Genomic DNA, 72,089 nt, shown 5'->3' with positions numbered 1-72,089 from the left:
TTCCATCTTGTTCAAAGGCAAAGTTTCAGCTGCGTACCTGCAGCCTTTTTCAAGCCAGGTACGCAGCTGAAACGTTGCCTTTGAACTAGATGGAATAATCACTATCTATATTCTCACTTGATCTCGGAATGCTGCGGTCTTCTTGGAATATATCTACTTGTATCCCGTGAGCTGGGATTTGTACTGATAGCACCCACAATCTTAGGTGTGCTGCTCCCTATTGGACATAGATATATATATATATATATATATATATATATATATATACATATATATAGATATATATATATATGTTTAGCAACTGGCTCAGTGATAGGAAGCAGAGGTATGTATATACATATGTGGTGTCCCGGTACAGGACATGTCATGTCCCTTTTGTCTGGAGTCCCCTCAGCCAGAGTCCCTCCATGCTAATGGGCTCTCCTGGAGGGCTAACCCCTAGTCGCCTCTTAATATTGTAATATGTAATGTATATATTTATATTTTTTATTAATCTAGGATACCTCTGTATAGGACCTTAGAGGTCAAGTGCCTTTAATTTATGTTATGCTATGGTTTATGGACCTTTGGGTCATGTGGTATACCCAGAGTTCCTGAGGTCAGGACTGACAGGTTTGGCTATCCAATGAGCTTTGTCCCTCCCTCTTAATATATAAGGGGCTGCTGCCACTAAATTCTCTCTCTTGTTCCTGGCACTTAAAGAAAGCACACCTCAGCACAAATCATCAATTCAAGCTAGGCCTGAAGCCTTATCTTCCGCAGCTACTAAACCGTGAGTCATCCAGCTCAAAACTACTAAAATCCTGTGTGACTACTGCAACTCAATTATCTTCAAATCAGTAGCACAGTGGCTAGCAAATCAAAGCTCATTGCACTCAGAAGTCCCAGAAAAGGTGAGGAACCTGAACTACTGTCCTCTATACAAAGACTGTTTTGTTACCTGCAATTGCACAAAATATGCAGTAAAGTTTATTCCGGTTTTCATCAATATCTTCTGTGGACATTCAATTATTTCTCCCTACCGTTTCTGTGACGGTTGGGTGTAGGACCATTACCCTAAGGAAACCGCATCCTGGCGTCACGACAACCTAGAGTTAATACCAACATACCCTACACTATGACCTGCACCACCCAGTCACCACACACATACAGTACAGACCAAAAGTTTGGACACACCTTCTCATTCAGAGTTTTCTTTATTTTCATGACTATGAAAATTGTAGATTCACACTGAAGGCATCAAAACTAAGGAATTAACACATGTGGAATTATATACATAACAAAAAAGTGTGAAACAACTGAAAATATGTCATATTCTAGGTTCTTCAAAGTAGCCATCTTTTGCTTTGATTACTTCTTTGCACACTCATTCTCTTGATGAGCTTCAAGAGGTAGTCACCTGAAATGGTCTTCCAACAGTCTTGAAGGAGTTCCAAGAGATGCTTAGCACTTGTTGGCCCTTTTTGCCTTCACTCTGCTGTCCAGCTCACCCCAAACCATCTCGATTGGGTTCAGGTCCGGTGACTGTGGAGGCCAGGTCATCTGGCGCAGCACCCCATCACTCTCCTTCTCGGTCAAATAGCCCTTACACAGTCTGGAGGTGTTTGGGGTCATTGTCCTGTTGAAAAATAATTGACGGTCCAACTAAACGCAAACCAGATGGAATAGCATGCCGCTGCAAGTTGCTGTGGTAGCCATGCTGGTTCAGTATGCCTTCAATTTTGAATAAATCCCCAACAGTGTCACCAGAAAAGCACCCCCACACCATCACACCTCCTCCTCCACACCAGCACACCTGTGAAGTGAAAACCATTTCAGGTGACTACCTCTTGAAGCTCAACAAGAGAATGCCAAGAGTGTGCAAAGCAGTAATCAAAGCAAAAGGTGGCTACTTTGAAGAACCTAGAATATGACATATTTTCAGTTGTTTCACACTTTTTTGTTATGTATATAATTCCACATATGTTCATAGTTTTAATGCCTTCAGTGTGAATCTACAATTTTCAGAGTCACGAAAATAAAGAAAACTCTGAATGAGAAGGTGTGTCCAAACTTTTGGTCTGTACTGTATGTATATATATATATATATATATATATATATATATATATACACTGTATGTTTAGCAACTCGCTCAGTGATAGGAAGCAGAGGTATAAATATACATACATATATATATATATATATATATATATATATATATATATATATATAGTCCAAATATACATATATATATATATATATATATATATATATATATATATATATATATATAGTCCACACCAGGAGGCTGACGTTCCAATAGAAATTGTGTCCAAATATACATATATACATATATATATATATATATATATATATATATATATAGTCCACACCAGGAGGCTGGACGTTCCAATAGAAATTGTGTCCGGGTGCCTGCTGCATCCGGTCCAGGTAGAATCCCCCTATAGTAGTACTCCAAAAGACAGCGGCACTCCAAATAGATGAATAATATATATATATATATATATATATATATATATATATATATATATATATATATGTTTAGCAACTCGTTCAGTGATAGGAAGCAGAGGGTGAGGATCAATGGAACTTACTCTAGTTGGGTGACAGTAACTAGTGAGGACCACAGTGGGCAGTACTGGGTCCACTTCTTTTCAACACTAAATTGGGTAAAGTGATCACCACAAAGGAGGAAAACATAATATTACAGAGGGATCTGGGGGAGCTGGAGGCTTGGGCACAGACATGGCAAATGAAATTTAATGTTGATAAATGTAAGATTATGCATTTGGGCCATAAAAACAGCATGTACAATTAGGAGCTAAATAATAAAACATTAGGTAAAACTACTTCTGAAAAGGACTTGGGGGTGTTGGTAGACAGTAAGCTAAACTTTAGTGATCAGTGCCAGTTGCTGCCAGGACAAAGTCATTGGATGTATCAAGAGAGGCATTAAGGTTTGTGAAAGGGACATAGTTTTGCCTCTGTATAAATTATTAGTTAGACCACATATGGAGTATTGTGTCCAAAGGATAGAGAATAAGATGTCTGATTGCGGGGGTTCCCCTGCGATCTCCGCTGTAGCACCCCAGTCATCTGATGCATGGATCGAACTCCACTCCGTGCCGGATGACTGGTGACTAAAGCCGCCACGCCCCCTCCATTCATGTCTATGGGAAGAGGTGTGACGGCTATGTACTAGACATCACGCTGACTCCCAGAGACATGAATGGAGGGGGCATGGTATGACATCACAAACACGGAAGCCTGGAGATTGCAGGGGTCCCCAGTGGCGGGACCCCCATGATCAGACATCTTATCCCTATCCTTTGGATAGGGGATAAGATTTTTTCCGGTAGAGTACCACTTTAACATCTGGACCTCGAATCTAAGCAAAAAAATAAAAATAAACTGATAAATGTCCCTCTTAAAATGAGGATGCTTAAAATTGTCCTCTTCTGACCCCTATAGCCCTTTGATTATCAGTATCAAGAATCATTTTTGTGCCATGATCTGTAGATTTTATCGTTACCATATTTGTTTAGATTGGACTTTTTATTCACGTTTTATAAAAAATTTTCTCATACATAAAGTGACCAAAAATGAACAATTCTGGACTTTTGTATTCTTCTTACATTAACACCATTGACTGTGTGATTTAATTAACGTTATATTTTAATAGTTTGGACATTTTACACGCGGCAACACCACATATTTTTTTTACATTATTTTATTTAAAAATAATAGGGGCAAAGAGGCTGATTATAACTTTTATTAGTGTTGGGGCTTAATCACATTTACACATTTAAACTTTTTTCTTTAGATTTTATTCACTATTTTGTACTAGAGCGTACAGTACGCAGGGCAACAATGCACTACAGACTCTAATATGAAAAGGGGCAAAGCGCTGGTGAGTGGGGTACGACGGGCAGCAGGGTGGAGAGTTAGCAGACTTTGGGGAGGATGGGGGGGATGAGTTGCACTATTGAGCTGCCAGGACATGGGCTGTAGAGAGAGTGAGTGGACTCCAGGGGGCGGGGGATTTCGGTGGGGGGGACGGGTTTGTTGTGCTACCGTGACTAAGCAACAGTATATGGTTCTAGATGGACAGTGCACATCAGATCAAAAGTGTGTAGCGTAGAAAGAAGACAATTTTTACAATGGACCCATCACTACAGCGTACAACTTCATCCATTAAAGACCTGTCTTTTACAGTGTGGTGTGGATTATAGCATGCTGTTCATTTGAACCCAGTGTTCCTTGTTTTTTTTGTAGTACCTTGTTCTATCCTAGTTTTGTTCCTAGCCAGTCCAGTTAGTTTTTATGTTCTTGTTTAGTCCTTGTGTTTGTATCTTGTGGCATTTGCTTTTAGTACTGTACTGCTCGGCCTTGTTTTATTGTCTCTTGGCCCTAAAGTTCTCTTGATTTAGGGTCAGATTTGCAGATTAGAGAACTTTCTTTTTATCGATTGTCTATTTTTGAAAGGATTAACAACCCAACAACAGAATAAATATGGAATACAAACAGGCTGCAGTGCGCAAATCAAGGAGATCAGAATATATTTGAAAGCAGTTAAAGGAGTACTCCACTGCTCAGCATTTGGAAAAAACTGTTCGGAATGCTGGAGCCGGTGCCGGGAGCTTGTGACGTCATAGCCCTGCCTCTCATGATGTCACACCCTGCCCCCTCAATGCAAGTCTATAGGAGGGGGTGTGACAGCCGCCACGCCCCCTCCCATAGACTTGCAATGAGGGGGTGGGGTGTGACATCATGAGGTGGCAGGACTATGATGTCACGAGCTCCCAGCTCCAGCATTCGGAACTGAGCAGCAGAGTACCCCTTTAAGGAATAGCAATAATGACACAGTGGTCAAAATATCAGGGTGGAGAAAACTCCAAGGCAGTAGTAACACTATAAACAAAATGAGAGGGGCCCCCTTACCCTCCTCACACAAGGGGAGCACCTCCAGGTAGCCATGGCCGTTCCAGGAATCTGAAGACAGACAGACAGTTGGCATCGACAAGTGGGAGTCAGAGAAGAAGAAAAGGGAAGAAATAAGAAAAAGGAAGAGAGCAGAGAGGGTGTAACAATGTAAAAGAAGAAAATAAATGAATGACAAAAGAAGAACCTCCGTCAAAAGCAGTAGAGAGAGGTCACAGATAGAAAGACGAGGCACCACCTCATAGATCTCAGAATGTGTGTACCAGTAGGTGTCCCAAAGGTGTATCTTATGAGATGAGTCTAATGTGATTCAGAGTCCGGCAGCATAATACTGCATATTTCTTACATCCCTAATTCTAAAAAAAAGATAATGGGATGAAGAAGGGGAAGAGGGTTTTCAGTGGAAGGGGATGAGGCATTTAGCTGCAGTAAGAATGTAGAGAAGCATCCTGATGGTTCTTAATGGGCACATTCAATTAGAAATAAAGGGGCACAAGGGGGTATTTTGAATGTCCAAAATATTTCTGGTAGTAGATTTGACTACAGTCCAGTAGAGGAAAATCAAAAAGCAATCTTAAAAAATGTGGAAAGCAGGGTAAAACTAAAGATGGGGAGCAGAAGTGCAGTACCAGCGCATGAGTAGTTCAAACTGAGTTTCCTCTGTACATAAGGAGGTTTTGGCTTCTTTCCAGCATATGGCTTTCCAGTAAGAGATAGATTAGGGATATTTTCAGGGACAGTAAGAGTCAGTATTACAGTGAACCCCTGACATACGATAATTACAACATACGATCATCTCTCAGAGGCCATGACATGTTGAAGGCAGCATCAACATACGATGCTTTTGTATGTCGGGGCCATCGCATAAACAGCTACCCGGCAGCGCAGACTGCTTCAGCTGCCACCGGATAGCCTTTTACGGTGCCCCGTGTGGTCCGCTGACGGTCACTTACCTGTCCACGGGGCTCCGGCGCGTCCTCTTCGGGATCCCCTGCATCGTCGGCGCTCTCCATCGTCGTCATCACGTCGCTGCGCACGACGTCCCGTCATCCAATAGGAGCGGTGTGCGTAACGACGTGATGGCGGCGACAGAGAGCGAGGATGCCGGAGAAGCAGAGGCCTTGCCGGAGCGTCGGGGACACCCCGGAGACGCGGCGATAGTGATGGAAGGCAACATGCAGGGCAGCGGTGATGTCTGGAGCGGCGGGGACAGGTGAGTACAACCTCCAATACCAGTGGTCTTCAGCCTGCAGACCTACAGATGTTGCAAAACTACAACTCCCAGCATGCCCGGACAGTCGTTGGCTGTCCGGGCATGCTGGGTGTTGTAGTTTTGCAACATCTGGAGGTCCGCAGGTTGTAGACCACTGTCCTATACTTTACATTGCACGGATCCCTCAACATACGATGGTTTCAACTAACGATGGTCCATTTGGAACGGATTACCATCGTATGTTGAGGGACCACTGTATCTGGAGTTAGGATTAGTGTTTACAGATAGATCTAGGGAAATTTTCAAGGAAAGCTTAGTTTTGTAGGTCATCTTATGTTTCAATTCCTGACTCCCGTATTCATTTGTGCCATTCTCTGTCCCATCATCATTCAGTTTCTGTCATCTAATGGTGAGTTCCTATTCTTGTCACCTTCTTCTTCTAATACCTGCTATTAAATATTAGTTCTTAAGACTTTGTGGATGTTATACAATTTGGCCCTACAGTAAGTCATGGGGGGTATTTGAGCACTCAGAACCCCTGTTAGGACCTGAGAAGGGAAACTAACTACTAGAGGTGAAGACCAGTTATTCCATATTTTCACCAGCCAGCATCAATGGTCCATTCTTTATCTTGACGCTCAATAGCCAGATATGAATATTACCAAAATCTTTTATCAGTCCTGGATGATGTTTGTACTTTGCCTTAGTCTCAACATACACCCAACAATACACCCAGGAGGTACTCATGCGTTACAAGTTGACAAGGGCACCATGGGTCAATTAAGGCAATGGATTTTAGGGGCCCATAGCAGAACATAGCATCATAATCTTTGTAGATATCTTTGTACACCAAAGATAGATCATCAATAAGATCTAATAAGTTATTTGTAAATCAACCCAGAAGTAAAAGACCCTATAAATGAAGTGATTGGCTCCAAACTGACCTTCAATGGGGTCATATTCTATTGGACACTGTGAGTTTAGACTCATTGAAGGATCCCCTTGTACTCTGGTGGCTCAATCCACCCCGTGGAATACCTGAGTGGTCCTTTTATTCCAGTGTGCAGAAGCTTTATGATACATTTTTTAGGAGTATAAATGGTGAAGCATCAAGATCTCATGCAAAGAATATTTTTGTTGTAGTTAACTGTAGACCCATTATGTCAAAATATAGACCAATATTCCCAGTTTAATGTAAATGTGCGGACATTTTTCTGTACAGTAAAGAAGATCCACGACTATCTTCAAGATCATCTCCCCAAGAATGTCCTATAATTCAACTCTGACTTCTGCAACCTTGGAAATGCTTCCCAGTCTTAATATTTATCTCTTCGATTCTCTCCCACTGAGACATTACTTCTTCTCAGTCTGGTTGTTATTTTTCATTGATTTATGGCTCGTGAATAAACAAAACATTTGTGAAGTTCCAGTGAAGGAAAAGAGTTAAAAAATCCATAATTTTATTCTGGTTTTCAGAAATGGGACATATTTCAAAGGAATGCCTGTTCACAAGAGAACATCTGTCAGATTGGGCACTAGAGGGGATTCACTAGAGGTTCCTCCATGACTGCTACAATGTACAAAAGTCTAGACGTGTAAAGAAACATGTGGAACAATAGAGATCACAATGATATCTACAAAAAGGTATATTTCCTTCTAAACACACTCTGAGGAACGTCTTGATGGGTTTTCTTGAATGGACCGCTCAATCTGAGTAGACAAGATTTGTCATTGCATCTTAAGAAAGTTTGTTTTATTGTGTCCTTTAGTACCCATAATACAAAAGAGTACTGTTTCTATATGGTGCTATGGTTTGTTGATTACATTTTTTATATATCTCATATACTCTTTGAGAGTTTCTATGAATCATTTGCCTATGTTTTGAGAGCAAAACCAAATGGGGTGTAGTGTTTAACAGAGAACTTCTGTCAAAAGATTTGATTGTGTGGGTCCGGGTGCTAAGACACCCACCAATCAAACCTTTTAACATGTGACTATGGTGTGTTAGACATTTGTGTAAATGATAGTTATTCTTCCACCATAGTCGCTTATGGCATTTGCACCATCCATTATGGGTCCCATCTGTTCACACTCAACCTACTGGGACAATGGCGCTTCTGTGCCCTACAAAAACATTTTAAAAAGCTGACAGTGGACTTCTTCTCAAGTGGAGCAAACTTCCGGAGGCCCAATTGTCCCCAAAGTTAGGGGGTCAAAAAATTGAAAAGCCCTTTTATTCATCAGGAAACTGGTTCCTCAAAGGATGCCCCTACCATGTGAATGAGCCATGCTAACAGCATGCCCTGTACTACATCAGTACTTTGTTGCAGAATCATGGCTCTCGCATATGAAACTCTGGGTTACCATATTCACCATATCAGCTGGGGAAACATTTTTGAACAACTCCTTGTATGTTTGCTAGCTCACTGGTCAATGCCGAGATCAGCTTCTGGTCTACTGAGGCATCTAAGAGGGGTTTTCCAGGACTTTAATACTGATGCCCTACCCTTAGGCCATTGGTCTGCAAACTGTGGTCCAAAACTGTGGTTAATTAACTGATAGATGAGAGTACTGGGAGTTAGAAACTATGTTATTGATGGCCTGAGGCAGTGGTCTCCAAACTATGGTCCAAAACTGTGGTCAATTACCCTTAGGCCAATAGTCTCCGAACTGCGGTCCAAAACTGTGGTCAATTACACATAGGCCAGTGGTGACCAAACTGTGGTCCAAAACTGTGGTCAATTACCCTTAGGCCAGTGGTCTGCAAACTGTGGTTAATCAACCGATAGATGGGGGTCCTGGGAGTTAATGTTATTGATGACCTGGGGCAGTGTTCTCAGAACTATGGTCCAAAACTGTGATCAATTACCCTAAGGCCAGTGGTCTGCAAACTGTGGTCCAAAACTGTGGTTAATTAACCAATAGATAGGGGTGCTGGGAGTTAGACCCTATGTTATTGATGGCCTGAGGCAGTCATCTCCAAACTATGGTCCAAATCTGTGGTCAATTAGGATAGTGGTCTCCAAACTGTTGCCCAAAACTGTGGTCAATTACCCTTAGGCCAGTGGCCTCCAAACTGTGGCCCAAAACTGTGGTCTATTACCCTTAGGCCAGTGGTCTGCAAACTATGGTCCAAAACTGTGATCAATTGCCCTAAGGCCAATAATCTCCAAACTGTGGTCCAAAACTGTGGTCAATTACCCTTAGGCCAGTGGTCTGCAAACTGTGGTCCAAAACTGTGGTTAATTAACCGATAGATGGGGGTGTTGGGAGTTAGACCCTATGTTATTGATGGCCTGAGGCAGTCATCTACAAACTATGGTCCAAAACTGTGGTCAATTACCCTTAGGGTAGTGGTCTCCAAACTGTGGCCGAAAACGGTGGTCTCCAAACTGTGGTCAATTAACCGACAGATGGAGATGCGGGGAGTTAGATCCTTAGTGTGATATTGATGACCTAAGGCAATGGTCTCCAAACTGTGGCCCTCCAGAAGTTGCAAACTATGACTTCCAGCATGCCCGTATAGCCATTGTTTGCAACATCTGGAGGGTCACAGTTTGGAGACCATTGGCCTAAGGGTAGGGCCTTGAAAAACCCTCTTAGATACTTCAGTAGACCCGCAGCTGATTCCGGCATTGGCCAGGGAGTGAGCAAACACACACAAGGAGTTGTTCGGAATTTTTTCACAGTCTGACATGTAAATCGTGGGGGAAATAATTTTTCCACACTAAATCACTCCTGTGCGTAAATGTTTTATTGTTTGCCTGTTGAGGTGTGAATGAAGTAATGGACCCTTCGGTTCACTTCATTCGTCTCTGCGTCTGACAGCATTGCTTAGACACAAGTTGCTGCTCTATATAAACCCTGTCACCCGGCCATCTGAGAACAGGCCGCTTCCTCTGGGAAACCCTCATCAAACACTCTTGGGAACCATACGAGCGGTAGTGTCCATTCCTAATAAATTAAATAGGGTCCTACTCACCCTACTCCTGGATGACATTTTTGCAATAACAGAGAAGGTTAGACAAAGAGTAGTCACCTACAGACGGCGCATAGTGTTTACAATACGGTCCCTTCTCAGGCTGCTTTATTTTTAAAGACATCGATGAGGACTGACAGCGGAGGTCACGTCAGGCTACATATACTCACAGCGCGCTTTATTCATTTTCAATAGCAAATGCGTGCCGCTTTCTTAAAGAATTAAGACAGTTCGTAAAAACATATACTGATGAATGACATTCGGGGCAAAGAAATAACGTAGCCGTGTAACATTATAGGATATTATGATATAGCACATTGAATAATATTGTAGAATGTTTAGCAAACATTCAGTGGGTATTAGCAAAATCCATATAATACAGCAGGTATATTAAATAAAAAAGTTAAAAAATAAATAAAAAAAATATTTAAAAAAATGTGTCTCTCTTTCTCTTCTTTCCTTACAATCTTTCCCTCTCTCTGTTCTTTCTCTTTTCTTTCTCTTTTCTTTTCTCTCTCTGTTCTTTCTCTTTTCTTTTCTCCTCTGTTCTTTTTCTTTTCTCTCTCTGCTCTTTCTCTTTTCTTCTCCTTCTTTGTTCTTTCTCTTTTCTTTTCTCTCTCTGTTCTTTCTCTTTTCTTTTCTCCTCTGTTCTTTTTCTTTTCTCTCTCTGCTCTTTCTCTTTTCTTCTCCTTCTTTGTTCTTTCTCTTTTCTTTTCTCTCTCTGTTCTTTCTCTTTTCTTTTCTCCTCTGTTCTTTTTCTTTTCTCTCTCTGCTCTTTCTCTTTTCTTCTCCTTCTTTGTTCTTTCTCTTTTCTTTTCTCTCTCTGCTCTTTCTCTTTTCTTCTCTCTCTGCTCTTTCTCTTTTCTTCTCCCTCTTTGTTCTTTCTCTTTTCTTTTCTCTCTCTGTTCTTTCTCTTTTCTTTTCTCTCTCTGTTCTTTTTCTTTTCTCTCTCTGTTCTTTTTCTTTTCTCTCTCTGTTCTTTTTCTTTTCTCTCTCTGTTCTTTTTCTTTTCTCTCTCTGTTCTTTTTCTTTTCTCCTCTGTTCTTTTTCTTTTCTCTCTCTGCTCTTTCTCTTTTCTTCTCCTTCTTTGTTCTTTCTCTTTTCTTTTCTCTCTCTGTTCTTTCTCTTTTCTTTTCTCCTCTGTTCTTTTTCTTTTCTCTCTCTGCTCTTTCTCTTTTCTTCTCCTTCTTTGTTCTTTCTCTTTTCTTTTCTCTCTCTGCTCTTTCTCTTTTCTTCTCTCTCTGCTCTTTCTCTTTTCTTCTCCCTCTTTGTTCTTTCTCTTTTCTTTTCTCTCTCTGTTCTTTCTCTTTTCTTTTCTCTCTCTGTTCTTTTTCTTTTCTTTCTCTGTTCTTTTTCTTTTCTCTCTCTGTTCTTTTTCTTTTCTCTCTCTGTTCTTTTTCTTTTCTCTCTCTGTTCTTTTTCTTTTCTCTCTCTGTTCTTTTTCTTTTCCTTTCTCTCTCTGGGGGAGATTTATCAAAACCTGTGCAGAGGAAAAGTTGCTCAGTTGCCCATAGCAACCAATCAGATCACTTCTTTCACTTTGCAGAGGCCTTGTTAAAAATGAAAGAAGTGATCTGATTGGTTGCTATGGGCAACTGAGCAACTTTTCCTCTGCACAGGTTTTGATAAATCTCCCCCTCTGTTCTTTCTCTTTTCTTTTCTCTCTCTGCTCTGTTTTTTCTCCGTCTCAGGCAGGGGCGGACATATCACTTGTTCAGCCGGTTCTGCTGCACAGGGGCCCAGCGTGTTAGGGGGCCCACCTAGTATCCCAGGTCACAGCCTGGGCCTCACAGACTGGGCCCCTGCAGGGCCCTCTGCCAGTACTTCATACTCTATGTTGCAGCAACAGGTCCCGGACCTGCCGCTGACAGCAGTAATTTACCTCGGCCGGAAGAGACGGACAGGCCAGGGGCTGATGGGAACAGACGTGCCCCGCACAGGCACGCACGTCTGTTCCAAGCCCCTGATGTCACGTGTCATGGCCTCTGACCCCGGCAGAAGCGACAGGAGCAGCAAACCCTCCCGCCTCACACGGCCGCATCGCTGAGCAGATAAGGTGAGGAGAGCGACGGTCGGGTGCAGGGCGGTAGGGGGAGGGGATTGTAATGATGATGAAGAGGACAGGAGGGGTGTTGAAGAGGTTGGTGGTGTAATGATAAGGAGTATTGGGGGTCTGGGAGAGCGTAGTGTTGATAAGGAGGACCAGAAGGGGGGTCAGGGGTGTAGTGATTAGGGGGTTTAATGTTGATGAGAAGGACTGGGGGGTGTCAGCTGTGTAATATTGATGAGGTGCTTAAGGTATATGAGGTGATGAGGAGACTGAGGATGGAGTGCATGGGGTGTATGGGGTGAAGAGGATGGAGTGCGTGGGGTGTATGGGGTGATGAGGAGACTGAAGATGGAGTGCATGCGGTGATGAGGAGACTGAGGATGGAGTGCATGGGGTGATGAGGAGACTGAGGATGGAGTGCATGGGGTGTATGTGGTGATTAGGAGACTGAGGATGGAGTGCATGGAGTGTATGGGGTGATGAGGAGACTGAGGATGGGGTGCATGGGGTGATGAGGAGACTGAGGATGGAGTGCGTGGGGTGATGAGGAGACTGAGGATGGAGTGCGTGGGGTGTATGGGGTGATGAGGAGACTGAGGATGGGGTGCATGGGGTGATGAGGAGACTGAGGATGGAGTGCGTGGGGTGATGAGGAGACTGAGGATGGAGTGCGTGGGGTGTATGGGGTGATGAGGAGACTGAGGATGGGGTGCATGGGGTGATGAGGAGACTGAGGATGGAGTGCATGGATTGAATGGGGTGATGAGGATGGAGTGCATGGGGTGTATGGGGTGATGAGGATGGAGTGCATGGGGTGTATGGGGTGATGAGGAGACTGAGGATGGAGTGCATGGGGTGATGAGGAGACTGAAGATGGAGTGCATGGGGTGATGAGGAGACTGAGGATGGAGTGCATGGGGTGATGAGGAGACTGAGGATGGAGTGCATGGGGTGTATGGGGTGATGATGAGACTGAGGATGGGGTGCGTGGGGTGTATGGGGTGATGAGGAGACTGAAGATGGGGTGTGTGGGGTGTATGGGGTGATGAGACTGAGGATGGGGTGCGTGGGGTGTATGGGGTGATGAGGAGACTGAGTATGGGGTATATGGGGGTGATGAGGAGACTGAGGATAGAGTGCATGGGGTGATGAGGAGACCGAGGATGGAGTGTGTGGGGTGTATGGGGTGATGAGAAGACCGAGGGTGGGTTGTGTGGGGTGTATGGGGTGATGAGACTGAGGATGGGGTGCGTGGGGTGTATGGGGGTGATGATTAGACTGAGGATGGGTTGTGTGGGGTGTATGGGGGGATGAGACTGAGGATGGGGTGCGTGGGGTGATTCAGTGGTGTATAGTGGTTGGCAGTATTATATTAATAGAGTACAGTGGTTGGCAGTATTATATTCAGGGGTACAGTATTTGGCAGTATTATATTCGGGGGTACAGTGGTCGGCAGTATTATATTCAGGGGTACAGTGGTTGGCAGTATTATATTCAGCGGTACAGTGGTTGGCAGTATTATATTCAGGGGTACAGTGGTTGGCAGTATTATATTAATAGAGTACAGTGGTTGGCAGTATTATATTCAGGGGTACAGTGGTTGGCAGTATTATATTCAGCGGTACAGTGGTTGGCAGTATTATATTCAGGGGTACAGTGGTTGGCAGTATTATATTCAGGGTACAGTGGTTGGCAGTATTATATTAATAGAGTACAGTGGTTGGCAGTATTATATTCAGGGGTACAGTATTTGGCAGTACTATATTCGGGGGTACAGTGGTTGGCAGTATTATATTCAGGGGTACAGTGGTTGGCAGTATTCAGGGGGTACAGTGGTTGGCAGTATTATATTCAGGGGGTACAGTATTTGGCAAGGTTATAATGATTATTGTCATCATACAGAGGATGAGGATCTACTGACAAATTAAGGAACCAATGATGTCCGGGTGTCAGACTCTGCAGAGAAGATGGAAGAAATCCTGGTGTCTGGACCAGATGAAGAAGAAAAGTAAAGACAACAGAGAAGACGTCACTCAGGTCAGTGATATCATTGTGTATTTTCCTAACTGTCCCATCAGAGCTGTAGTCACTTCAGACATGATGGGAGTTGCAGCTTTCCAACATCTGGGGAGCCACTTGAACCAAGGTGATTGGTGGGGTCCCATGAGTCAGACCCCCACCATAAAAATGGGCTGTTTATTTTAAAATGCCTGGGCCTATTTTTGGTCCCAATCTGGCCCTGCCTGTAAGTCACTTCTATCACTAAGGATAAGAAGGCAAGGAACCAGGGGGTGCCAAGGGGTGTCGTGCTAAGTCCAGGGGTGTGAATGTAAAGGGGAGCACTACCCCTCTGCCTCTGGCTGACCTGGGGGAGTACTCACGGGGCCTGGGCCGCACACTGAGAGGGACAGGGCCACCCGGAGCCCACCTCAGGAGCAGTTCCATCCACCTGTGGTGGAATTGGCAAGTGGCGACACTACACGCGCGGGGTAAGTGGAGGCCCTCCAGTGGGGTCTAGGTACATGAGGGGGCCCAGGCACACTCTTTGCACAGGGGCCCTCTGCTGTCTGTGTCCGCCCCTGGTCTCAGGGTATGTTCACACGGCGGAATTTCCACAGAAAAATTTAGCAAAGCTTGCGGCAGAATTTAGCAAAGCTTTGATTTCAAAGGGATTCCGCCGAAGAATTCTGCAAAGTTTAAGACTGGTCTTATATTATTTGCGGAATTCCTAAGGCAGAATTTGTCTGAATGGTAATAAACGATAATTACAGTGGAATCTTCTTCACAATTCTTCAGCGGAATTTGGCATAGAAATATAGTGGTCCCTCAACATACGATGGTAATTCGTTCCAAACGACCCATCATTTGTCGAATCCATCGTATTTTGAGGGATTCGTGCAATGTAAAAAGTGCATTTGATACTCCCCTGTCCCCGCCGCTCCGGACCGCGTCCTCACCGCTCCCGATGCTGTCCCAGGGGCTCCCGATGCTGTCCCGCTGCTCCGGCGTCTTCTTTGGGATCCGCCGGCTTTTTCCGCATCTTCTCCAGTGTCTAGGCCTTACTTTCTGGTGACGTTTTTACGTTGCTGCGCCGGCACGGCGTGCATAGCGACGTAATAACGATGCCGGAAAGCGAGGCCCGGACGCCGGAGAATATGCGGAAAACGCCGGAGGATCGTGAAGTGGACCCGGAGCAGCGGGAATAGGTAAGTGAACCTGTCCGGGATGCTTAAACTGCTATCCGACAGCAGCTTAAGCATTTTGCGCTGTCAGATAGCAGTTAATGCGATGGCCCCGGCATATAAAAGCATCGTATGTCGATTTGATCATATGTCGGGGCCATCACATGTCGGGGGGGTTACTGTACCGCTGTGTGAACATTCCCTGATACAGTATATAAAATGGGGCAAGAGGGAGATGTTTCTCTCTTCTTGCACCTATCTCTCTCTCTCTGTCTACCTCTACACTCTCTCACTCCTTCTCTCTCTCACTCCTTCTTTTACTCTCCCTGCTCTCTTTCGCTATTAGTTTAATTCAGTAGATAGAATGAGGGAGGAGGGGGAGTAACCTGCAGTCTCGTGCCCTCACTCTTTCTTCTTTCCCTCCTTCCTTCCTCTTTCTCTTTCTCTCTCTTTCCTTATCTCTTTCAATCTAATACAGTAGATAGAATGGGGCAGGAGGGAGATGCAACTGCAATCTCTCTCTCTCTCTTCTTGCTCTTCCTTTCCCTAATTTCTTTCTTCCTTTCACCCAATTTTTTCTCTCTTTCTTTTCTCACTCTCTCTTCTCTTTTCACTCTCAGTTCTGTTTCAGTTTAATTCAGTAGATAGAATGAGGGAGGAGGGGAGGGGGTTTCCATCTCCCTATATCTATCTATCTTATCTATCTATCTATGCTCTTCCTTCCTTCTCTCTTTCCTTTTCTCTCTCAGTCTAGTATAGTAGATGGAATGGAGGAGGTATGCAACTGCAGTCTCTCTCTCCCTTCCCCCCCCCCCCCCCCCCATTTTCTCTTTCTCTCTCTCTCTCTTTTTCTTTCTTTCTTTTTTTCTTTCCTAACTTTTTAGGATAATCCAGCATATAGAATGGGGGATGGTGGATACAGGTACAGTCTCTCTCTCTCCCTCTTCCCCCCCCCCCCCCATCTCTCTCTCTCCCTGTCCCTGTCCCTCTCTCTCTCTTTCTCTCTCTTCCTTCGTTCTTTCACTCTACCATTTCCCTCTTTCTTCTATTTTTTTCTTCTCTCTTTTTAAGTCTAACCCAGTAGATAGATAAAATGGAGCAGGGGATACAGCTGCAGCATCTCTCTCTCTCTTTATCACTTCAGGTCGCTTTCTTCATATTTTTAAACACTACACTGTTCAGTGAGTCTTGTCATATAAACTAGGGATCGACCGATATCGATTTTTTAGGGCCGATACGATAATCTGCAACCTTTCAGGCCGATAGCCGATAACTTATACCGATATTCCGGTATAAGTTATCGGCTATTTCCAAATCCCCCTCCCAGGGCCGCAGATCAATGATTTAAAGCACGCGCTTTAAATCAATGAACTGCAGCAGCTTTTGCGGGGCCAGAGACCGCTGCCGCTTGTTTCTCTCCCGCTGCCTGTCCTGGGGTCCTCCCTAGTCCAACCACCACCGCTGCCCCATTGCCTCCCCCATCCCCGGTTTTATAATGATCTGTTTTCGGGGTCCGCACTACTTCTGGCTCCGGCGGCGTCCTGAGCTGTCACTGTGCACACTGACTGTGACGTCGCGTTGAGGACGTCACTCGTCATTGCGGTGTGCAGGACTCCGCAGGAGCCAGAAGTAGCGCGGACCCCGGGAACAGGTAATTATAAAACCCGGGATGGGGGAGGCAATGGGGCAGCGGCGGCAGCGATGGTGGTCTCGGCGGTGGTGGTCTCTGGCCGGGGAGGCGAGGCGATGGGGCGGGGCATTATTGGCATATCGGCAAGGTAATTGCCGATACCGATAATGTCCAAAATTGTGAATATTGACCAATAATATCGATAATCGATAATCGGTCGATCCCTAATATAAACACCATAGAATATCTTATCCAACACGTTTTATATGCACCTCGGCATTCACATAAGCTCACTGCATACTATATTGTAACTGTAAAAATAAATCCGCAATCCGTAAATGCATTTAACCTTTCATTCTCCATGTTGTTTCATAATTTATTACTATGAAGAGATTTCCTATAATCTCTTTTTGTAATGCATTATGAAACAACACAGAGAATGAAAGGTAATAGACAGTAAGGAGCCAGACAGAGCAACACAGAACCCTAATAGAAGTTGTTCTATCCATCAGGTCACATGTTATTTCCTTAGTAAAGAGGATCAGATGGACTCTGCCTCCAAAAATGAGAAACTTGGTAGCCAAGAATGCACCAAATGCCATCTGTGATCAGGCTTGTTACACCGATGTCTGGAGAAATGGCGCCACTCCCTGGTAATCAAGTGAAAATATTTACATGATTGACATCCCAATTATTATTTTTTATTGCAATTATATTCACTTCTTTTATTTTGACCGCGTAGAATACATATGCATGGCTGGAATTTTTCACAAATATTTTCTTTTCATTTCTTTTTCAACATTGGAAGGATTATTAAAGTAAAGAAGGATTATATTTGTAGCATCAAATCCAAGAAATGAAAAGGGCACTCAACATCCAGATACTTGCTACAATGAATCTTTATTATCTTGCAGATCATGACTGTGCAATAGACTGAAAGGGGTATTCCAGGCAAAAACCTTTATATATATATCAACTGGCTCCGGAAAGTTAAACAGATTTGTAAATTACTTCTATTAAAAAATCTTAATTCATCCAATAGTTATTAGCTTCTGAAGTTTTCTGTCTAACTGCTCAATGATGATGTCACATCTCGGGAGCTGTGCATGATGGGAGAATATCCCCATGGGAACTGCACAGCTCCTGGGACGTGAGTCATCAGAGAGCAGTTAGACAGAAAACAACAACTTAACTTCAGAAGCTAATAACTATTGGAAGGATTAAGATTTTTTAATAGAAGTAATTTACAAATCTGTTTAACTTTCCAGAGCCAGTTGATATATATAAAAAAGTTTTGGCCTGGAATACCCCTTTAAGACGGACAGACAACAAACATAGTTTCGCGTTCCAGCAGCGAAATTATGTTCCTAACTACTCCTAACACCCCTCCTGTATCATACCTTTCCCCTTCTTAAGTTTGTTCTCCTGCCAGGCCGGAAGGAGACCAAACTAACTGTTTGACTTGCACAGGGAACAGAACAGAGACACCTAGTGGCCTTTTTTCAATGACATTAAAATAATATAAGAGATGAGAATTTTAACAGCAAGTAAATATCAAAGTGTCTTATAATTACAAATGAACAGTATATTACAAGTTTAGTTTGGTGACAGGTACTCTTTAAAATACTATGGTGCTACATTCAGGTGGAGGCCTCTCTCTCTACTAATTTTGAGGCTTATAGGGGGTCTGATCCCCACCCATGAGATACCAATGACCCATCAAAAGATGGGACTAAGGTTTGTGTGTAGACATGCAAGAAAATGAATTGGTCACCAGGAATCTAAATCTCCTGCATTGCCTAACCATGTATGTGCCCCAATATATGCAAAGTATTTTCAGTAATTTATTGGTGACATGGCAGATGAGAGATGTCTATCTCCACTCCAGCTTGGTAATATATCTATATACACATTTCACTGATAACATTAAAACTACCTGTCTAGTATGGTATTGGTCCCCTCAGGGGTTGGTGCAGCTGATGGCTCATGGCCCCTGTTTCAGCTTGACCCTCTCCTTGAACAACTTTTCTTTACTTTACAGGGACTCATCAGACACAAAAACCCTAAGAAGTTGCACAAAACCACCAAATAATTAAAAAACAGTATCTCTTTCTTAGTTATTTAACCACTTAAGGACCAAGGACGTTCTGGAACGTCCCCGCACCCTGGGCTTTAAGGACCAAGGACGTTCCAGAACGTCCTGGTGTTTCTCAGGTCTCTGCCGCTCGCCGGGCAGAGATCGGAACGGCATGTCTGCTGATATCTTTCAGCAGTCATGCTGTGCAAATGCCTAGGGGGGTCCAGTCATCTAGTAGTGATGATGAGTACCCTGTACGGCGGCCACGCACCCCCCATGAGAGTGACCCAGTGGCCAACACTAGTATAAGTGGCAATGCTGCTCGTAATAGGAGTCCGGCCCCCCAGACAAGTGCACCAGAGCCCCCTTCCGGTGACCCTGTCTGGAGCCCCCCAGAGGGTTATCAGCCACGGGTTCCTGAGTTTGTTGGCGACTCAGGAATCCGGATTGACATGGCTGGGTTCACTGATCTGGACTTTTTAAAGTTTTTCTTCAGTGACAGCCTGGTCAATCACATGTGGGAGCAAACAAACTTGTATGCCCAGCAGTTCATTGCTCACCACCCCGATTCGCTTTTGGCCAGGCCCAATGAATGGCGCGCCAGTGATGCAGCGGAAATGAGGACATTTTGGGGCCTCACGCTGCATATGGGCCTGGACAAAAACCAAGTGCTCGTCATTACTGGAGCGGGGACGTCCTCTACCAGACCCCACTTTACAGTATGGCGATGACACGGAGGCGGTTTGAGGCCATTCGGAAATGCCTGCATTATGCAGATAATGCAGCATGTACGCCACGAGGTGATCCGGCCCATGACCGGCTTTACAAAGTGAGGCCGGTCATCGATCACTTTGGGGCCAAATTTTTGGAGGCCTACGTACCGCTCAGGGACCTTTCGGTAGATGAGTCTCTCATCAGTTTTAAGGGGAGAGTCATCTTCCGCCAGTATATTCCCTCGAAGCGGGCGTGGTATGGCGTGAAGCTCTATAAACTTTGTGAGAGTACCTCCGGGTACACTCTCAAGTTTTGAGTGTATGAGGGACGAGATTCCCGTATTGAACCCCCAGAATGTCCCCCCACTCTGGGTGTTAGCGGGAAACTCGTTTGGGAGCTCGTGCACCCATTGCTGGATAAGGGTTTCCACGTGTACGTGGATAACTTTTATACCAGCATCCCTCTGTTCAAATCCCTTGCCGCCAGATCCAAGACCGATTGTGGGACCGTGCGGAAAAACCAGAGAGGCCTCCCTCTAAATTTTGTTAAGACGCCTATCCCCAAGGGTGAGTTCCGTGCCCTGACCCATGATAACCTGTTGTTGGTGAAGTATAAGGATAAGAGGGATGTCCTTATGCCCACCAGTATTCATGGGAATGGCAGCACCCCTGTCCCTGTGCGAGGTACTGTGGGACCGGTCCTCAAGCCCGATTGTATTCTGGACTACAATCGGTATATGGGGGGAGTTGATCTCTCAGATCAAGTCCTTAAACCATACAACGCCATGCGGAAAACACGGGCATGGTACAAAAAAGTTGCGGTCTACTTGGTACAGGTTGCCAACGCTTTTGTACAACGCTTTTGTACTATTCCAGTATGCTGGCAACACAGGGACATTCCTCCAGTACCAAGTAGAAGTCCTAAGGTTCCTGATCTTTGCTGACCGGGAAAGATCAGGCCGGACTTCCCAAGGGTCTGGAGTTATAGGCGCCAGGATCGTCCCAGGCTAACACTTTCCAGGTGATGTCCCCCCCACCCCAGTGGAAAGAAGGGACAATCCCAGAAAAAATGCAGAGTGTGTTACAGGAAGGGGAGAAGGAGGGACACCACCATTCAGTGTGACACTTGCCCAGATAATCCGGGCCTCTGCATAGGCTGCTTCAGGGAGTATCACACTTCCATGGAACCCTAAATTTTTCCTTTTTATTTGAATTTTCCATAATTTGACCAATGTACCAAGTCCAGAGTACATTCCAAAATATAACCCCCATAAATCACTAAATTTCCCAAAAAAACCTTAAAAAAAAAAAAAAAAAAAACCTGATAAGACCTCTGGGGGTGTTTTGTCAAAAATGGGTCATAGGTCACTGAGTCACTATCATCGGGGACTTTTTTATGTTGCCTCAAATGTGCAGCGCTCTCTCTCCACCTGAGCTGGTGCGCATTTGAGGCAGCAGGTTAGGGACGGCCACACACATCACATTCCCAGAATGATGATTCAGAGCATAGGGTTTGGGGTGGGCATATTTTTTTAGTTTTGGCTATGCTCTGGGTCATCATTCTGGGAACATTTCCTGTTTTATTATGTTTTATAATTTTCTGGCCCACTGTACCCCATATTACGGGCCTCTGTACCCCACCTGTCAACCCCAGTTACGGCCCGTTGTCCCCCATAGTTTTTTTTTTTTTTTACAAATGCAAAAGTCGTGAAACCCCTGTGGGGTATTAAGGTTCACTTTACCCCTTGTTACGTTCCCCGAGGGGTCTAGTTTCCAAAATAGTATACCATGTGTTTTTTTTTTTTGCTGTCCTGGCACCATAGGGGCTTCCTAAATGGGGCATGCTCCCAGAGCAAAATTTGCTTCCAAAAAGCCAAATGTGACTACTCCTCTTCTGAGACCTGTAGTGCGCCAGCAGAACACTTTTTCACCCCCCTTTGGGGTGTTTTCTGAATCGGGAGAAATTGGGCTTCAAATTTTGGGGGGTATTTTCTGCTTTTACTCTTTGTAAAAATGTAAAATTTTTGGGAAACCAAGCATTTTAGGTAAATCTTTTTTTTTTTTTTTAACATATGCAAAAGTCGTGAAACCCCTGTGGGGTATTAAGGTCCACTTTACCCCTTGTTACATTTCCCAGGGGGTCTAGTTTCCAAAATATAATGCCATGTGTTTTTTTTTTGCGGTCCAGGCACCATATGGGCTTCCTAAATGCGGCATGCCCCCAGAGCAAAATTGCTTCCAAAAAGCCAAATGTGACTACTCCTCTTCTGAGACCTGTAGTGCGCCAGTAGAGCACTTTTCACCATCATATGGAGTGTTTTCTGAATTGGGAGAAATTGGGCTCCAAATTTCGGGGGATATTTTCTGCTGTTACCCTTTTTAAAAATGTAAAATTTTTGGGAAAACAAGCATTTTATGTAAAAATTTTTTTTTTTTTTTACATTTGCAAAAGTCATGAAACACCTGTGGAATATTAAGGCACACTTAATTCCTTGTTACGTTCCCCAAGGGGTCTAGTTTCCAAAATGGTATGCCATGTGTTTTGTTTTTTTTTTTTGCTGTTTTGGCACTCTAGGGGTTTCCTAAAGGTGACATGCCCCCCAAAAACCATTTCAGAAAAATGTTCTCTCCAAAATCCCCTTGTCGCTCCTTCCCTTCTGAGCCCTCTACTGCACCCGGCGAACAATTTACATAGACATATGAGGTATGTGCTTACTTGAGAGAAATTGGGCTACAAATACCAGTAAAAATTTTCTCCTTTTACCCCTTGCAAAAATTCAAAAATTGGGTCTACAAGAACATGCGAGTGTAAAAAATGAAGATTGTGAATTTTCTCCTTCAAGTTGCTGCTATTCCTGTGAAACACCTAAAGGGTTAAAACACTTACTGAATGTCATTTTGAATACTTTGGGGGGTGCAGTTTTCATAATGGGGTCATTTGTGGGGTATTTCTAATATAAAGACCCTTCAAATCCACTTCAAAACTGAACTGGTCACTGAAAAATAGTGAGTTTGAAAATTTTGTGAAAAATTTGAAAATTGCTGCTGAACTTTGAAGCCCTCTGGTGTCTTCCAAAAGTAAAATCTCATCAATTTTATGATGCAAACATAAAGTAGATATATTGTATATGTGATCCAAAATTCTTTTTTATTTTGAATATCCATTTTCCTTACAAATTTTGGGATTTTTCATCATGAACGGATGCAAGTTACCACAAAATTTTACCACCATGTTAAAGTAGAATACGTCACGAAAAAAAATCTCGGAATCAGAATGATAACTAAAAGCATTCCAGAGTTATTAATGTTTAAAGTGACAGTGGTCAGATGTGCAAAAAACTCTCTGGTCCTAAGGTGTAAAATGGCCTGGTCCTTAAGGGGTTTAATGGGTACTCTGGTGGAAAACATTGTTGTTATTGTTGTTTTTTCTTTTCAAATCAACTGGTGCCAGAAAGTTAAACAGATTTGTAAATTACTTAATCCTTCCACTACTTATCAGCTGCTGTATGCTCCAGAGGAAGTTGTGTAGTTCTTTCCAGTCTGACCACAGTGCTCTATGCTGACACCTCTGTCCATGTCAGGAACTGTCCAGAGCAGGAGAGGTTTGCTATGGGGATTTGCATCTACTCTGGACAGTTCCTGACATGGACAGAGGGGTCAGCAAAGACCACTGTGGTCAGACTGGAAAGAACTACATAACTTCATTTAAAGCATACAGCAGCTGATAAGTACTGGAAGGATTAAGATTTTTTTATAGAAGTAATTTACAAAGCTGTTTAACTTTCTGGAGCCAGTTGATAAGAAAAAAATAGTTTTCCACTGGAGTACCCCTTTAAATAACATAAATACAAAATGCAAAACAGTGTTTACCACGCAAAACAGTGTTTGACCACACAAAACAGTATATATGATTATTGTAAGCCTGTCTTGTAAGGTGGCTCTGTGTTGAGCCTTTTACGTGTTTTTAAATGTCTGTGTCTATTTGTAATTGTTCTGCAATAAAATTATATGATTTATCTTATCTCATTTTGGGTGTGCACATTTGTATGGTTTCTTCTTTGTTCTTGGATTTTCTATTAATAGATTGTATCTCATCAGAAACAGTCAGAGGCAGAATAACCCTATAACCGTTTCATCTGGAGGGGGGAAACGCCCTCATATTGCTTTAGAGGTCAAACAATACCTGTTACGTTATGCGCTCCGGCCACTCACGCTGGCTGTGAGCGCATGGTCCCCTTACCTTCTGCTGCCGACGGGGCTGGGACTCGCATCGCGGGATGTGCCCGCATACGAGCCCCAGTCCGTCACTCTCTCTGCTCTGGCGCGCGTGTCCCCGTCCCCTAGGGCGCGCGCGTGCTGGAGCTTTAAGATTTAAAGGGCCGGTACGCTCATTAATGTAATCCACCTGTGGCTCATTTACAAATTACTCCACCCTCCTCAGTTCCCTGCCGGATCTTTGTTGCCTTGTGCCTTTGAGAAAGCGTTCCTCTGTATTGCCTTGCAGTGTATCAGATCTCTTGCTCTTATGACTTGACCTTGCTCCTCTGCCGCCTGCCTACTGAACTCCTGCTTTGCTTTGACTATGCTACTGGGCTGCCTGCCCTGACCTTCTGCTATCCAGACTACGAGTTGCCTTATCCCTCCTGTGCCTCGTATCTCCTCAGCCGCCTGTGTGGTCGAGCCGTGCCAGGGGTAGCAACTTGGGTGCCGCCTGCAGCAGCAAGTCCATCCCGCTTTGCGGCGGGCTCTGGTGAAAACCAGCGGCACCTTAGACTCTGCTCCCTGGTTGGATTTCACTTATTGGGTGGGTCAAAAACTGACTAGACATCATGGCCTGTAAGCGAGTTTCCTCTACTGTTTCAGAATCTGTAACCATCTATTCCCCTTTACATCAGGGTTTATTTTCTATATGGTATAGTCACCTCACCCCCTAAAGGTCAAAAGCTATGATTTATGTTACACTGGAAGGAGGACTCCACAGCGTTGGCAATCTCGTTGTGAGCTTCTCCTCTCTGTTTTCGGGGGTGCTTCCAGACAGTCACTATGCACCACTGTTACGTCCCTGCTCCTCCCCGGAGTGCTTGCGGCGTTCCTCTCTCTGCAGCGCCCCGGTCAGACCCGCTGACCAGGAGCGCTGCACTGATATTGCCGGCGGGGATGCGATTCGCATCCCAAGTCTCTCACCTGTCCCGGCCCCCGGCTGTCACGCCCTGGCGCTCGCGGCTCCACTCCTTAGGGCGCGCGCGTGCCAGCTCTCTAAGATTTAAAGGGCCAGTGCACCCTGTCCATATTACCTCACTTCCCCTGCACTTCCTGGCCGGATCTTGTTGCCTTGTGCCAGTGAAAGCGTTTAGTGTTGTCCAAAGCCTGTGTTCCAGATCTCCTGCTATCCTCTTTGACTACGAACCTTGCCGCCTGCCCCAACCTTCTGCTACGTCTGACCTTGCCTCTGCCTAGTCCTTCTGTCCCACGCCTTCTCAGCAGTCAGCGAGGTTGAGCCGTTGCCGGTGGATACGACCTGGTTGCTACCGCCGCAGCAAGACCATCCCGCTTTGCGGCGGGCTCTGGTGAAAACCAGTAGCAATCCTAGAACCGGTCCACCGACACGGTCCACGCCAATCCCTCGCTGACAGGATCCACATCCAGCTAGCCGATTCGTAACAGTAGATCCGGCCATGGATCCCGCTGAGGTGCCGCTGCCAAGTCTCGCTGACCTACCCACGGTGGTCGCCTAGCAATCGCAGCAAATTGCCCAACAAGGACAGCAGCTGTTGCAGTTGACCGCCACGTTACAGCAACTTCTGCCACTGCTACAGCAGCAACCATCTCCTCCGCCAGCTCCTGCACCTCCTCCGCAGCGAGTGGCCGCTCCTAGCCTCCGCTTGTCCCTGCCGCACAAATTTGATGGGGACTCTAGACTCTGCCGTGGCTTCTTGTCTCAATGTTCCCTACATATGGAGATGTTGTCGGACCACTTTCCTACAGAACGGTCTAAGGTGGCGTTCGTAGTGAGTCTTCTGTCTGGAAAGGCCTTGTCTTGGGCCACACCACTCTGGGACCGCAATGATCCTGCCACAGCCACAGTCCAGTCCTTCTTCGCTGAAGTCCGTAGTGTCTTCGAGGAACCAGCCCGAGCTTCTTCTGCCGAGACTCCCCTGCTGAACCTGGTCCAGGGTAATTCTTCAGTAGGCGAGTACGCCATTCAATTTCGTACTCTCGCTTCCGAATTATTTTGGAATAACGAGGCTCTCTGCGCGACCTTTAAAAAAGGCCTATCCAGTAACATCAAGGATGTGCTGGCCGCACGAGAGATTCCTGCCAACCTGCAAGAACTTATCCATTTGGCCACCCGTATTGAAATGCGTTTTTCTGAGAGACACCAGGAGCTCCGCCAGGAAAAAGACCTTGATCTCTGGGCACCTCTCTCACAGTATCCTTTGCAATCTACCCCTGTGCCTCCCGCCGAGGAGGCTATGCAAGTGGATCGGTCTCGTCTGACCCATGAAGAGAGGACTCGCCGTAGGGATAAAAATTTATGTCTGTACTGCGCCAGTACCGAACATTTCTTGGTGGATTGCCCTATTCGTCCTCCACGTCTGGGAAACGCACGCACCCAGCTCACGTGGGTGTGGCGTCTCTTGGTACGAAGTCTGCTTCTCCACGTCTCACTGTGCCCGTGCGAATTTCTCCTTCGGCCAACTCCTCCTTCTCAGCCGTGGCCTGCTTGGACTCGGGTGCTTCTGGAAATTTTATTCTGGACTCTTTGGTGAATAAGTTCTGCATCCCGGTGACTCGTCTCTTCAAGCCGCTCTACATTTCTTCGGTCAACGGAGTGAAGTTGTACTGTACTGTGCGTTACTGCACAGAACCCCTCTTAATGTGCATTGGACCCCATCACGAAAAGATTGAATTTTTCGTCCTTCCCAACTGCACCTCTGAAGTCCTCCTCGGTCTGCCATGGCTCCAGCATCATTCTCCCACCCTTGACTGGACCACCGGGGAGATCAAGAATTGGGGCCCTGCTTGCCGCAAGAAATGCCTCACGTCTGCTCCCAGTCCCAGTCCCGTCTGCTCCCAGTCCCAGTGACCGGGAGCGCTGCACTGACATTGCCGGCGGGGATGCGATTCGCATAGCGGGACGCGCCCACTCGCGAATCGCATCCCAAGTCTCTCACCTATCCCGGCCCCCGGCTGTCACGTCCTGGCGCGCGCGGCTCCGCTCCTTAGGGCGCGCGCGCGCCAGCTCTCTAAGATTTAAAGGGCCAGTGCGCCAATGATTGGTGCCTGGCCCAATCAGCCTAATTAGCTTCCACCTGCTCCCTGTCCATATTACCTCACTTCCCCTGCACTTCCTGGCCGGATCTTGTTGCCTTGTGCCAGTGAAAGCGTTTAGTGTTGTCCAAAGCCTGTGTTCCAGATCTCCTGCTATCCTCTTTGACTACAAACCTTGCCGCCTGCCCCGACCTTCTGCTACGTCTGACCTTGCCTCTGCCTAGTCCTTCTGTCCCACGCCTTCTCAGCAGTCAGCGAGGTTGAGCCGTTGCCGGTGGATACGACCTGGTTGCTACCGCCGCAGCAAGACCATCCCGCTTTGCGGCGTGCTCTGGTGAAAACCAGTAGCAATCCTAGAACCGGTCCACCGACACGGTCCACGCTAATCCCTGGCTGACACAGAGGATCCACATCCAGCTAGCCGAATCGTAACAACCACATTTGTCACAGTTAAAGGGGTATTCCAGGCAAAAACATCTTATTCCCTATCCAAAGTATAGGGGATAAGATGTCTGATTGTTATGGTTTTATCGTTATGGCCTATCGATGTGCAAATACAGGGTTTAAACTTGTTTAAAATTTGAAAAAAGTTGTATGTAAAATAATAGACTTTAATGTGAAAAAAGATAATAAGCTAACAATGCACTACAATGAAGATCCCCCCCCCCCATACCTCCCCAGGATGGATCCTCGATGACTTCCCCTAATTTCAGGTCTTTTTATATTCCCACACATCTACAGAACTAACATTCATAAATCTGCATTGGCCAAACAATGACCCAAACATCAATGGCTTCACAAAAATGTTACTCTTCAGTGTAATGCGATAAATCACCCAGAGGTTACAATTGTCACTGTACAGATCTAAATTTATTTTTAAGCTCAATGTCCATATGTTGCCTTTGATATTTGTAATTTATATTTAGTTGCTATCCTTAAAACGCTCGTCTGCTCCAAGATCACATAATGTCTGCTCAGCATTACACTCACTTTTGTATGTACTGGAAGGTTCCTAATATTTGAAACAATTGTGGACATGTCACAGAGACATACCGAAAGATTCCATCGGTTGGGGTCTGGGTGTTCAGACCATCATTGATCACTGAACTGGGGCACAGAAGCAAGCAGGAGGGGAAGCACTCATCTCATTCTAATGATCTGTGGGGGTCTGAACACTCAGAAGCTGACCATCTGCATGGCATGTCCAAAGTTGGGGACACTGTAAATCCTTAGTGGACACATGATGTAAATGTACATCATGGTGCCCTGGTCTTAAAGGGGTACTCTGCCCCTAGACATTTTATCCCCTATCCAAAGGATAGGGGATAAGATGTCTGATCGCGGGGGTCCCACTGCTGGGGACCCCCTGCGATCTCCTTGCTGCACCTGGCATTCGTTTAAAGGGTTTAGTGCAGGGCCGGAGCGCTGAAGGCTCTCTGATGTCACGACCGCGCCCCGCTTGTGACGGCCGTCACACCCCTTCCCATAGACTTGCATTGAGGGGGCTTGTCTGTGATGTCATAAGCCTCCGCCCCGCATGGCCAGTTATCCGGCATGGAGTGAAGTTCACTCCATGCACTGAATGGCTGGGGTGCCGCAGCCAAGATCACGAGCGGGACCCCCGCTGTCAGGCCCAAGGCCTGATTATGGAAACATACATGTGTTTTATAATTGCATCTATGTATAAACTAAGACCTGGGGGTGAGGGATCATTCAGACGGTGTATCCTGTGTTTTTTGTGTATTGCATTTTATTGGGGGGGTCTGGCTGTGTGTTTACATCTCCTTTGAAGTCATGCACTCTGGTCCCATCATATAATCAACCAGATAAGAGGGCCAGGAAGAGAGATGCACCCCTGGTGGGATCAGAGGGGAGGGGGAAATGGAGTCTCCCTCCAAAAAGGAGATATATAATATTTAACAATGCTAGACTCAGGGTGTTCAATGCTGTGCAACAAGCTGACAAGAGTTGGACTCTGACTTTCTCATGGACTGATACCATCATGCTGTAAGAACTTCATCTTTTGTTTTCTGAACTTGCCTTGCTAAACTCTTTCATATTTTTGTAACTGTATGTCATTTGTTTCTGTATTTTTATATAGTCAGCACTTTGATACCTTTTATCAGATTAAATGTTTAATTAATCAGCTCTGGTCTTTGATCTCTAAATATATGAGCTCACCTTTCTGAAAGAGGCTCTGGTAAAACACGTTTATCTAAGGGTTAATTTGGTGACTTGCTGTGACTAGTAGTGGATACCCAGAGGTCTGGCGGCTTTAACCCTTGCACCATCACACTCTCTCTAGACTGGAACGATAGGGTGTGATCGTGACACCCGCGATCAGATATCTTATCCCCTATCCTTAGGATAGGGTATAAAATGTCTAGGGGCGGAGTACCACTTTAAGTGCACATTTACATCCAAAACATAAAGTCAGCATAGGAGTTGCACTTACTTCATGCATGGTGGGTCCTTGACGTTTGTAGCAGCCGGAACCTCGATGCAGATGGTAGACATTAGCAATCCATCTAATCTCTACCGATAACCCTTTAGATGCTGGGATCAATACTGATTACGGCATCCAAAGCAATTCCTTTGTTTAGTGACACTTAGACCTCCTGCAGCGCAATCTTGGGTGTCCAATGAGTGAAAATGGCGACCGGAGGTCCCCTTTTGTGCTCCATGCCGCTCTGCTGTGATCATCCTGTATGGTCTGTCTTCTGGCAGGAAATAGAAGTGGATCGCTGATATAACTGATATGTTGCTATAAAAAAGTTCTCTTAAAAAATGTATTTAAAAAAGTTATAAAAAGTTTTTAAAAATAGGTTAGAAAAATCTAACATTTTGTATTGCCCCGTGCCAAAATACCCGAACTTTGCAACTATACTGTTGACTATCCTGTACGGTGTGTTACGCTGAGCGCTCCGGGCCCCCTGCACGCCTCGGAGGGCTCACAGCGTGTGTCCCCGCATCCTCCGGTGTCTCGGCGTGTGCGTCCCCGCTCTCTAGGGCACGCGCGCGCCGGGACTCTTAGATTTAAGGGGCCAGTGCACCAGTGATTGGCGTCTGGCCCAAAGTGGTTATTAAGGGTTAAGGTTTGTGAGAGGCAGTGCTGGTTGGACTTAATTAGGCATTTACCTGTGCACTGCCTATAAATACCTTCTCCTCCCACAGTCTCCTGCCGGATCTTTGTGCCTTGTGAAAGCGTTCCCTGTTGTTCCAGTGTTACCCTGCTGTTGCCGACCCGTTGCCCGTGACTACCGCCTTAGAATCTGTGCTGCCTGCCCTGACCATTGCTACGTCTGACTACGCTTCTGCCTATCCCTCCTGTACCGCGTCTATCTCAGCAACCAGAGGAGTTGAGTCGCTACCGGGTGGAGCAACCTGGGGATTACCGCCGCAGCAAGACCAACGGTATAAACGTTAAAAAAAGTTCAATATGTGCTGCTTTTTGGCCACATCACATCCCAGAAAAAAAATTAGTACAAAGTGATCAAAAAGTTACATATACCAATAAAAAACTACAGATCACAGCGCATAAAAAATAAGCCCTCATACAGCCGTGTATATGGAAAAATAAGAAAGTTATAGGGGTCAGAATAGGGAGATTTTAAGCATACTTTTTTTCTTACACAGATCAAAAAACATTGCATGTAACTATTCCAGAGCATCCCTAAGTCCAGCATTCTGCCCCATTTGAAGGGGCAATGGGTACAATACATGCAGTTTCATATCTTATCGACCTCTGGTAAAACTAAAAGCTGAGCTGTGATTGGTTGTTATGGGCAAAAGCAGACAGTTTCAGTCAGACTGATAGATTTGGGCCAATGTCTGGCGGTTTACTGCTGAACGTGTCGCTGGATTTCCCTCTCAGTTTGGTCTATCACTGTTCAGTGCTAAATTCCAGCCCTACTGCCAATATGTAGAAATAAGTTTCCGGATTGCTTTGGGTCAGAATAGAACTGAATTCTGCCAGATCAGGAGGTATTTGACATTTTACTATTCTCTACAAAAAATGCAGACGTACAATTTCTAAAACTCATTTCGATTAGTTTTCAGCTTTCAATATGTAGTCATCCTGGTTTGAATAGGACAGGGAGTCTCTTTACCCAATGAAACATAATTCTAGGAGGATTTTTTCTTGGTTTCTGTGGTAAGCAGCTAAGTCCCATTTGAGGTGTCCCAGCACCAATAGCTGTCCTGTGGCTTTGGACTGTCTCGGGCAGCTTTGCATCAGAAGAAGTTGGGCCCACCAATGGACTTATTGTACAATTTGTATTGTATATTGTACGTTTGCACCTTGTTGAGAAGTAATATATTTTTCTACTTAATTCTATTGTTGTTATCTGTATATATGTTATTCATGTGTTACTGTACCCTTAAAAGAGAGCAGTGAACCCCATGTGACCCTGCCTGCCAATGGGAACCCCTAAATTCTCGCCCATATAGTGTAGTGGGGGAGGAGTTGCCCCAGTTTAGTCTGAGCCACAGTGTGGTAAAGTTTTAAGGTATGTCGTGTGCTCTCAGGGAAGGCCTAGCTCAAATCTACTTCATCAGGTCATTCTGCAAGGATTTCCCACACAGTAGAAGTTCATGCCCTGGCGGAGAAGGCTACAAGATCTTGAGAGAGCCCTTACCACCAAGATTCATCTACCTGTTTTTCAAGTCAGTATCAATTTATTTGGTGAAAGCACCACAAGCCCCAGAAAGGCAACGGGGCTCCCAAGGGGTTTACTGCATCCTCTCACCCAGAACCAAACTTTCTGTGTAATACCATCTGCACCCTGCTCGGTAAAGACAGTTACATAGTTACATAGTTAGTACGGTCGAAAAAAGACATATGTCCATCAAGTTCAACCAGGGAATTAAGGGGTAGGGGTGTGGCGCGATATTGGGGAAGGGATGGGATTTTATATTTCTTCATAAGCATTAATGTTATTTTGTTCCAGGAATGTATCTAATCCTGTTTTAAAGCTGTTAATTGTTCCTTCTGTGACCAGTTCCTGAGGTAGACCGTTCTATAAGTTCACAGTTCTCATGGTAAAGAAGGCGTGTCGCCCCTTGAGACTAAACTTTTTCTTCTCCAGACGGAGGGAGTGCCCCCTCGTCCTTTGGGGGGGTTTAACCTGGAACAGTTTTTCTCCATATTTTTTGTATGGGCCATTAATATACTTATATACGTTTATCATATCCCCCCTCAAACGTCTCTTCTCAAGACTAAACAATTGTAACTCCTTTAATCGCTTCTCATAGCTAAGATGTTCCATGCCCCATATTAGTTTAGTCGCACGTCTCTGCACCCTTTCCAACTCCGCAGTGTCCCTTTTATGGACAGGTGCCCAAAACTGAACAGCATATTCCAGGTGAGGCCGTACCAATGCTTTATAAAGGGGGAGTATTATGTCCCTGTCCCTCGAGTCCATGCCTCTTTTTATACATGACAATATCCTGCCGGCTTTGGAAGCAGCAGCCTGACATTGCATGCTATTCTGTAGTCTGTGATCTACAAGTACACCCAGATCCTTCTCTACCAGTGACTCTGCCAGTTTAATCCCCCCTAAGACATACGACGCATGCAGGTTATTAGTAGCCAGATGCATAACTTTACATTTATCCACATTGAACCTCATTTGCCAAGTGGATGCCCAGACACTTAGTCTATCCAAGTCATCTTGTAACTTATGCACATCCACTATAGACTGTACCATGCTACAAAGCTTGGTGTCATCTGCAAAGATAGAAACAGAGCTGTTAATACCATCCTCTATATCATTGATAAATAAATTAAACAACAGCGGGCCCAGTACTGAACCTTGGGGTACACCACTAATTACCGGGGACAAATCAGAGTACGAATCATTGACCACCACTCTCTGGGTACGATCCATGAGCCAGTGTTCAATCCAGTTACAAACTAAAATTTCCAAACCCAAAGACCTTAACTTACCTGTCAGACATCTATGAGGGACAGTATAAAATGCTTTAGCAAAATCCAGAAACACTATATCCACAGCCATTCCTCTATATACAGAGCCCCCCCTCTATATACACAGCCCCCCTCTATATACACAGCCCCACCTCTATATCCACAGCCATTCCTCTGTCAAGGCTTCTACTCCCCTCTTCATAAAAGCAAATTAGATTGGTTTGACAACTTCTATCCTTAGTAAACCCATGCTGGCTATCACTTATAATACTATTATCCCCTATGTATTCCTGTATGTAATCCCTTATAAGTCCTTCAAACAATTTACCCACAATGCACGTTAAACTTACCGGTCTATAGTTTCCTGGGGAAGACCTAGAGCCCTTTTTGAAGATTGGCACCACATTCGCCTTGCACCAGTCCCTTGGCACAATACCAGACACCAGAGAATCTCTAAATATCATGAACAGGGGTACAGATATTACTGAACTTACCTCTCTAAGAACTCTTGGGTGTAGTACATCCGGCCCTGGAGATTTGCTTACATTTATATCACTTAACTTACCTTGTACCATCTCTACATTAAGCCAGTTCAGTACATTACATGATGTGTTACCAGCACTGACCTGGCCAATGTCAGCTCCTTCTTCCATAGTGTATACAGAACTAAAGAACCCATTCAGTAGCTCCGCCTTCTCTTGATCGCCCGTGACAACCTCCCCATTATCATTATTAAGGGGTCCTACATGCTCTGTCCTTGTTTTTTTTGCATTTATATATCTAAAAAAAAATATTTAGGATTAGTTTTGCTTTCTTTGGCCACCTGTCTCTCGTTTTGAATTTTTGCTGTTTTTATTACATTTTTACAGATTTTATTAAGCTCTTTGTACTGTTTAAATGTTATCGCTGACCCATCAGATTTGTATTTTTTGAAGGCTGTTTTTTTGTTGTTTATTGCTCTTTTAACATCATTTGTCAGCCATGTAGGATTTAGTTTTAATCGTTTATATGTGTTCCCCTTTGGTATATATTTAGCTGTATAGTTATTTAGAGTTGATTTAAAGATGTCCCATTTAGCTTCTGTATCAGTATTTGAGAGCACCTCCCCCCAGTCTATGTCCTGTAGTGCAGCTCTCAGCCCAGGGAAGTTTGCCTTTTTAAAGTTATATGTTTTTGCCTTCCCCATCTGTCTTTGTTTTCTACATTTTAAGTCAAAAGTAACTATATTGTGGTCGCTATTACCAAGGTTTTCCCGCACAGTTACATTACCAACCAGCTCTGCATTGTTGGAAATGATCAGATCCAACAAGGCATCACTTCTTGTTGGGTCCTCCACAAACTGGCCCATAAAATTATCCTGCAATAAATTTAGGAATTGACGCCCCTTTGTAGTTTTAGCCAACCCCGGACCCCAATCTATATCTGGATAGTTAAAATCTTCCATTATTACCACTGTACCTGCCCGGGCGGCCCTCTCTATTTGTTTATGAAGCCGAACTTCTATCTCTTCAGTGATATTAGGGGGTCTGTAGATTACCCCAAATATTATTTTTTCAGTATTTCCCTCCTTTTGTAATTCTACCCACAGTGATTCCACCTCCTCAAAATCATCACACACTATGGCATCGTTCACACTGACTTTCATACCACTTCTTACATACAGACAGACTCCACCACCTTTTCTGTTCATTCTATCCTTGCGAAACAATGTAAACCCCTGCAGATTGACAGCCCAGTCATGCGAGGAGTCCAGCCATGTCTCAGTGACCCCAACTATATCAATATGTTCCTCCGGTATCAAGGCCTCAAGCTCCCTCATTTTATTTGCTAGGCTTCTGGCATTTGTGAACATACACTTTACATTTCCATCCTTTATCCATAACCTGACATCGGTGTGTTCCTTTACTACCTCGTGTCTGACCCAGGAGAAGCTGTCTCCAACCTCGGACCGTGTATAGGCGAACGGTGCCCTGGCATCACGAAGTGATAAGGTATTTCTCCTAACACCCCATGGTACAACACATTCACTTCAATGGTGCTGAGCTGCCATATCAGACACCACCGATGGATAGGTGTGTTGGTGTTTCTCGAAGAGAAAAGCCATGTTTTTTCAATCCTGTAACAACCCTATAAGTTCTTCCCCTTACAGCTTGAGATTGGTAGGATCAGGCTGAGTTTGCACGAATGCTGGAGGCTCCATCAGATGCCTCCATTTCAGGCTCTGTGAACAATACCCAACAGAATAGTGCAGCATGTAGGCTACTATGATGGAAACCACCAGACTCCATTATAGTCAGCACACAAAAGGGTTAATCTGGCACTGCCCGATAACAACTTTCCTCTATCCAGTCTCAGAGGTAGGTCACAGTTACAAGTCCTCAGTATCAAACTTCAAACAGTGGTGCTCAGTCATGTAGTGGAGCATTGAAATAGACATTGTATAGAAGAAATGACGATTGCAACTCACTGATTCTTGAAGATAGTGGCCCAGATTTATCAAACTGTGTGAGAGAAAAAGTGGAGTGATTTCCCCACAGCAACCAATCACAGTTCAGGTTTCACTTTACCTCAGATCGTTAGCTGAGATGTGATTGGTTGCTGTGGGAAAATCACTCCACTTTTTCTCTCATGCAGTTTGATAAATCTGGGCCAGTGTGTATGTTATTTTCAAACAACACACATGGACACCTGAGCGGGGGGTGCTTCATTGATGCAGGGGAGTGCCTTTGCATGCCCCTGCATCGGTGAAGCAACCCCCGCTCAGGTGTCCATGTGAGTTGTTTGAAAATAAAATACACACTATCTTCAAGAATCGGTGAGTTGCCGTCTTCATTTCTTCTATACAATGGCCATTATAGTCAACGTAGTCCATTGGGTGTCATTGGTGTCTGAAAAGATAATGCAGGTTTGAACCAAGCTTCAGTGTGCCCCACCACTGGCGGGTTTGGCTGACTGTTTAGGGTGTATGGTGACCCCCAAAACTGAGCTGATTAAACAGGCTACCAACCCCCAAAAACCAACTATAAGTGGACCTAATCCCAACCCCTCAACATCAGCACTGTGGAGGAATGCAGGGATTCAATCTATTAAGTAGTTCAGGAGTATGGTACCAACCCATGATAATTTTGAACTGTGTTCAAATCGAGGCTTTATAGGCCCTCTCCCAGATCCCCCGCCATTGGGGGATAATTATACGGGTGTTTAAAACCTCCTCCCAGCGGACCATATAACGGTGGGTAGGGTCAGTTCCACCCAGAGGGGAAATGAGAATGGAATAAATGGAGGAAAGGAGACCCTTCACCTTTGCTCAAAGCTAGTGGGTAGAGAAACCACCCCAGAACCCAAGGAGGATGACATATAATGACTATTGAAAATAACGGAACCGCTCAGAGGAGGGAAGACCATTCCTAGACATCAATTGATTAAACGGCAGGAGAGTTCAAGAATGGAAGTGCACTACATCTGCTCAATGAAAAAGCCCCCTGAAGCCCCATTCACCTTCCATACTAGAGGTCAAACCAGCCGGAAAGTCAAGGTGATATAAAAACGACCACATAGGGGAGGACAGAGATGCTAACCTAAACTTAACAGAACAATAACCCCAAACATACCGTGAAAAACCATCGGACCTAGAAGGGGACCCAGGGAAGGAGAGGAGAGCGTTAGGGTGAACAGGGGCAAGCCAAAGCTTCTCAAGCTCCATCCATCAGCTGTAAGCTTGATAGGAAGAACATGCGACTAAGTGACGTAAGTGGGCCGCCCAATAAATCTCACCATATCCAGGAAAGCTGGACCCCCAAAGGATCTGCCCGCCAAAATAACAGACATCGGAAGACGATGCCTCTTAACATCCCAAATAAAACAAAACAAAGCAGACTGAAAGGAGCAAATAGCAGAAAGAGGGACTTGGACAGGGAGCATTTTCATAAAGTATAGCAATTTAGGGAGGATCGTCATTTTAACAGCCGCTATATGACCAAAAAACTGAATATATTGAGACCTACAGGTCTCCAAAAGACCTCAAAGTTCCCGAAACAAAGAAGGGAAATTAGCAGAGTAAAGGGAAGCATAAGAGGGAGTCAGAAAAACTCCAAGATATTTAAGAGCTGAGGTAGACCCCTTGAAAGAGAAGTAAACCCAGAGAAGAAAGGACAGGGAAGGAGGAAGATTCAAAGTCATTGCCTCAGATTTAGAAAGGTTCACCTTATAGCCCGAAACCACCCCATAGGAATGTAAAATCCAGTATAAAGCACGGAGAGAAAGTAGAGGGTGAGTGAGGGTAAGGAGTACATCATCAGTAAATAGACAGATCTTGAAATCCCTTTCATGTAACTGAACCCTAGTGATGTCTGGGTCACCCCGAATCAAACAGCCAATGGCTCAATACAAAGAGCAAAGATCAAGGGGGACAAAGGACATCCATGCCAGGTCCCATTATACAGAGGAAAACTTAATAAAGGCAGTCTGAAAAGGCCCCGTAATCCCAAATTTCTGGAGAGTAGCAAAAGGAAGCGGCCAACTGAGCCTTTTCCGCATCAAGGCTAAGAACCAGGGCCTCCTCTGAGTGCCGATTGATCAAATCAATCAGACCCATTAGTCGTCTAGTGTTGTTCTCTTCCTGACGACAGGGAATAAAGCCAACCTGATCCTTGTGGATAAGGGAGGGGAGAAAGCCACAAAGGCGAGTTTCAAGGATCTTTGTAAACAACTTCAGATCCGAATTAAGAAGGGCAATGGATCTGTAACTTGAACAATCATGGGGGTCCTTGCCTGGTTTGAGAATGAGCATGACCAAGGAATGCAGAAAAGATTTTGGGATCCCCTCCCCCTGAGAAAAGAATTAAACAGAGAAACAAGCCGAGGCAGAAGGGGAGGAGTGTAAGTTTTATAGAATAAGTAAGTAAAGCCATCCGGGCCAGGGGAACGCCCCCGCAGGAAGAGACTTAAGGACCTCCGTCAATTCATCGGAAGTGATCAGTGCGTTCAAAACAGCATGATCAGCGACTGAGAGGGTCGGTAAATTGCAACGCGACAAAAAGGAGTGCAAGGCAGCATCATTCCCCGGGTCGGCTGGAAGTTAAGGGAGAGAATATAGTTTAGAGTAATAATCCAAGAAGAGGCGAGAAATCACTTCAGGGTGATAGTGAGGAGTGCCCGCAGCATCCTTCAGGGCCGAGGGAGACTGAGCAGCAGCACGGTCCCACAGGGTCTGGCTAGAATAGTATGGGCCTTATTGCCCTTCTCATAAAAACGTTGTTTAGCATAAAGAAGAAGGGGTTCTACCTTTTGAAGAGCCTAATCACCTGCAACCAGTCGCCGCAGCACTGAAAGGTAGGGGGTAACCAGAAGAGAGGCCTCCAACCGAGAGATCCCAGGGCAATACAATGACCCCGGACCACAAACTTATGTGCTTCCCACAAGATGGCTTCCGAGGTAACAGAGCCCTCATTGGTAATGAAATACTCAGAGATACAATCCTGAATTGAATCACAGGAAGGTTGAGATTTGAGCATAGAGTCATTAAGGCACCAGTGACAGCAAAAATTGTCAATACACGTATGCAAACAATGCGGGTGGGAGTAAAAAGAAAAGGACTAGTCACTCGGGTGATTAATACGCCAGAGACTGTATAGAGATGAAGAGTGAATCACACTTTGAAAAAAAATCTACGCCAAGCGCAAGTGAGCAGGGGAGGGGGGAGAACCCGTCAGGAGAGACGATCCATAGAAGGCGAAAAAATCTAATTAAATTCCCCCCTTGAAGCCATGCAGATGGAGGATACCTGTGAAGCCTGGGAAGAACCTTACAGAGAAAAGGAATTTGAGAAGAATTCAGGGCATAAATGTTACAGAAAAGCAAACGTCTCCCCCCTAGAGAACCCTCCACAATAACAAAATGCCCCCCAGGATCTATGAAGGAGGAAGTCACCTGATGGAGGCAGGACTTAGAAATCAAGATAGCCACCGCAGCCACCTTGCTATCAGAGGTGGCCGAATAGACCTAGGGATAGAGGTGATGTGAAAATTGGAAAGATCCAGCATGGTCAAAGTGCATCTCCTGAGAAATGCAATGTCAGCTTTCAGCATAGTTAACTCCCGCTGTAGCAGACACCTTTTAGAGGGGTAGTTGAGGCCCTTAACATTCAAAGAGATAAACTTGACTATAAGATGGGAGAAAAATGCAAATAAAATAAAACACTCACCAAGTCCTGAAAGGCGACCTAGGACAGTCTGGAGGAGAGTGGGCCCGCAACAGAGTCCAGGAGGAAGAGATCCGATCCCTTTGAGCATAAAATACGAAAAAGGGGAAAAGGTAGAAAAATAGGAACAAGAAAGGAGACCAAACAATAAAAAGGAAACAACAAGACAAGACTAAAAAGGAAGGACAAGAAAAAGCAAGCAAATAGCACTTCAGGAAAAAAACAATAATCCGAAGGTCAGAGAGGAGGCAAAACAGTCAACGACAATATGGCCTCAAGGGGGAAGCGAGAGAGCGTCAGCAGGAGGCACCAGATGACCAAGAGAGACCGTCACCGCTCCACGCGTCCATAGGCAGAAAACAAATGAATAATCAACTAGTGATGCCCAGCTGTGGATAACAGTAAACAGGGGAAGCCAGGCAAATCAAAGCTTAGGACAGAATGCCATGACTAAGGACCAAGTGTAGGTCCAAAACGCGTCGGTTATGTTGTCTTGTCGGAAATGACCCAATAAAGAAGAAGCTGTTTTTACCTGCAAACCAGTGCTGGACTGTTTTCTTTCTTTGTGTACACACACGGTCAGGGACGCTGCTGACCAGGCCCGTGCACAGGTGCAGAGAGGGGGAGGAGAGCTGTCGTTCTGATTCATACATAGGACAGAATGCAGTCCCGAGACATCAGAAAATCACGTTCAGTACATCAACTCCGCCAGGAGATGATCATCAGGGAGCCCGTGGACAGGGATCAGAAGCAGGTTAGGAAGGAGAGCGGTGCTGGTGTTTGAACTGACGTTTGCGGACAGGCTGCCAAACTGGAGGAAGGGGAGGAGGGGCCAGTGCCCAATCTGTCAGTTCATGGAGCGGGATATCCAAGGCCGAGCAGAAGGACGGGAGGTCTCCCATGGAGTGCAGAGTCGCCGAACGACCATTCCTACGTGCCGACAGAGCGAACGGAAAGTTCCATCTGTATGTGGCTTGATGATCTTGCAGAGTAGTCAGGAGAGGTTGGAGCAACCTTCTTTTGCACAAAGTAATCCAAGAAAGATCAGGAAAAAGCTGTAGGGAGCCCCGTCAAACTCAAAGTTGCGTAGATTATGAGCTTTCACCATGATGGACTCCTTCAGTTGGAATTCAAGGACACAACAAATGACATCATGGGGGACACCAGAGGAATTATGAGGCTTCAGGACCCTATGAGCCCTATCCAGCTTGATGTGATGAGAGGCGAATGAGATTGAAAATTGCTTCCAGCATAACCTGAAGATCCTCATCATGCGTTGCCTCTGGAAGACCCCGGATCCGTATATTGTTGCACCTGCCACGGTTATCGATGCTCAACATGGTTCTTGAGATCATTGAGGAGTTCTGACTGAGAAGAAACCATAGCTTGTACCTGCATGGCGTAAGCTCTGGTTTAGTCGTGGAGGGCGAACAGTCTTGTGGTGGAGGCTGAGGAGAAAGAGAGACAGGAGCTAACCTGTGTGGTGCTGCAGACATTCAGTAAGCCCCCGCTGAAGGAGAAGATGACAGCCAGGCCGGAGCACAGGTCAAAACCGGGTCATCACAGGCTGCAGGCAGAGGACTGGCAGAGGGATGCTGGGCACAGCGGGAGCACTCAGTAGTGACCTGAGCAGGGTCCTGGGCAGAGGATACAGTCAAGGGAGATCCTGCAGGAACTCCGGTAGCAGCAGCTGTCAAGCAGGAGACCAGAGGTAAGCTGTATGCCCGCGTCATCACTCCCAGGGACAGAGGGAAGATGGTGGAGGTAGCTGCCGGCCCCGAGGCCGGAGAGAAGCCCGGCCGGAGGAAGCACTCAAGGCCACGGGCTGACCCGGAGGGCTTAGCGGAGGATGCAGGAGTCTTCAAACGTTTCTTATGGGTCTTCCCCATGGGATTTGGAAGGCTGCACAGCGGGCAATTTGCAGTTAACGGCCGCGTCCATCCATCCTCTCCAGCGGCTCTCCATGCCCCCCAAAAGAGATAATAGTTATTGACAATGGCAACCTTTAGTTTTAAATACTCCCAGCTCAAAGTTAGTAGCCCAAGTGTCAGATGAATGTGAGGTGTTCAGGGCTTGTCCACTAGGGATGTCCCGATACCATTTTTTTAAGACCGAGTACGAGTACCAATACTTTATTTTAAGTACTCACTGATACCAATTAACATTTTTTTTTTTTTTTTTGAGGGGGGAAAAATTGGTGTTTTTTAGTTTTTAATAGAGGAAAGGATTTTTTATATTTTTTTAAAAAGATTTTATTTTATTGAAAAGGGGAGGGTGATTGAGACTTTTATTAGGAAAGGGGTTAATTCACATTTATTATTTATTAATTACACTTTTTTTTTGTCCCCATAGGCCACTATTACATGCAATCTGTAGATTGCATACACTGATCAATGCCATGCCATAGGGTTGATCAGCGCTCCTTTACTACTGCCTGCCATGACTAGCAGCAGTAAAGGAGCAATGATTGGACGGCACGGATCACCGCAACCATCACGCCCCCTCACGTAGACATGAATGGAGGGGGTGCTGCAGTGAGATCGCGGGGATCCCAGCGACGGGCCCCCCGCGATCAGACATCTTATCCCCTATCCTTTGGATAGGGGATGTTTTTGCACGGAATACCCCTTTAACTTAAGGACTTTTAGAAGCTGCGATCAACTTTGATCGCGCTAAAAGGTTAATGCCGGACATCACCGCGATCGGTGATGTTCGACAATAGCCACAGGTCCAAGCTATGATGCGCGCTCAGCTGCTGGGCGCACTGCATAGTTTGGCACCTCCGTGATATCTGCCGGTGGGGGTAATCAGATTAGGTATCGGGGCCATTTGCTCGTGCAAATGTCCAGTATCGGTACATCACAACTGTCCACCATGTGGGTATGAAGTACCGTGCCTCTATTGTAGGTATCATCAGGGCTACCATCATCAACAGTAGTGTTGAGCAGCATAGGCCATATTCAAATTTGCGATATTTCGCGAATATATGGACGAATATTCGGCATATATTCTCTAAATTCGCATATTCGTAATATTTGCGTTTTATTTTCGCATATGCAAAAATTAGCATATAAAAAAATTTGCATAACCGAAAATTTGCATATGCTAAAATGTGCACGCCAATCTCACACAGTAGTATTAGAGCCTTCTTTACACCAAACAAGCTGGAAGCAGAGAGGGAAGATCACTGTGATGTGTACTGTGAAAAAAATTAAAATAAAACAAATATTCGTAATTGCGAATATATAGTGCTATATTCACAAATATTCGCAAATTCGCGGATATGCGATATTCGCGAATAAAATTTGCATTGCGAATATTCGCGAGCAACACTAATCAACAGGCAAAACCTGTTGCACAAGGGCCAACGTAGACCTGGAATCTGAAACGTATTTACATTTTTGTTCTATTTGCTGTATGTTACATGATTTATACCCTCATGAATCCCTAAGGACCACTCATAATAAGTTCCTTGTTTTAAGAAAATCCCCTATGGCGCATTTGTAAATCTATTCTGCTCAGTTTAAAAATGAGACTTTCTAGAATAAAAAAAACGGCAAGCACCTAATTGACGAAATATGACAGGAGTGCGGAGAAAGGGCGCTAGACATGGCGGACCGTGGAGAGACAAATGGATGGAGGAAATTGTACCGTGAGGCAGTAACTCCTTCGGCGCTGAGCTCACGCAACTTCAGACATCTCCTTCACTTCAGGTCTCAGTAGAACCTGATGGGTTAATAGGATTATTACTGTGGTTATCTGCATCCTATTAGCTGCAGATACAAGAGGTTCATTGAAAAATATGTGTCTTTTTCTGGGAATCATCTGGACAGAGAACAACGCCGAATAGGAACTGTAATGCTAAATATTTGGACCACATGGATGCGAATGCCCATCATATTTGAAGCTAAAGACGCTTGTCTGGAAGTTTCTGGGAAATGCTCACATACATTTTCCCAATACACAAATCATTGCCGGCTTCTGCTAATCAAAGATGGGAAAAGTACAGACTCCACCGAACAGGCTCTGAAATGCCTTTTTCCATTCCATTGTAAAATGAGTTGGCAGCAGAACCCTGATGATCGAGTCTAACAATGCACAATCTAGGAGACTTATCTCCTGCTCCAAGATATTTCCATCAGACGCTCCGCTGGGTCTGAACTTTAATTCCATTTCCCTATAAATCTCAGAGTCAATATGTATTACAATGAAATATTTAACTACAGTAGAAACAAGTAGATGAAGTTATTTCAGAGAAAAGAACACATAAGGCTCAGTTTAAATGGGCACTCTCATTAAAACAAAATTTGCTATTTTATTCCTTATTGTAAATAAAAAAATCTTTTGAATGTACTTTGATTAAAAAATTAAGTTTTCTATGTTTTATTTGTGTTTAAAAAAGCTGCCATAGGTGTCTCCCTACTTGTCCAGTGCACATTTTCCCCATCTCTTGCACAGACTTTGGACTCCTGCTGGCCTGGCAGAAGTCCAAAATCAGGAAATGCAGTCTGGAGTGCTGAGGGGGTATGTGCAGTCTTAGGTAATCATAGCTCATCTCATCTGCTCTGGGCTGTGTGTAGCAGAGTGAGGGAGGAAGTTCTCCCCTGTATGGCTTCAGATGTCCCGCCTGATGGGGAACGCCCCTTCCCAGTCTGTGAGACTGAACAGAAAATACAGAGCAATATCAAGGTAGAAAACTAAAAAATAATAAAAATAAAGGCAGGGGTGGTTTATCATGATGGGGACAATGAACTGGAAGGATTTTAAAATTTTACAAGATCATGAGAGGTACTCTTTAAGTATATGTTAACTGGTGGAAGGTGGCAACGTATTCCAATAGGTAGGCCCACAGCAGGATACATTACCCTCTCCCAGAAGAAGACCCCCGCAAAGCACCAATGATGTTACTGTCCATATGTGAACTATTACGTAATAGGAGCTTTTCCCGATAAGCCAGGTAGTTCAGCCCAGTGGTGGTACTGCAGATGGCCACCCAACACACTTCTAATTTTTTGTGTAACGTGGAGCACATGTGGAGGAATGGGAGTAGTTCCCTAGATCTCTACTTTGAGATCTCCAGTGACCATGTCCATAATGGACAATAACATCATGACAGCTTCCCAGCTTCTCTAATGGCCTGTTCAAACTACTGATTTTCCATAAGGAGAATGCACATGATCTCAATGGGATTCTGATGCTCAATTCACACTACAGAAGTTCCATAGTGAGATTTCTCACAAGGAATTGGATTCTGCTAGAGAAGACTTGCCACTACATTGCAGTGAATGGGATGGTGCTTAAATAAGTACTCCACCCCTAGACATCTTATCCCCTATCCAAAGGATAGGGGATAAGATCTCTGATTGTGGGGGTCCTGCCATTGGGGACGCCTGCGAACTCCCTGCTGCACCCAGCGTTTGTTTAGAGCGTCGGGTGCAGCGCCGGAGGATTGTGACATCATGGCCACCCCCCCCTCAATGCAAATCTATGAGAGGGGCATGTGATGTCACAAGCGGGGTGTGACCATGACATCACAAGCCTCCGCCCCACCATCGCCAGTCATCCGGCACGGAGCGAAGTTCGCTCTGTACAGTGAATGTCTGGGGTGCCGCTGCCGAGATCACAGGGGGTCCCCATCAGCGGGACCCCTGTGATCAGACATTTTATCCCCTATCCTTTGGATAGGGGATAAGGTGTCTAGGGGCTGAGTACCCCTTTAATGTCCACGGCAGATTGCCACAAATATTAATCACCGATTTCCAAGAAGGGTGCTGTAAGTGGAATTTGCCTAATATTTTCTAATGGAAATTCCAGGCAGAATTTCCGCTGTGTGATCAGGGCCTTTCACATGTCTGGATCTACAGCAAGTTTCTCACAGCGGGTGAAATATTCTGCAGGGGAATTTCAGCAGCAGATTACAGTTAGTCTGACATCAATAGTAGGGAAATTAATGGAAACCCTTCTAAAGGATAGGATTGTGGAACATCTAAAATCCCATAAATTGCAAGATAAAAAAACAACATGGGTTTACTTCAGGGAGATCATGTCACAAATCTTATTGATTTTTATTGGACTGGGGGACTAAAATAATAGATGGCGGAGGGGCAGTAGACATCGCATATCTAGATTTTAGTAAGGCTTTTGACACTGTCCCACATAGAAGACTTATCAATAAACTACAGTCATTGAGCTTGGACTCCAATATTGTTGACTGGATTAGGCAGTGGCTGAGTGATAGACAACAGAGGGTTGTAGTCAATGGAGAATATTCAGAGCAACGTCGTGCCACCAGTGGGGTACCTCAGGGATCTGTACTGGGACCAATTTTGTTTAATATCTTCATTAGTGATATTGCAGAAGGTCTTGATGGTAAGGTATTGGTCTTTTTGCTGATGACACAAAGATATGTAACAGGTTTGATATTCCAGGAGGGATCCGCCAAATGGAAAAGGATTTAGGCAAGCGAGAAGAATGGTCAGAACTCTGGAAACTGAAATTTAATGTGGATAAGTGCAAGATAATGCACCTGGGGTGAAAAAACCCTCGGACAGAATATAGAATATTTGACACAGGCCTGACCTCAGTATCTTAGGAGAGGGATTTAGGAATAATTATTTCAGAAGACTTAAAGGTAGGAAGACAATGTAATAGGAACATTAGCAGAATGCTTGGGTGTATAGGGAGAGGTATAAGCAGTAGAAAGAGAGAAGTGCTCATGGGTGTATAGAGAGAGGTATAAGCAGTAGAAAGAGATAAGTGCTCATGGGTGTATAGGGAGAAGTATAAGCAGTAGAAAGAGAGAAGTGCTCATTGATGTATAGGGAGAGGTATAAGCAGTAGAAAGAGAGAAGTGCTCATGGATGTATAGGGAGAGGTATAAGCAGTAGATAGAGAGAAATGCTCATGGGTGTATAGGGAGAGGTATAAGCAATAGAAAGAGAGAAGTGCTCATGCTGCTGTACAGAACACTGGTGAGACCTCACTTGGAGTATTGTGTGCAGTACTGGAGGCCGTATCTTCAGAAGGATATAGATACTCTAGAGAGAGTTCGGAGAAGATACTAAACTAGTACATGGATTGCAGGATAAAACTTACCAGGAAAGGTTAAAGGACCTTAACATGTATAGAAGAAAGAAGAGGCAGAGAGGATATGATAGAGACTTTTCTCTAGAGAAAGAGAAATCAACACAGTAAAGGAGGAGAAGAGATTTAAGAGAAGAAAAGCTACCACAAGAGGACATAGCTTTAAATTAGAGGGGAAAAGGTTTCTGCAGTAATATCAGGAAGAATTACTTTACTGAGAGAGTAGTGGATGCATGGAATAGCCTTCCTGCAGGAGTGGTCGCTGCAAATACAGTGAAGGAGTTTAAACATGCATGGGATAGGCATTAGGCTATCCTTCATATAAGATAGGGATAGGCATAAGGTTATCCTTCATATAAGATAGGGCCAGGGACTATTGATAGGATTCAGATTATTGGGCACTAGATGGGCCAAATGGTTCTTATCTGCCGACACATTCTATGTTTTGCATGTATGTTGGGAAGTTTCCCGATACAAGTACTAAAAATATGGCACAAGCCCACTGTGGTCCCAGTCTAATATAGAAGCTTTATCCATTGAACTGATTATTGTACATCATTTTGATAAGGGGATAAGGAGTTCCGATGGAAAATCTAAGGATTAAGTGGAAATCTATCATCTTATGTTTCAGAATTTTCCACAATCACACTGGATATTGTCAAAGTTTCACAACGGAAGGAAGTAGAGGAAAATTCTTTGGACGGGTGGATGGTGAGAGTGGTGTTCCCAGAAAGTTCAACTCCCAGCCGAATTATTATTAATCTGATAATCCAGAAAATCTAGTTTGGTTTTGACTCAATATTAATTCTGCCGCGTAGTAAATGATGTAGATTTTTGCTTTTGTTCCATTTTTTCCTCCTCCAGCTCCGCACATAACCTGCACAGAACACAGGTCTGCAAACAATCAGTTTTATTGTATGAAATATGTGTTTTATGATTCAGCAAGTGTTACTGTTCTTTTTGGCATATGAGCATCGGATGATTTATATTGTCTGGCCCGAAAGCACAAATTGTAGTCTGGACCCTCTTAGCTACTTCATATTGCCTCATCCGCCATTGTGCATAATGTTTAAGGGGGTTCTATCTAAAGTTGAATAGAACAAGTAGGTATCCAGATAGCCAGAAGTCTGGAATCCCGGGGTCATGGATGCAGGAATGCTCAGAGGCAACACTGGCCATTTCGCACGTCAGTGCGTACTTCTTCCGGCCTCTTCGAGGCCGGAAGAAGTACCCACTGACGTGCGAAATGGCCATCTTGATATCTACTAGGCGTTGAGTGCATGTAGACCCTTCTTCTATTGTTATTATTGGATACTTTATAACCACGTGAATACGCCAGTGCTGCAATGGGCATTTGCGGCACTGGTGTATTCACGTGGTGGTATGGTATATGTTTGTCCGTTTGATACTTTTAACAATTAAGAATAAATGCTACGTTTTAGTCTATGTTCAGTGATCAAATACTGGTGAGACCAGGAAAACACTGGCACTTAGACTGGCAGTAACTGTTTCAATTCAAGTAGGTACAAAATATATTGGAGCTGGGAGTCCACCGAAAATGTTGTTTTTAGTCTTAGTTTAAAGGTTTTTTTTTGTATAAATGAAAGGATGTTCCCTGAGAATTTACCATATACTCCTAATAAAAACCAAGAATTGGACTGTGTTTGGACAATGGTTGTACAAATTATCTGAAGGTCCCATTGCCTACAGCCGCGTACCCCATTTATCTCATGACCACTATCAGTAGAAAGTTTCAGGAATTATTATAGACTTATATCAGTACAAACCTCCCATTGTTTCCTGTGAAAAGCTACTTGAAAAAAATGGTGTAAGAGCTGCCTTGTATATCTTTTCTTACCAGAACCACCACTGGAGAACCAAGTCTCCACACATCTTTTTGACGATCTCATCAAGGAGAAAAATTACCCTTTTTGTACCAAAACTATAAGCTTCTCACTAGCCAGCACTTTATACTTGCTTTGTACTGATAAGGGGCAAAACCCCCAAACCAGCCTTCTGCAGATGGGTATTCTTTTCTTCTGGAGAGATTTCTGGCTTGGCATACATTCCCAGTCAGTTTCCAAGACTCCTAGTTAGAGTGAGACACTAACTGTAAGGGAAAGCCACTTCAGAAAGTGGTGTGAGTGCTGCTTTGTATATCTTTTCTTCCTTTTACTTCTTGTGTAATATTATGTACCTATTGATTGCCATGTAAGCAGCTAAATGTGTATCATATTGTGGTGTAATGCATATGGCTACAGTATGTGTTGTAACTGCCCTATATGACACAACAAGATATACACAGAGCAGTAGGCAGGGGTGCACCCAGAAATTTATGGTAAAGGTTAAAGGGGTACTCTAATACCCCAGCTTTTGGAACATTTTGTTCCGAACACTGGGTGCGTGCTGCGGGGTTCATGCCACGCCCGCTCAATGCAAGTCTATGGGAGGGGGTGTGGTTGCATTGAGGGAGCATGGCCATGAAGTCACGACCCCCACAGCCCGCACCCAGTGTTCAGAACAAAATTTTCTGAAAGCTGAGGCAGTGGAGTATCCCTTGAATTTTCCTAGAGCAAACTGCTGGTCCTCCTCCATGCTCAATACTACTTTAACCAAATTAATAATGTCAATATTTAAAATGTCCTACATATTAATGTGGAGTGGAGCTAAATACTATTGAATGTAGAAGTACTTTCCTATAAATGATCCATACTTGTGTCCCCTCTTCAGGCTAGAAGTTAAATCCATTCACCACACTATAAATACCTACATCACACACACACGCATATACTTAATCCATCGACTCATCCTTTACTTAAAGGGGTACTCCGCCCCTAGACATCTTATCCCCTATCCAAAGGATAGGGGATAAGGTTTCAGATTGCCGGGTTCCCGCTGCTGGGGACCCCTGGGATCGCCGCTGTGGCACCCCGCTATCATTACTGCACAGAGCGAGTTAGCTCTATGTGCAATGACGGGCAATACAGGGGCCGGAGCATTGTGATTTCACGGCTACGCCCCTCGTGACTACACGGCCGCCCCCTCAATACAAGTCTATGGGGGGGGGGGGGGGGGCGTGGAGGAAAAATCCTCCCACTGTCATCTTGTGTCCCGCTACTGTCAGTGAGGATAAGCTGGGAGTTGTAGTTTTGCTAATGCTAGGGGAGATGTGAGCAGACAGCATACTGAGGGAGGGGGCGGAGACCTGCACAGTGAGGCCACGCCCCCTCACGGACTAGTGAGCTAAATGAAAAGTGTAATAGAAAAATAAATAAAAGTGCTAGACACATAAAAATTACATGTACATGGTCAGGATTAGGTACTGAGTGATATATTATTATTTTTTAAATTACGTTGGATCTGACGGGTATGCTTTAACATATAAAAAGCACCAGAACTAAGCTCATAACCTAAGAAAGCTACGGGAACTTAGTACCAGACTATATACCACATTGTGCCCCTTAAATAATGCAACACTAGATTACTAGATACAACATTGCCCTTTGTGGCCAGGCTACTGCGGAACGATGTAGGCAACACAATGATGTTATCGCACCCCCTGCTCCACAGACGAGCCCTGCACCCAATGGCATTGCCACTATATTTATAACAGAGACACTGAGACAATTGCCTTAGAGCAGTGAGACTATGGAACTCTCTGCTGCATGATGATGTGATGTCTGACTCAAGAAATACGTTTGAGGGGGGCCTGGATGTTTTTCTGGGAAAATATAACATTACAGGTTATGGATAGTAGAGGATTAGGGATGGAACATTGAGTCGGGAAGGAATTTTCCCTCTCATGGGGCAATTGGCATCAGCCTCATAGAGATTTTTGTCTTCCTCTGGATCAACACAGTAGGGTTTTAGGTTGAACTTGATGGCATTGATATGTTTTTTCAGCCTTATAAACTATGGGGGAGATTTATCAAAACCTGTGCAGAGGAAAAGTTGTCCAGTTGTCCATAGCAACCAATCAGATCGCTTCTTTTATTTTTCACAGGCCTAAAATAAAAAAAGCAAGCTAATTGGTTGCTATGGGCAACTGGGCAAGTTTTCCTCTGCATATGTTTTGATAAATCTCCCCCTATGTAACTATGAATCAAAGCAACCACCTCCCCCTGATTCTGTGATCTAGATTTAAGACCCCTTGGACATCCCCAATCTGAGTACTGGCAATAACTACATGAAGAGACAAACATGATAAATCCAATTTGGATGGAATGGCCACTTACGGCAGACTGCTGGGGCCCCGTTCAGGAGATTACGGGGGATCCCAGTGTTGGACCCCCTCGATCTATAACTTAATCCTTTGGATAGGGGATGAGTTATTTTTCACTGCACTACTCCTTTAAGCTTATTATTACAACTGGAATCAGGGAGCTGTAATTTGTGCATGAACCTAGAAGTATTCCAATTAACTGCAGCGCCTCCAGAGGTGAAGTGAAGCAATGCACATTTTTCATTGAAATCAGTTGGCATATCATGCACTGCACAGATATCCATGGTCCTCCGGGGTAAGAGATGCTCCATGTAGCCTGGGCAGGTTAGGGGCTATCCTAATGCATTCCCATTGGTCACAAGGTAAATCATTTGTAAGGCTTGAGCAATGACAGGAACAGAGTTACAAAAATGAACAGAAATGAGAGAACTCTGAATATAGAACTTGGCTAGTGCAGCAGCTAAGAACACATCCTGTCATTTACAGCATATAAAATAGAAGCTGCAGGCCAAAGGAAATGTTCTCAGGCTAAGCGCCCATGTATACAGTGTTAAGCTGAAGTAACCTCAGATGCTGCTGACATGAAGATATAACCTTAATTATTGTATCATATCAAAAATACATGCTGGGAATACCACCAGGCAGATCCCTTTATCCCTACGCATCATGTAATTGTAGTAACTGAGACGTCATATGGACTGGCTTGATGCTGCCCCCTACTGGGAGTTATACACTGTGCTTTGTGCTGGAGTGAGCAAATGTGCTCTTCTCAAGAAGATAGAAAGAGTCTAGGTCAGTGTTTCCCAAACAGGGTGCCTCCAGCTGATGCAAAACTACAACTCCCAGTTGTTGGCTGTCTGGGCATGCTGGGAGTTTTGCATCAGCTGGAGGCACCCTGGCTGGGAAACACCGGTTTAGGTAGAAGTAAAATCCCTTCAAATCAATGTTTAACCCATAAAGAGCCTTGAACCATGACTGGAGACAATATGGCAAGCCAACGGCTGTCCGGAAATGCTGGGAGTTGTAGTTCTGCAACAGCTGGAGGAACTCTAGTTGGGAAACATTGGTCTAGGTAGAGGTAGAATCCATTCAAATCAATGTTCAACTCATAAAGAGCCTAAAAGCATGACTGGAGATTATATGCCAAGCCAAACCAACGACTGTCTGGGAATGTTGCGAGTTGTAGTTTTGCAACAGCTGGAGGCACTCTGGTTGGGAAACATTGGTCTAGGTAGAAGTTGAATCCATTCACATCAATGCTCAACCCATAAAGAGCCTTGAAACATGACTGGAGATTATATGCCAAGCCAAACCAAAAACTGTCTGGGAATGTTAGGAGTTGTAGTTTTGCAAAAGCTGGAGGCACTTGGGAAAGACTGGTCTAAAGGAAAGGTTGGGGAAGACTGGTCTAAGTAGAGCTCGAATCCTTTCAAATTTATGTTCAACCCATAAAGAGCCTTTAAACATAACATGAGATTATATGTCAAGCCAAGCAAATGGCTGTCCAGAAATGCTAGGACTTGTAGTTCTGAAACAGCTGGAAGCACCATGGTTAAGAAACACTGACCTAAGTAAAGGTAGAATCCCATTAAATCAATGTTAAATCTATGAAGAGCCTTGAAACATGACTGGAGATTATATTCCAAGCCAAAATCTCCCTAGAAGCAAAAGTCACCAATCTGTAGACAGCTATTTCTGGGTTCCTGCTTCTCAACAGATGCCTTAAATTGCCCTGAAAAGACTATACCTAATGCAGAGTTGTATTTGTGGGGGGGGGGGGGAACAACAGCTGTTATTTTAAAACTCAAGAAAAAAAATTAATATTTCTTATTTATTACATTTTTTTTTAGGGAAAAGTAGTACATTTTGCCGTCTAACAATTTTGAAATGTTTGAGACATAATATATTAATATCTTCATTGACTAAAATTTTCTTATTTCTCAAATGTAAAAAGGATGTGATAGGGAATTTGCAGGAAAAAAAAGTTGTTGCCTCTTATTATGTCACTACGCTCACTTATGGGTGCAGACATTCATCCAGATACCGCGACATCCTATAAACACAACAGAAGCAACAGCACCACCTAGTGGCTAATATTATAAGCTTCTCAAGCTGCGATCACTTCTAGCATGTCCTAAGTGTGCAAATTTTTTGTGTGCTGTTTTTTACATTATGAATTATATGATTCAAAAAGGAATCATTGAATCACATGATCTATAAATGTCATGATTTTTATGGTTATAAAAAGGGACCATGAAAAATAGCAGGTAAAAATATGACATGATCAAAAAAGACACAAAAATGAAAAATAAAAAATAAACATATAAAGGGGCAGGGAGAGGAATACAGAGACCGCCCTGATATCTTTTCACCTTGTTCCTGGATAATTTTTTGTGAAAATCCTGAAAGTTTAGAAGTAATAAAGGGGTACTCCACTGAAAAAATTTTTTTTTTTTTTAAATCAACTGGTGCCAGAAAGGTAATCAGATTTGTAAATTACTATTATTAAAAAATTGTAAACTTTCCAGTACTTATCAGCTGCTGTATGATCCACAGGAAGTTCTTTTCTTTTTGAATTTCCTTTCTGTCTGACCACACTGCTGACACCTCTGTCAATGTCAGGAACTGTCCAGAGCAGGAGTAAATCCCCATAGAAAACCTATCCTGCTCTGGACAGTTCATGATATGGACAGAGGTGTCAGCAGAGAGCACTGTGGTCAGACAGAAAGGAAATTCAAAAAGAAAATAACTTTCTGTGGATCATACAGCAGCTGATAAGTACTGGAAGGATTAAGATTTTTTTAATAGAAGTAATTTACAAATATGTTTATCTTTCTGGCACCAGTTGATTAAAAAAATGTTTTCCAGTGGAGTACCCCTTTAAAAAACTCTTACATGGCCTACCATGCTTTACATATTTATCATTTTTTTTGCTTTTTTTTTAATCTGTAGCTTTTATTTGTTTATTTATGTCCTTTTGCGTCTTCTGAGAAGACCACAAAAGTGGCATACAGAGTCTCAAGCCATGCAATGATCCATGGGAAAAAGCATGCAAAGCAGCTCTATTAGAGAGGGGAAAAAGCTTAGTCCTTACTAGTCACCTATTAAAGACAAAGAAAATGAACATAAGCATATGAGGTATCGCCGAATCCGGAAATCTCTGAAATAATAAAATATAGTGTTAATCCTCATGGTGAACGGTATTAAACTACGTAAAATATCAAACTCCAGAATAGTTCATTTTTGGTCACTTAATAAATCAGAAATTAACTGATTAACCAGTCCCATCTAAACACAAATGGTACCGATAAAAAGTTCATACAATCCAGCATAAAGTCATAGTTATCAGTATAGGGACATTTTTGGCATACTTATTTTCTTTAAAAATTATTATTATTTTTTTTTTAAAGAAGCCAAGTTAAACAAAACCCATATACATTGGGTATCATTGTAATTGTATTGACCTACAGAATGAAGATAACAGGTCATGTTTACCGTGAAGTGCACTGCGTAGAGATAAACCCAACTCAAAATTAGCAAAAAAAGTTATTTTTTTGTTTTGCCATATTTTTTGTGGTAAAATGAGTAATGTCATTACAAAGTACAATTGATACTGCATAAAAAAATCTTATATAAACGAGGATGAAAACGCCAAAATGAAAAACTGCTGTGGGGTCAAATCCTTAAATGGGCACTCTCATAAACACTAATTGTTGCTATTGCACTCCTTATGGTAAGAAAACAATCTTTCTAATGTACTTTGCACAGACTTTGGACTCCTGCTGGCCTGGGAGAAGTCCAAACACAGGAAGTGCAGGCCTGGAGTGCTCAGGGGTGTGTGTGCAGCCTTAGCCAGTCATAGCTCATCTCACACTTAACTGACGTATGCTGTGTGTAGCAGAATGAGGGACGAAGTTCTCCCCTGTATGGATTCAGATGATGTCATGCCTGCTGGGGAACGCCCCTTCCCAGTCTGTAAATCTGACTGAGACTGAGCAGCATATACAGAGCAATATCAAGGTATAAAACAAAAAAATATAGGCAGGGGGGGGGGGTTATCATGATGGGGCAGTGAACTAGGAGGATTATAAAATGTATCAAGTTAATGAGAGGTACTCTTTAAGCTCTTTTTTTTTTTTTTACTTTTTGGAGCAAAGGGAGGCAGGGGGGTGGGGACTTCTTTTAAAAGAAAGGACTGTCCCCCTAAAAGAGGGACACTTGGGAGGTATGGCTTAGGAGTCAAATGGGAGGAGTTAGTGTGTGAGTATGCAAGCTGTCAATCACTGAGTAGGACCATCCATTAAAGAAAGAGCAGAGATTTTAAGGGGTACTCTTGAGAAAAAAAGTGTTTTTAAATCAATTGATGCCAGAAAGTTATACAAATTTGTAAATTTAATAATCTTAACCTCTTCAGGACGCCGGGCATATGCATACGCCCTGCATCCCGAGTCCTTAAGGACGTGGGGCGTATGCATACGCCCGTGGGAATTCCGGTCCCTGTCGCTAGCCAGTTGGGGACCAGGATGCCTGCGGAAATCATTCAGCAGGCATCCCGACATATCGCCGAGGGGGGTCCTGAGACCCCCCCATGTCCGCGATCGCAGAAAATCGCCTGTCAATTCAAACCTGCAATTTTCTGCTATTCCGGGCTGATCGGGTCTCTGGTGACCCGATCACCCGGAAAATAGGGACAGTGACAGCCCCGATCATCCTGAGGGATAGGAGCGAGGTGGCAGTGCTGCGATCTCCTCCTATCCCCTGCCATTGGTCACAAATGAATTCTGACCAATGGCAGCGCAGGACAGTGGGGTGGCAACCCCCCGTTCTGCCCACCCCTGGATGTCGGGCAGAACGGGGGGAGAAGATGGAGGCCGGTACCTGCAAAGAAGATGTGTGGGGACCGCCGATCATCGCTGGAGACAGTGGAGATCACGGCGTAGGTAGGGAAACAACGTAGGGGTGGATGGGGGAAGGGGGCAGTAAGCGATATTTACTGCTGCCCTTCCTAGTGGGTGCCAAACTGCAACTCCTTTGGATAGGGGATAAAATGTTTTTGCCCGGAATACCCCTTTAATGTTGTATGATGTGTCCAGCATATATCAGATGTGGGATCATTTTCCATGAGCTCTTGACAAAAAAACACCTACGTCCTCTTTTTTTCTCAACTCTTGGAAGAAGAATCTTTGTTTTAGCTATTTTTACAGAATGAAATCATTGCAGGCGAATATTCTGAGATCGAGCCAAGTTCCAGGCCCAGCAAATCGCCTCCGAAATTATAAGAGACATCTCAGCACCCCGAAGGCGTCTTGTGATTAACGTAATTGTTTCCAATCAACAACTGGTATGCCGCGACCGAAGAGCGTCCATACTGAGAGCGCTGCCGGGTTATGTAAATATGATGGATATCAGTATGAATCATGTGAACAGGCCGACTACATTCCATTGGACGTTACAGAGAATGAGCTCATTTTACTGGAGAATGACAGTTTTGGTTTTCTCGTCGAGGACGCAGATTCGTGGTGACGTCCCAGGATCTCGCCGTCTAGGTTTCTAGAAACTAGATATCTTTCCGTGTTGGGTTTTTTCATCCTGCAGATAACACACTTAGAGAAATGTTGGTTATTTTAGTGCTAGTATTTTGGATATCTGGCAGCCGAGGGAAATACTTTGGTAGGAAATTCCATTTTAATTGGGTGTTATGTATTTGCAGAATTGCAGACAAGTAGACTTCTTAGTACTTAGCCGTTTCTGAGCCACCAGCGGGGTCATATGTAAAACAAGACAGTTGTGGGTCAGTGCCTTGGGCCGCCGGCTATTGGGGGGGGCACTTTGCTGCCCTATTATTTATTTATATCGATTGGCCATGTAGCTGCCCATCAGCCCCACTATGTATTTCTTCAATGTACCGTATTTTTCGTCCTATAGGACGCACCGGCGTATAAGACGCACCTAATTTATAGGTACAAAATCTAAAAAAATAAAGATTTTGAACCCAATAGTGGTCTTCAACCTGCAGACCGCCAGATGTTGCAAAACTACAACTCCCAGCATGCCCGGACAGCCGTTGGCTGTCCGGGCATGCTGGGAGTTGTAGTTTTGCAACATCTGGAGGTCCGCAGATTGAAGACCACTGCATAGGAGGTAATACTCACGTGTCCCCGCCGCTCCGGACGCGTCACCGCTGCCCTGGATGTCGCTCCATTGCTGTCGCCGTGTCCCCGTCGCTCCGGAACGTCTCTGCTGCCGGCCGGGTATCCTCGCTCTCCGTCACCGCCATCACGTCGTTACGCACGCCGACGCACGTACGCGACGACGTGATGACGAGGAAGGAGAGCGCCGGCCATACAGGGGATCCCTGAACGGAGAAGACACCGAGGAGGCAGGTAAGGTCCCTCCCGGTGTCCTGTAAGCACTAACCCGGCTATTCAGTCGGGCTGTTCGGGACCGCCGCGGTGAAATCGCGGCGGTCCCGAACAGCCGGGTTAGTGTCACTTTCCCTTCAGATGCGGCGGTCAGCTTTGATCGCCGCGTCTGAAGGGTTAATACAGGGCATCACCGCGATCGGTGATGTCCTGTATTAGCCGCAGGTCCCGGCCGTTGATGTCCACAGGGACCGCCGCGATAGGGGTGTATTCGCTGTATAAGACGCACCGACTTCCCCCCCCCCAGTTTTGGGAAAGAAAAAGTGCGTCTTATACGGCGAAAAAAACGGTAATTTGTTTTTAAAGGGGTACAAAAAAATAATTTGTAAATCAACTGGTGCCAGAAAGTTGAACAGGTTTGTAAATTAAAAAGAAAAAATGTAATCACCACCTCAAGGCTCGTCTCAGGCAACCTGATACATGATAAGCAAAAGGAGTTTAGATAAAATACGTAATTCAATTTTTTGATGAAAGAATTTACAAAATGTATTCAATATCATAGACAGATAAAATATCTAAACAAGTAAAAATAGATAAAAATAAATGAATAATAATAATAATTATTATAAATAATAATAATAAATAAAATAAACCATCCACAGAAATATGATGGTTTATGCAAATTGCTGCCAAACCTAATACCACAGGGCCCTTGTGGAATGGTAAAGTGTCCCGCACTGAGAATGAATAGTAAATGCTAGTTTGTTTGATAGTTCGGCATCTGATGGATCGGAATAGTGGAATGTCAATACACAATTCTTCAGTAGAAAGAAAGGGCCACTTCGAATGGTTAAGAGCCCTGAAACGCGTCTAGAGTGCAATTAACGCATCCACAAACGCACTGCCGCTAGTGTACTAGTCTGCACTGAACTTTTCCATCTGAGTTGAACGGACTATCCGGCAATTACCTTTTGCAACATCTGTAGCCTCCCAGCCTGTAGCCCACTGCCTCCGTCTCGGCAGTTCATCCTGGCGGCTTGCTGTAATCATCAACCACGTGTCTCTGATGTCAGACGCCACCTATCTGCACGTGGTCCATGCCAGGACACTACAAAGGTGTCACCTTGTAACTACAACTACAGCGGTAAACTACGGGTCTGTGGCAGGCAGACCAGCCACAGAGACGCATGCCAGCGTCCCGACACCAGAATACCATCGTCCTGAATGCGGACCTGAGGATATAAATGTGCCGCAGGTAATATCATCAGCCGGTTATTATATTTATCTATTCGGACTGGGGGACACTGAATAATATTGTGTATTGACATTCCACTATTCTGATCCATCAGATGCCGGACTATCAAACAAACTAGCATTTACTATTCATTCATTTTAAGCCAATAGCCCTGCTGCCCCATGGATCTGAGTGTCATTTCAGCTGGGAAATCTGGAGTAGCAGTACACAGCAATGGGAACAAGTGCAGCGGTGAATATTTTGTTTGTTTGTTGTCTTTTTGTTTTTCTTTTTTTGTTCTCCCTTTCCTTGCCTTTTTTATTTTTAAAGGGAACCTGTCATCAGATTTTAATATATTTAAGATGTGACAACACGTTATATATGATATAATCTTCTTTCTCGCCATCCCCAGTGAGAGAGATTCCTGCCAGCAGCGATAGTGAGGATATACAGTTTGAAAGGTGTCCCTCGCCAGCCCTGTACATAGTCACCTTGGCTGGAGACATCCTCTTCTAGTCCTATCTTCTAGTCCTTGGCTGGAGCCATCCTCTTCTAGTCCTGTCTACTCTGGCTGTATTCACGCCCCCTCAAAGTGATTGACAGCTTAGGGAGCAGAGCGGTGATGAGGGCTGTCAATCAAGTGAGGGGGCGTGACTACAGCCTGAGCAGACAGGACTAGAAGAGGATGACTCCAGCCAAGGACTAGAAGATAGGACTAGAAGAGGATGACTCCAGCCAAGGACTAGAAGATAGGACTAGAAGAGGATGACTCCAGCCAAGGACTAGAAGATAGGACTAGAAGAGGATGACTCCAGCCAAGGACTAGAAGATAGGACTAGAAGAGGATGACTCCCTGACTACGAACCTTTGCTGCCTGCCCAGACCTTCTGCTACGTCCGACCTTGCTCTTGCCTTGTCCTTGTGTACCGCGCCTGTCTCAGCTGTCAGTGAGGTTGAGTCGCTATCGGGTTAAACGACCTGGGGGTTACCTGCCGCTGCAAGTCCATCCCGCTTTGCAGCGGGCTCTGGTGAAAACCAGTAACCCCTTAGATTCCGTTCCCCTGGTAAGGGCCACGCCATCACCTCACTGACACAGAGGATCCACCACCCGTGTCCTCTCCGCATACCAGTCTGGATCCTGACAACTCCAGCCAAGGACTAGAAGATAGGACTAGAAGAGGATGACTCCAGCCAAGGACTAGAATATAGGGCTAGGGCTTCGTCAGGCTCAGGGGCCTGACAAAGCCCCTCGGCGCGAGAATGGCCCGTCGCTCCATACCCCCACGTCCTTACCACCTACCTCCCTCCACCGCTGATTCCCGTTGTGTTCTGAAGAACAAATAAAGAAGCCACTGCAGCAACATCTGAGTGAGTGCTCCGTCTTTTTTTCTTTCATTACAATCTATATAGGTTGCTGATCAGTGTCTACTGTTTGGCCCCAAGGATTTAAAGAGATAGTCCAGCAATTAAAGCATTACTGTCATGAAAAACAACTTTTGGTATGTCACTTGGACATGTAAAAACACGTTGACCACTTCGGCAATGCACTCTACTCCTCAGCCTTCTGACATATTCAGCCTTTTCTCTGCATAGATAACTAGGTTGGATCTCCCAGCAGGCCAGGGAGTGGAGGGCAATGCCAGAGTGGTCAACAACTTTTAACATGTCTGAGTGACATGTCAAAAGTTGTTTTTCATGACATTAACACTTCAAGTAATTTTCATTTTTTTTATTTTTTAAAGGTAGGGTAGGGGTTTAAAAAAAAACACTATCTTCCTAGTTCCGGCACCACCTGCTGACCGGTGAGTCCGAGTTTGGTGATGTGACGTCACACACCTACAAATCCGATCTGCGGAAGTAGCTATAGCTATGTCCCACTTCATCTGCTGATTGGCTGAGCGGGCATGTGACATCAAGAAATGTGGACGTGCCGGAGACACCGGGCAGCATTCCACTACTATTTAATAATAATCTTCTGAGCACCCTTTTAAGTTATGATGTGTGTACCCCTTTGAGGGGCAAGTGCAATAGGGGAGGAGGAGCCAGCACTCAAAGTACCTAGGGCAGCGTGAGCCCCTCGTATAGGTACACCCTGTTGGCGGTTGCAGTGTATGAAGCATGCTCACAAGCTGAGCGTGCTTCATACCAGTTATGTCCTACGGGACCCATGGCTAATGCCAGACATCACAGATCAGGCTGATGTCTGGCATTAACCCTTTAGACGTTGCAATCAAAGCTAATTGCGGCATTTAAAAGTGCTAAAAAGATTTACGTCGTGTAACTTCCACAGTGTGAAGCAGAATCCCACTAAAAAGAATGGAAATTCCTCAACTAAATTTTCTGTGTGGAAAGGCCGTTAGGCTGTCTGGTAACCATCAAGTCTATTGTGCCACTTTATTTCTCTTCAACCATTAACAATGTAACATTGTTGGGTTAGAGAAAAATAAGTAGAGTCATCTGTTCAACTATCCATTTTGTGGGGTAAACCCTTTAACTACCTTGTGTTACTAATGTTAAAATTGCTGTATAAAGTCACTTACTATCAATTCTTGTATAATTAAATGTTATAATATAAGGGATAGACTAACAAAACTCCACTTTTGTTTCAAATATAAAATAAATAAAATACAAACCCCATGTACACGGTGAAAATTTTTTTTAAGAGGATTCCTAATAAATGTCAACTGCTAATACTGCCATTAAGGGGGTTTTCCAGTACTTGAATGGATTTTCCAGGACTTTACAATTGAGGGCCTATCCACAGGATAACAAAAAGAAGAAACAACCAACACTCAATCCAACTTAATAGAAATAGAATAAGAAAATCAAAAATGAATTACGGCTCACTAGAGGACTACGTCAATTTAATCTATATAAAAAAAAAAGTTTATAAAAATAAAATAAATGCAATGCGTTTTGGAGCTTAAAGGACTACTCCACTGGCCAGCATTCGGAACATTTAGTTCCAAACGCTGTGTGTGTGCTGCGGGGGTCGGCCACGCCCCCTCAATGCAAGTCTATGGGAGGGTGGCGTGGAGGATGCCACGCCCCCTACCATAGACTTGCATTCAGGCGCGTGGCCTGACATCACGAGGGGGCATGGCCGACCCCCGCAGTGCACACACAGCTTTTGGAACTAAATGTTCCAAACGCTGGCCAGTGGAGTACCCCTTTAAGTAAAACCTCCTTCATCATACATGGTTCACTAGTGGGACATAATTAATTTTTTTATGGTGGACATCTATATCAACTGGTTTTTAAATTATCCTTGAGTCTGTTCAGACTACATGGGCCAACCTGGAGGGGGAAATTGTAGATTGTCTATATCTTCCTCCAGCAGAGTAAGTTAGTCTATATTCTATATTGATGTCTTCTATCTTATTGATCATCTGAGCACTGGTTCTATGTTTTTTGTTTGATTTATTTACAGGATAGACCATCAATTGTTTACCAGTGGGTGCTGACACACGGCACCCTGCAATATACAGTAAACAGGGCTACTTCAATGGGACCAAAGCTATACTTACCCGATGCCACCATATAAAAACTGGCGCAGGGCTTTCCACCCTATTCACTGTATAATTCAGGGTGCCGAGCACCTGATTGGTGTTGGGTGTTAGCACTCCACAGTTCAATGATTGATCACCTATCCTGTGGATAGGCCATTAATCATAAAGTGACCTATTCTTAGAATAGGAAAAAAAATATAGCCTTAAAATGATGGGGCTCAGACCTCTAGGACCCTTATCAATGGGGACAGAAGAAAAATTGCAGCCAGGTCTTAATGACATTGTTTATAAGGTTGAGAAAAGGACATAAGTTCATCAAGTTCAACCTGAGTACATACTGTGTTGGTCCAGAGGAAGGCAAAAAAATCTTATGAGACTGACGCCAATTGCCCCATGATAGAGGAAAAATTTCTTCCCAACTCAAAATATGACATTAGAATAAATCCCTGGACTAATGTCCTATTCAAATAAATCTAGTATACATTTTGAACTTGTTTAGTGAGTCAGACAACACAACATCATGTGGCAGAAAGTTCCATAGTCTCACTGCTTTTACAGTAAAGAATCCCCATCTGTGATGATGGTGAAACCTTCTTTCCTCTAGACGTAGAGGATTCCCCTTGTCATAGTTACCGGCCGAGATATAAAAATATCACTAGAAAGATCTCTGTACTGTCCATTCATATTTTGCACATTGTGATCAGATCCCACCAAGACGGATTTTCTCCAGACTAAATAACCCCAAGCTTAATACCTGTCTTGGTCCTGTAATCCTCCCATACCATTAATAATCTTTGTCACCCTCCTTTGCACCCTCTGTCCCTGTCACGAGCCTTTATGCCTCTCCTGATACATCCAATGACTTTGTTAGCCTTCGTAGCTGCTGCCTGCCACTGATCTCTAAAGTTAAGCTTACTCTCCAACCGTACCCCCAAGATCTTTTTGGTAGAAGTTTTACATCATGTCTTATTATTTAGCGCATAATTGTACATTTTGTTTTTACGGCCCAAGTGCATAACCTTACATTTATCCACATTTAACTTAATTTTCCATGTCTGTGCCCCGTGCCTCCAGCTTCCTCGGATCCCTCTGTAATATTATATTTCTCTTCTGTTGTGATCACCTTACCCAGTTTAGTGTCACTTACAAATATAGATATTCTACTCTGTAATCCCTCTACAAGGTCAATAATAAACATACTGAAAAGAAGTGGACCCAGTACTGCCCCGTGGTCCCTACTAGTTACTGTCCACCAACCAGAGTAACTTCCATTGATCCTCAACCTCTGCTTCCTGTCACTGAGCCAGTTGCTAACCCATTTACTTATATCCTTCTCTAGTCCCAGCATCCTCATTTTATGTACTAAACTTTTGTGTGGCACAGTATCATATGCCTTAGAAAAGTCCAGATATATAATATCCACAGCTTCACTGGTCCAATCTATAAATGACCTCATCATAGAAGCTGATCAGATTAGTCTGAGAGGAACAATCCTGCAGAAACCCATGTTGGTGATGTGTTATTAAGTTATTTTCATTAAGATATCCCAGAATAGCATCTCTCAGAAAACCCCCAAATAGATGTTAAACTTACAGGCCTATAGTTCCCAGGATCACTTTTTGATTATTGCCACCACATTTGCTAATGCTAAAAAGACTCAACAGCTTGTAAGATACAGACCACCCTTACTGTATTTTGGATTCCCCCCTTGTATCTTCTTGTTTTGTCTTCCTGGTGGGCCGCAGCGAGTGGAGTTGGCACAAAATTGGCGAGATTTGCACCAATCACAGCTCAGTTTTTATTTGACCAAAACTGAAAGCTGAACTGTGGTTGGTTGTTTGGATAAATCACTCAAATTTTGTCTCAGACAGATTGGTAAACCTGGAACAATGGCGTTTCCTTCTTCCAATCTGGAGGAGGAGCTCAGGCTCTGTATAGACCCAGGAAGAGCCATAGCTAATTTAAGATCAATGATGCTGCCTCATTGAGCACCAAACTAAGGTGCCATCATGGTAGAAGTAAGGGGAAGATAACAAGAAGGGTGATGGTTCTGATTGTGACCACATGTGCAGCCTGAGAGTTCTGCTATGGTGGCTTAGTCCCTGCAAGACAGTCTGGTGGCCAAATACACTTCTAGATTGTGGATAGAGATGAGCGAATATTTGAAAAATTTGATTCGGCCAATTCGCTGAATTTTCCAAAAACATTTGGTTTTGTCCGAATTTATTCACAGCGAATCTATATTAAAAATGGCTAGATATCTGGAGAAGACTGTAGTAGATAAGGAGAAAGTGAACATATATGAGGTGTTGGAATTAGATGATTATGAGGAGAGTGGGTCAAACAACACGATGTTATGGTATAAATATAGGAAAGTATGGTAAAGATTAAAGGGAGAATTACATGTAGGAAATAGTTTTGGGTTCACACCCCTATGGGGTAACAATAAATTTAAAGAATTGGTGAATTGTGAGTCAACTTTCTGGGACAGTAAGGGTATAAAACGACTGGAACAACTATTTGATAAAGGACAACTCTTTTCATTTGAACACATAAAAAGTTAGTCATGCAGTCCATAACACGATAGATAAGAAGATATATGTAGCACAGAAACACAATTTCATAGAAGCACTAACTCAAATAGAGCACTTAAAAAAAAAAAGGAATTTCAATTTTGTATAAGAAATTAAATAAGATTATTGGAGTAAGGGGGATCGACAGAATTAAAGAAAATGGTCCGGAATAGTGGGTACCGTGTCTGAGGAAGACTGGGATATTATGGCCCAAAATATAAGTAAGGTTTCTCGTAATATGGAACATAAAATTACACAATTTAAGATATTACACAGGACCCACTATTCCGCGCTTCATTTACATAGGATAGGGGTGAGAATCACTTCACAGTGTGTCAAATGTGGTTTGGAAGAGGCGGACTATCTACATAGTTTTTGGTCGTGTGAAAAGATATCTGTTTTCTGGGAATCTGTAATAAAAGAGGTAGAAAGTAAAATCTCTGTGAAGGTACCTCGTACGATAGAGTTTATACTGTTGGGAGCTATTGGTAATATGGGCAAATTTGAGTGCCTATTACATCGGATCTTGTTCTTCGCCAGACTGATTATATTAAGGAATTGGATATCCCCTAAAGAACTGCAAATAGAGGAATGGAAGGAAGGTCTGAAAACCATGAAAAATAAGGAGTTTAGATGGATGAGGAGTAGGGGTGGGCAAAGAGAATGTCGGAAAATTTGGAATTTATGGTAGATTTAAAAAGCTCTTCCCCTTTTTTTTCTTTTTTTCTCTCTTTGCTCTTCTAGGTGCCAGTGGGGGGGGGGGGGGGGTGGATGGGATGGGGGGGATGTTGATTAGACATACTATGTAAACGAGTATCAATTTGGCTTCTATGGCTTCTGCTTTTCTTCCGATTGGTGATGTTGTTTTATCGGATTTGTACAATGGTGATGTTGTTTTATCGGATTTGTACAATGTATTTTTGTAATTATTAAAATAAAAATATTTATAAAAAAAAATGGCTATTTCTTGCCTACAGAGAGCCTCAATAGGGGTGTTGAAAAGATTAAAGATATTTTTTAACATTTAAATTGAAGATATCAAATAGATGAACCTAAAAAGTTTTATTTAATGTGCCAGCAGCATGAGGAGACCACATGGCGGTACAGTGACATAGCCTGGAGGTGGCAGAAGCATGAGGAGACCATATAGTGGCTGAATGACACAGCCTGGAGTTTGCGGCAGCATGTGGAGACCATATAGTGGCTGAATGACACAGCCTGGAGTTGGCGGAAGCATGAGGAAACCATATAGTTGCAGAATGAAACAGCCTCGAGGTGGCTGGAGACTTTATCAGGAACAAAATGGTACACCACTTAGATGTATGAAATGAATGTGGTATGCACTTATGAGGGGAGTACAATGAGCTCCACTACGCTTAAAACAGTATTTGTCTACAACACCAGCAGGTGTGTACTTTTGGCTGGCCTTTCACAGTAATTAGGCCCTTGAGACTTTAACAGGAACAAAATGGTACAGCACTTAGATGTACATATGTGGTATGCACATATGAGGGGAGTACAATGCGCTCCAGTACGATTAAAACAGTATTTGTCTAAAACACCAGCAGGTGTGTACTTTAGGCTGGCCTTTCACAGTAATTAGGCACTTGAGACTTTAAAGGAGTATTCCGGCCCTGAGACATCTTATCCTCTATCCAAAGGATAGGGGGAAAGATATCTCACGGTGGGGGTCCTGCCGCTGGGGACCCCCGCAATCTTGTATTCGCCACCCACCTGTTTGAGCTGCACGCCGCGATGCCAGCTCACAAACGTGATGTCATCCCCCCTCCCATAGAATTGGGTATCGGGGGCGAGGGGTGACGTCACACGGGGCGGAGTCGTGACGTCACAATACTCCAGCCCCGCGGTCGCCACTCGGCTGTTTGTGAGCTGGCACCATGGCGTGCAGCTCAAACAGGTGGGTGGCGAATAAAAGATTGCGGGGGTCCCCAGCGGTGAGACATCTTATCCCCTATCCTTTGGATAGGGGATAAGAAGTCTAAGGGCCGGAGTACCCCTTTAACAGGAACAAAAATGGTACACCACTTAGATGTACGCACAGGTTACACTTAATAGAGGACAATACACTTTTAGTGCTCTGCTCACCCTAACTGGCTGGCTACTATTAGCTTTTCAGTTGTTGTACACACCAGTGCTGCAGCACACAGTTGCTGTGTACTACACCCAAAATTGCTCTCTCTCTCTCAATCTCACTCCCTTTCCTATCAGTGCTTTTAGGCTGGATTTGGGCTTGAGGTGAATCGCTGCTGTAAAAAAAAAGCTTTACTCTACAACACACACTGCTGTCGGTCCCTCTCTCTCTGAAATAGAATGCTGATGTGACTGGCCGCAAGATGGCTACCGATTATATAGGGCTGTGACATCACAGGGGTAGAAGGCTGCTGATAGGCTGCATGTGATTCAGGGTCATCCCGATGACCCTTGTTCCCGCCTTCCAGGATTCCTTGCCCCATGTCCCCACATGTGGATCCGCCATTTTAGATGCCCTGGAGCCTGGTCCGCACTAAATGGAGTTTAATGAAGCGATTCGCACAATCATTGCAAATTGAATCTTTCCTGAAATTCGTAACAAATTTGGATTCGTCAGATTCGATTTGCTCATCCCTAATTGTGGACAGTGGGAAAAAACAACATTTCCTGAAGAGACTTTCTGGGTATGTGGACTGGCACTGCTGCTTGAGACAATCCTCCTCCTCCTGAATGTTAGGGACCAAGCTGTGTAGAGGAGTCACTATTAGTAGACTGGCAAAAGGCTTTCTCATCAAGAGTTTACAACATGTGCACTTTGGACCTGTCATGCTATACCCGGAGCATGTTGTGAGTTTGAAGAGCTGCCACTGAGCCTAAAAATGAAAAAAAAAAACTGCATTTATGTGCGGTGTTTCATATTTCCCAAATGACTGAGCATTTTTGGTCCAAAAAAACCAAAGTGCAGAGAGAAGTATTTTTTGGGAGGGTGATTTTCACAAAATGCCCTATGTGTTTTCAGCCTAAGAGACATAGTCATTCAATCTGTATTTGAATAGATAGATAGATACATAGGAGATAGATAGATAGATAGATAGATAGATAGATAGATGGATAGATAGATAGATAGATAGATAGATAGATAGATAGATAGATAGATAGATAGATAGAGGCTATTGCTTTTGAAACATTGCATGCTTGATAAAGGCTACTGCTGGGGACAAGAAAGATTTCCAGCTTTTACCACAATCCATGACCAAACTGGTGCTGTGCTTTTGGGACTCTTTCTACCTTGATCCTGGGCTGGCAGCCTGGGTAAGCCCCTGCACAGAAGTTGACCCCCTCATATAGATAGATATGAGATAGATAGATAGATAGATAGATATGATGTAGGTTGATATATATGAAATAGATTGATATAAATATATATATATATATATATATGAGATATAAATGAGATATATATATATATATATATATATGTATATATATATATATATATATATATATATATATATATAGACATTACAGAGTGCTAGATTAGAGATTAATACTAAATAAATAGATAGATATGAGATAGATAGATATGATATAGATAGATAGATAGATAGATATGAGATAGATAGATAGATAGATAGATATGAGATAGATAGATACATATAAGATAGATAAATAGATAGATACATAGATAGAGAAACTATATTTTGTTGAATGTGTGGTGACTGTGGTGTTGCAGTATGTAGCAGGATCTGGTGGTATTAACCCTGGGGGGGCAAGATGTTGTTAACTCCTTAGTGTTCGTGACGCCAGGATGTGGTTATTCCGGTATGGTAACCGCCGTCAACCAACCCAAAAACGGTTTTGTAATAAAGGAATGTTCACAGCAATAAACTGGAACTTTTACTTGAAATGCTTAGGGAACAGTCTTTACAATTATGCAGTTTCCTTCAGATGCAACCGGGACACAGGATACCTCGCAGGCTTGCTTGGACTTGTAGTTATTGAGATATTTATGCAGGCCACTGTGCTACTAATATATTCCTTAGCTGAGAAGTAGTCACTGGATTTGTAGAGAGAATTGTAACTTACGTTTTAGAAGTGGCTGCGTTTCTTTAGGCTTTGGCCTAGATTAGATGGATTTGCAGTGTACAGGACATTATGCTTCCTTTAGGTCCAGGAGATAAGAGAGAGAGAATAGAGACTACAGACCCTTATATACTAGGGGCTGGATTAAAGCCCATTGGTTGCTAATGCCTGGGGTTCCTGTGCCCATGGAACTCTGGGTATGTCACATGACAGGAGGTCACATGACCAAGGAAAGTCCTATACATGGTATACAAACTATACAACTTTCTACATACAGACAATATGTACACAATGCCAATACATTACATTTATATGAGGCAACAAGGGGGAGCCCTGTAGGAGAGCCCTATGGACTCAATGGACTCTTCCTGAGGGGACTTAAGGAGGGGACAGGACAAGGTCCTGTACCGGGACACCACAAATGCATTATCAGGTATCATTACAGTCATTTCCAATCCAAGGATTACCAGAGTAGTATCAGGACGGCCATTTATAATGGACACATTAGAATCAGTGCACATGAGAACTATGTGATAGAGCTCGGCTCATCTGTTACTGATTGGGAGACCAAGAACTTTCTTTAAACCGCCCAATAAAACTGGCTTGGAAGAGAATTTCCTGAATCCCAGATTAAGTGAATAAAGATGTTGCCAAAGAACAAGGAAGCATTTGGGCGGCGTGTTCCCTATATGCTGTTGATTTCACCCTGTTTTGCCTAATGACTAACAGAAAATCACCTCTTAATATTACACAAGGCCAAAAATCATATATGACATCTACACAAACATATCCATACATTTATACCACTTTATTCTATAGTCATATTCCCCACTAGTCATAATTTATATTTAAAAAATCTATCTGTATAATATTTATCTCTCTATTTATCTATCTAATGTCTATCTATCTCATATCTATCTATTATTTATCTATCTAATATCTATCTAATATTTATCTATCTATGTATCTCATATTTATCTATCTATCTAACTATTATTTATCTATCTAATATCTATCTATCTATCTATCTAATATTTATATATCCATTTATCTCAATTCTATCTATCTATCTATTATTTATCTATCTAATATCTATCTAATATTTATATACCGTATTTATCGGTATATAACACGCACTTTTTAGGCAAAATTTTTTAGCCTAAAGTCTGTGTGCGTGTTATACGCCGATACACCCCCAGGAAAGGCAGGGGGAGAGAGGCCGTCGCTGCCCGCTTCTCTCCCCCTGCCTTTCCTGGGGTCTAGAGCGCTGCTGTCGGCCCTTTTCACCCCCTGGTTATCGGCGCCGCTGCCCGTTCTGTCCCCCTGACTATCGGTGCCGGCGCCGATAGCCAGGGAGAGAGAAGCGGCGCCGACAGCCAGGGGGAGAGAAGGGGCAGCGGCACCCATTGCCTCCCCCCATCCCCGGTGGCATAATTACCTGAGTCCGGTCCGCGCTGCTCCAGGCCTCCGTCGTGCGTCCCCGGCGTCATTGCTATGCGCTGAACGGCGCGACGCATGACGGAGGCCGGGAGCAGCGCGGACCCGACTCAGGTAATTATGCCACCGGGGATGGGGGGAGGCAATGGGTGCCGCTGCCCCTTCTCTCCCCCTGGCTGTCGGCACCGCTTCTCTCCCCCTGGCTATCGGCGCCGGCACCGATAGTCAGGGGGACAGAACGGGCAGCGGCGCCGATAACCAGGGGGTGAAAAGGGCCGACAGCAGTGCTCTAGACCCCATGAAAGGCAGGGGGAGAGAAGCGGGCAGCGACGGCCTCTCTCCCCCTGCCTTTCCTGGGGGTGTATCGGGGTATACACGCACACACACGCACCCTCATTTTATCATGGATATTTGGGTAAAAAACTTTTTTTACCCAAATATCCTTGGTAAAATGAGGGTGCGTGTTATAGGCCGGTGCGTGGTATACCCCGATAAATACGGTATCTATTTATCTCATATCTATCTATCTATTATTTATCTATCTATCTACTATTTATTTATCTATCTATCTATCTCATATCTATCTATCTATCTATTATTTATCTAATATCTATTTATCTCTCTATCTATCTATCTATCTCTCTATCTCATAGCTATCATCTATCTATCCCTCTCATCAATCTAAAATATCTATCTATTGATTTTTTTATTTATTATCTATCATCTAACTATAATGAATCTATCTTTCCATTTATTTATTTTATAAATATACAAATATATATACAGATCAGGACAAAATTGTTCATTACAGACAGAAAAAACCACACTGCTCGTGAAACAACTTGAAACTGGCAAAAGTAATAATGAATAAAAATTAGTTGATGAAAATGTGAACTGTGGGTCAAAAAAATTATTTTATAAAATAAAATAATAAAACTGTCTTGGACAGAAATGATGGTCCGTGAACTTAATATTTTGTTGCCCAACCTTTTGGGGATATCACTGCGATCCAGCAATTTCTGTAACTCTCCATGAGACTTCTGTCTTGTCTGCACTTGTCTCCAGGTCCACTCCTCATAAGATCCTGCTCCAGATGTCTCAGGTGTGAAGATGTCTTCTCCAGACTGCAGGTATCTTGGCCAACTCCTCATAAGATCCTGCTCCAGATGTCTCAGGTGTGAAGGTGTCTTCTCCAGACTGCAGGTATCTTGGCCCACTCCTCATAAGATCCTGCTCCAGATGTCTCAGGTGTGAAGGTGTCTTCTCCAGACTGCAGGTATCTTGGCCTACTCCTCATAAGATTCTGCTCCAGCTGTCTCAGGGGTGAAGGTGTCTTCTCCAGACTGCAGGTATCTTGGCCCACTCCTCATAAGATCCTGCTCCAGATGTCTCAGATGTGAAGGTGTCTTCTCCAGACTGCAGGTATCTTGGCCCACTCCTCATAAGATCCTGCTCCAGCTGTCTCATGTGTGGAGGTGTCTTCTCCAGACTGCAGGTATCTTGGCCCACTCCTCATAAGATTCTGCTCCAGATGTCTCAGGTGTGAAGGTGCCTTCTTCAGACTGCAGGTATCTTGGCCCACTCCTCATAAGATCCTGCTCCAGATGTCTCAGGTGTGAAGTTGTCTTCTCCAGACTGCAGGTATCTTGGTCCACTCCTCATAAGATCCTGCTCCAGATGTCTCAGGTGTGAAGTTGTCTTCTCCAGACTGCAGGTATCTTGGTCCACTCCTCATAAGATCCTGCTCCAGCTGTCTCATGTGTGGAGGTGTCTTCTCCAGACTGCAGGTATCTTGGCCCACTCCTCATAAGATTCTGCTCCAAATGTCTCAGGTGTGAAGGTGCCTTCTTCAGACTGCAGGTATCTTGGCCCACTCCTCATAAGATCCTGCTCCAGCTGTCTCATGTGTGGAGGTGTCTTCTCCAGACTGCAGGTATCTTGGCCCACTCCTCATAAGATTCTGCTCCAAATGTCTCAGGTGTGAAGGTGCCTTCTTCAGACTGCAGGTATCTTGGCCCACTCCTCATAAGATCCTGCTCCAGCTGTCTCATGTGTGGAGGTGTCTTCTCCAGACTGCATGGCTCAGCTACTTCCTCAAATGTTTATAGGATTCAGATCAGGTCCCATAGAAGCCACTTCACAATAGTCACTTCACAATAGTAATGTTTTACTCTTAGCCATTCTTGGGTGTTTTTCGTTTTGGGTCATTATCCTGTTGGAGGATCCATGGCCTGTGACTGAGACCAAGCTTCCTGACACTGGGCAGAACATTACCCTCCAGAATGCCTTGATAGTCTTGGGATTTTATTGTACATTATCTTCATGACACCCTGTGCCAGATGAAGAAAAGCTGCCACAAAACATGACCAACCCTCCTCCAATCTTCACAGTAGGTGCAGTGTTCTTTTCTTT

General features: G+C 44.1%; 1 long non-coding RNA gene across 1 annotated transcript; it reads left to right on the top strand.

The window, feature by feature from the left end:
* Window positions 1–11,820: 11,820 nt before the first annotated feature.
* On the top strand, window positions 11,821–47,234 carry LOC130294364 (uncharacterized). Its single transcript, XR_008848470.1, has 4 exons — window positions 11,821–12,190; window positions 14,087–14,221; window positions 17,509–17,649; window positions 46,898–47,234. It is a non-coding gene; the product is annotated as an uncharacterized LOC130294364 (long non-coding RNA).
* Window positions 47,235–72,089: the final 24,855 nt, after the last annotated feature.

This window comes from Hyla sarda, chromosome 10 (genome assembly GCF_029499605.1).
Source record: "Hyla sarda isolate aHylSar1 chromosome 10, aHylSar1.hap1, whole genome shotgun sequence".
NCBI lineage: Eukaryota > Metazoa > Chordata > Amphibia > Anura > Hylidae > Hyla > Hyla sarda.
Note: the sequence above shows the minus strand (reverse complement) of the source record. Positions and strands in the feature narration are given on the sequence as shown.